Source organism: Marmota monax, unplaced genomic scaffold (genome assembly GCF_021218885.2).
Source record: "Marmota monax isolate L192 unplaced genomic scaffold, Marmota_monax_Labrador192_F-V1.1 WCK01_AAM20220418_F8-fsc00010, whole genome shotgun sequence".
NCBI lineage: Eukaryota > Metazoa > Chordata > Mammalia > Rodentia > Sciuridae > Marmota > Marmota monax.
The window spans coordinates 13,488,593-13,559,756 of NW_026692321.1; the positions used below are offsets into that span (position 1 = coordinate 13,488,593).

The window sequence follows — 71,164 nt, forward strand, 5'->3', positions numbered from 1 at the left end:
TAAAATTGTTCTCTTTTGGGTTCCCTTTTTTTTGACAATGTACCCTGGTCCGAGAATGATTGTCTAGACGTTAGTAACCATTTTTTAACTTGTACTCAAGCAGGGAGGTTTTGACCCACTTCCCCTTCTGCTTATTATTTTAGATCCCATGATGTTTGTTTATGGATTTTTAAATTTTTTTTTAGTTGTAGATGGATACAATACCTTTATTTTATTTATTTATTTTTATGTGGTGCTGAGGATCGAACCCACTGCCTTACACATGCCAAGTGAGCACTCTACCACTGAGCCACAACCCCAGGCCCCTGTTTATGGTTTTGAATCATAGCAATAGCCACTTACGATTAATGTGGTTTTGGACTATAAAGGTGTACTCTAGTCCTTAGATGGTGTCAAAGGGTATAGACTTGCAGCCTGCCCCTTGGCCCACCAGCTGGGTGAATAAAGATGGTTCTGTCTCCTGTTTTTAAGATTGACTTGGTGATTGGGGCTGGGGTTGTGGCTCAGTGGCATATTGCTCACCTAGCATGTGCGAGGCCCTGAGTTTGATCCTCAGCGCCACATAAAAACAAATAAATAAAGTTATTGTGTCCAACTACAACTAAAAAATATAATATTTAAAAAATCCTTTAAAAAAAGAGATTGACTTAGTGATTTATTGCAATCTCACCATAACGTTTTGGAGGCCTCAGCGAGATGATCACCAGAGTCAAGGCTGTGACTCTCAGGCACACAAGAGTCCCAGATCCTCTGATGCAGAGTGAGGTACCCTCCCTCTCTAATTGTGGGAGCTGTTTGCTTTGCAAGGGTCTTGACCTCCTGCGATGACCAATTTGAGCCCACCTGTGAGAGAACATCTGATATGGCTATGCCTGTAATTCCAATTTGGTGTGGCTCATGTCTGTAAAGCCACCACAGAGGCTTTGAAGAAGGAAAATGTTATGGTAAGATTGCAATAAATCACCAAGTCAATCTTAAAAAGCAGGAGATGGAACCATCTTTATTTACCAGCTGGTGGTCCAATTTCACCATCTCTGGGTTCAATTCCCAGGATATCTCTCTCTCTCTCTCTCTCTCTCTCTCACACACACACACACATACACACACTTTGTTGTTTTCAGGGAGTGGCAGACTTTTTGGAGTTTCCTATTGTAGCCAATCTTGTATAAAGGAGGGCCCCCAATAGGTAGGCACAGTGGCATGCCACTATAATCCCAGTGATTCAGAAATTCTTACTTCCCCAAGGATTCCTTGAGGTCAGAAGTTTGGGGGCACTCTGGGCTTCATAGGGAGGACCCATCTCCTTAAAGTAAAGATTTACATGCTTCAGGTTCTATTTTTAGGTGAGGTTTCAGGGGACTCAGTCAGCTTTGAGTACTAAGAAGATGTGACCCTGTTATGTGATTCCACTTTGATCATCTCTGGGAATATGGGTACGTGAAGTTCCATACTGAGATGACAAAGTATGTCACAAAGTTGGGGAGAGAAGACCTTCTTCTCTCCAAGCCTGGTATTTTGAACCTTCCTCTTTAATTATACTGCATGACAAAATGAGTGATTACAATAATTTTTAGGAGCTGGGGGTGTAGATCAGTGGTAGAGAATATGCTTAGCATGCATGAAGCCCTGGGTTCCATCCCCAAAACAACAATGAAAATCTTTGCTATGTTCTCATAATGTTCTTTAGGCCACAGGTTCTTCTATACCTGTACAGTAAAGAATTTAACCTGGGGCTGGGGTTGTGGCTCAGCAGGTAGAGTGTTCACCTTGCACATGCGAGAACCTGGGTTTGATCCTCAGCATCACATAAAAATAAATAAGTGAAATAAAGGTATTGTGTTCAACTACAACAAAAAATAAATAAATAAAAAAGAATTTAACCTGGCCCAAAGAGAGGTCTGGAACTTGCTTTCAGCTTCTGGAAGGTAATCTCTAAAGACTTTGAAATGTCATTCTTGACAGAAGTGTCTTTATTTGCCTGGGGATCTTGGGTCACCAAATAGCAATGATGTGATTTGCGGTGAGGATCTGGGTCATAAAGTCCCTTCTTGGGGACTGGAGACTGAGATTAGCCATGTGCGCAATCAACCATGCCTAATGATAGAAGCTCAACTTCAATAAAGACTCTGGACACCCAGGCTCCTATAAGCTGGAAAATCATGTACGTGTTGTCACACATTGCTTCTGAGCGGATCACACTGACTCTGTGGGAGAGGACAAGTGGAAGATCTGTTTGGAACCCTCCTGGAATCTGCTCTATGTACTTACTCCCTTGGGTAATTTTAACCCACATTCCCTAGGTGTAATAGGCCATAACCATGTGTATGAAAGCTTTCAGTGGGTTCTGTAGGTCCTTTAGTATGTTATGGAACCCAAGTATGGTCTTGGGTCACCTAAACTTGCAACTGGTGTCAGAGGTGTGGATAATCTTGTGGACTGTTCTCAAATTCTGCAATTGTCTAACTTCCACAACATCTGCCAACAACAGCCCTGGAAGAAGGAGAGTTTGAAAAGTTGATGTCTTAGTTATATAATAGTAGGTTAAATCTCACCAGTGGATACTGCTAGGAAGGCTCTTTCTTATGCCTTCAGGACTCTCCCTCTCTCTCTCTTTTAATCTTCTTTCTTTCCAGTTTTTCTACCTGCTTTTCTCGCATCTACTTATTTTTCCTCTTCTTCTTCCAGCTGAGCAGGAATACTGGGGGGCTCCCTCTCCAGGGATTTTCCAGACAAAATGGCTTCACATTTCCTGGAGGACCTATGTCCATAATCTTCACTGGAACAGGTGGGAGGTGAGGATGGGCATCCCAGGAACTGTGGCAGTGACGCCCCTTGCATCTGTGAAGAGCTTTAATAATTGTATATGTGCATGAGATCCAAGTAGTCCATGTGGCTGGCCTGAGCTAGACCAACCTGTCAGAAGACTGCAAGTATCTCTGTGCTTCTTTGGATGTCATATCTCTACTCTCACAGTGATGGTGAGTTCCAGTGGCCCTTCTATCACAATATTAGTAAATAGTCTATTTATTATTATTATTATTTTGGTACTGGGGATTGAATCAAGGGGTGCTTTACCACTGAGCTACATCCCTATCCCTTTTTAGATTTTATTTTGAAACAGGACCTTGCTAAATTGCTGAGGCTGGCCTCAAACATGTGATCCTTCTGCCTCAGGCTCCTAAGTCACTGGGATTATAGGCATGTGCCACCACACCTGGTTTATTATCTAATATTTTAAAAATAAAAAGTTGATCGATACAATAGTTACATACTCTAACCTGAAAAGAACGTTATTTTTAGATTAATAAATTTTAGTGTTAAATATATAATTTAATATTATATATATATAAATATATAAGTTCTCTAGTCTTCTAATCAACCCTCCCCCCACTAGATGCACTAATAAAACTCTTAGTAATGGCTAACTGAAGTACAGCTCACTAGGCATTTTATACAATTTTAGTTACTTCAAATGGGACATGTTATAATCCTTAGAGCAATTTCATGTGGTAGGAATTATTATTAATATAATTTGACAGGTGAGTAAGGTGGAGTTCAGAGATCTTGTCCAAGGTCACACAACTGTGCGGTCCTAGACCCAGAATTTGAATTCAACCATCTCATCCCAGGACCTGCACCTTAAACATTTCCTCCCTTCTTGCTAGGGACAAGCTCTGTCCTGGACTATCTTGATCCTCTCCTTTGGCCATCTTGGTTCTTTTTTAAGGAAAGGTTCATGCTGTTTTCATTATAGGGTGTCTGTATTGGAAACTATGTTTCCTGATAAATTGGTTGAGAAAACTGTCCTAAGAATGTCTTAGGCTCCCGATTGATGTGCAGCTGTTCAGCTGCTCTTGGGTACAGAGCAGTTCTCTGAGAGTGGTTCACCACGTATTGCTGTGGAACTGGAAACAGATTTCTTTTATGTCTTTTCCTTTTTGAAGTACGAGGGATGGAACCCAGGCTCTTCCCCATGCTAGCTAGGCAAGTGCTCTACCACTGAGCTACACCCTCAGCCAGCAACAGAGGTTTCCATTAAAACCTCTCCTTCCTTGACTTCTTCTGCTCTGCTGGACTGTTTGGCAAGCAGCTCCTGCAGACTGCCTGTCTGGGGGGGTCCCAGTCAGACAGGTGCTGCCTGGATCAGCTCCTTCTAAACCACACCCTGGCTCTTTGAACGCTGGCTCAGATGCTCTCCAGTGCTATAATCATTAACTCCTTCAGGAAGCCTATAAATAAGTACCAGAGCTGTGGCCTCTCACCAACGTGAGTGCCTCTCATCACTACGGTGGTAGTGTCTGTTGAAGTTCTGAGATGGAGAGACGTAAGGAAAGAAATGGCAGTGTTCAGGTGGCAGGGCAAGAATTGGGCAGTGGAGCATGGGGCCTTCTGCTGAGGAGGGAGATGGGTCTGTGGAGCGCTGTGTCCCTGGTTGCTGGCTGTATGATTGGCTCTGGCATCTTCATGTCTCCACAGGGGGTCTTGGTCTACACGGGCAGCCCTGGGGCCAGTCTTGTGATCTGGGCACTCTGTGGTCTCCTGGCAATGCTGGGTGCCCTGTGCTATGCTGAACTAAGTGCCCTGGTTCCTGAATCTGGGGGAGAGTATGTCTACATCTTGCGGACATTTGGCTCCTTGCCAGCCTTCCTGGACGTCTATATATTTGTGCTTGTGGGCAGACCAGCCTCCATGGCTGCCATCTCTCTCAGTTTTGCTGAGTATGCACTGGCTCCCTTTTACCCTGGCTGCGCCTCAGTTCCCCAGGCTGTAGTCAAGAGTGTGGCTGCCTCTTGCATTCTGCTGCTGATGCTGGTCAACTTCTGGAGCTCCCGGCTGGCCACCATGCTGACGAATGTATGCACAGCTGCCAAAGTGTTCTCATTGCTGGTCATTGTGGTGGGTGGGGTTGTGGTGCTAGTCCAGGGCCATGCCCGTACAGAATTCCTTCTGTTTGCCTTCCACAACACAACACAGCAGGCAGGGCGCATTGGCATGGCTTTCTACCAGGGACTGTGGTCCTTTGAAGGCTGGAATAGCATCAACTATATGTTGGAGGAACTTAAGAATCCACAGGTGAGTCCATGTTGCCACTCTGAGGGTAAATCTCTGAATTGACAGCTCCAACTACTTAAGTTCTGATTATTTAAATTTGGGGTGTCCAAATTCACAAATAACCCAGCCAGAAATAAGGGTTTCCATCCTGCACTTCTGAGACTTGAATGCTCAATTCACTGTCTAAATAACGACCTCTCAAGAAAGCAGAGAACTTTATGATACCCAGGGTCTCATCTTCCTACGTGTGAGGTAGGCATTATCACCCATTTTTCACATGGGAAAACTGAGATTTAGAGGGGACATTATTTTGACTTCAGATTGCTAGGAAGAGGTCATGCTTGATGGTCAATATTTCCTGAATTGTTCTTTCCAGCACATTGTAGCAGATAATTCATAGTATCTGAAACCTGGGAAACACTACTGGCTATAGCATATTTTGGGACAAGAGAACAAGCCAGTCCTGCCTGCTCACACCACTCATGAACCTGGAACTGATTAGTCCTTCAGGGCACCTCAGGACTCGGAGCATTTGGATGTTTGGGTACTGTGGATGTTAAGTTTTTGTTCTACATCTATTTTCTGAGGATGCTATTTGTTTGGTTTCTTTTTCCCTTGAAGGGGTTTTAAATTCTCACAGAATGAGAACTTCAAAGCTTTCGCCCTGGGTCCACTGGGCTGGCTCAGAGGCCACTGCAACTTTCTGAGTCTTGGCAAGGCTCTCTTGAGGGAAGTTTGGGAGAAGAAGATCTTGGAGACCCAAGTCCAAGGGGAGAGAGAGTGTGTGTGTGTGTTGGGGAAACAGAGAAAAACCTTGGACTTAAGTTTTATTTTTGCATATAATTTCTTGTACTTCAGTTCTTTGCCTGTAAAATGAAGCCATTTTAGCTGTTTTGCCTCCTCAGATGGCTCTCAGGTATCAGTGTTGCCATGACCCATGGAGAAAGCTTGGGCTCTGAGTGCCTTAAACAGCTGTACAGTTGTAGCTCTTAGGGGAACGGATAGCATGTGGTCAGGCTGGCTCTGAGATGGGCAGAGGGCTTCAGAACAGAGGCATTCATGGGTTGACTCCTTCATATCATAACGATAGTAGCCTTTCTCTGAATCCAGGTCTTGGGCTCAGAGCTGAGCTGGGGAAATGGTACAGGGCCTAAGGATGGGTAAGACAAGCTCCCACGCTTACAGTAGGGATTAGAATCAGAAATTTGAGATCTTAGACTCTGTGGGTCGTACAGTTTCTGTCACAACTACTGAATCCTGTTGTGGTAGTATGGAAACAGCCACAGGAAAACAAAGGAATTTGGCTGTATTCAAACAAAACTTTATTAACAAAACCATATGGCAGGCTGGATTTGGTCCATAGTCATAGTCTGCTGATCCCTGCTATATCAGAGCATTTCTTTCTTCTTCTTCTTCTTCTTCTTCTTTTTTTTTTTTTTTACTGGGGGCACTCGACCACTGAGCCACATCCCGAGCCCTATTTTGTATTTTATTTAGAGACAGGGTGTCACTGGGTTGCTTAGTGCCTTGATGTTGTTGAAGCTGGCTTTAAACTCACAATTCTGTCTCAGTCTCCAGAGCTGTTGGGATTACAGGCGTGTGCCTCTGTGCCTGGCTCAGAACATTTTTGATGAATGTTTTTAAAAACAAAAATCTAAGCAGGTCTTCTGAATGCTAGCATTTGAGATTCTGCTCTAACTCTAACTTGGCCCTCTAAAGCACATATTAGGAGAATCTTTGTTAGTTTCATACTTTTTCTCCCCAATAAGATAGCATTAGGTTCAGATTACCAGGGATTTGTATGAAGAATTAAGGTACCTGAGCATGAAATCTGGAGATCTGACTGCTCTTGTGATATCTTGGCCAGAATCCTATCCAGGCTACACCTCAGGGCTCTGACATTATCACAGTTCATTCCTTGTTGGAAGACTGCCCAGGGAGAGGTCAAGTGTAAAAGCATACCAGGCTCCTTGCCTCTTACTATGTGTGAGGGTAAGTCATACATGCTGGGTGCTCACCTTGTTGAGGGCCTCCCACAAGGGGAGGGACAATCCTGGATCACCTTTGCTACAGGTGGCCTTGTCTAGACTTAGGCACAATCAGGTTGCAGCACTGGGGTGATAAGAATTGACTAGAATGCTCATGCTGTAGTTGGGGCAATTTATTTTTATGCCCAGATTCCCAGGTTTTAGAGCTGTAAGGGACCTGAGAAAGGACCTGCACCATATGAAGATCCATTGCCTCAAAGGTGCAATGTGTTTTATGCCTACATAGTTCCATAAAAGCAATATGAAAATGAATCTGGAGGCCAGAAAGGGGAGGGCATGTTGTGTCCTAAGGAAAAACAAGGAGGAGTGAGGAGAGTTTCATTACTGAGGCCAGCCTTGGGGACCTGAAATTGGTCCTAAGATGATAGCTCCATCCTCAATGTCCTCAGGCTCACTCTTCCATCCCTACCTTCAAGGTTTTCTGCTGGCTGACCTCAACCTTGGCAGAGAGGTCTAGAAATTGCCTTTTTTGTTAAAAAAAAAAAAAAAAAAAGCTGAAGAGGAGAAGATATGCTAATCAGTGGCAGATGCTTAATTAGGGGAGGATTCTATCTAGTGCAAAACAGACTCATGAGATCTTTTTTTTTTTTTTTTTTTTAAACCCAGGATCAAACCCAGGGGTGCTTAACTGCTGAGCCACATCCCCAGCCCTTTTTGAGACAGGGTCTCACTAAGTTGCTTAGGGCTTCGCTAAGTTTCTGAGGCCGGCGTTGAACTTGTGATCCTTCTGCCTCAGTCTCCTGAGTCTGTAGGATTATGGGCGTGTATCACCATGCCTGACTAGGATCTTTAACTTTCCTGTCTTCTTCTCTGTAGTTGGCTACCATGGTTGCCCTGCCTAGATTCTCTCTCCTTTCCACCTGCTTGAATCTCTTCTATGCAAGTAGAACCCAGCATAAGGTCCTCCTTATTTTGGACGCTTTGGTGATGCTTTTGTCTCTCCCCGACCCCAGCAACCCCTCTGTACCACCATGCCTGACTAGGATCTTTGCCCAGTGCCTCATGAGGCCCCCAGCCTATCTTCCTAAATGTGTGCCTGTCCCATGGGGATTGTGGGCTCATGGAGGAGCTGCATCTGACTCTCATCCCTCAGGACCTGGCACAATGCCCTACAGTCGGACAAGCTCAGCACTGGTGTCCAGAAAGACCTCACTGGCTAACAATATGCCCTCCCCTTCCTGACTCTGCAGCAGAACCTGGTGTGTGCATTGATGATCGCCATCCCTCTGGTCACTAGTCTGTATGTCCTGGTCAACATCAGTTACCTGCTAGTGCTGTCATCCAGTGAGATCCTCTCCTCTGACGCTGTGGCTGTGAGCTGGGGGTAAGTGAGTCACTTGCTGTGTCCCTTGGACACCCCACAGAGGTTCCAGGATGGAGGAAGTTTGGCACTTGTTGTGTATTTGAACTTGCCTTTGAACATACTGTTTGCTTCATTTCTGCATGGGGCTTTGTGACCTTCTTCCAGGTTGCTGACAGAGTTCCCCTCTGTTGTCCTAGGAACCAAGTTCTGGGGTCCTGGGCCTGGATGGTGCCTTTGGCTGTTGCACTCTCAACATTTGGTTCTGTCAATGGGATATTCTTCAGTGGCAGCCGTGTGTGCTATGTGGCTGCAAGAGAAGGCCACATGGTGAGAGATGGGTCTGGGACCAGGCAAGGTGATGGGTGCTGCAGGAGGGCTGCTGGAAGGTCTGCCAACTCTCTCCTGCCTGGAGCTTAACATTTGGCCCAAACCAGGACTCCCCAGTAAACTTGGCCTTCTTTTCTTTTGAGAGCAGGACTCAGAATTGCATACCAGTCAGCTTTGATTCAATCCCTTTACTTCCAGGTGCAGGGCTATCACGGTCCTGGTAGTGCAGGGTGAAGGGTGTCAGTGATAAGGATGTTTGTGTATGACAAAGGTACAGAGGCCACAGGATGAGGCACAGAGGGCATATAATGACCTTTCCCCCAGAGTTTTTTTGTCTCTGTGTTAGCTTCCATTCTAATAATAGTATTGAATAGCAGATGACCTTAAATCCCAGGGGCTGGCTAAGACATTTGGTTGTTGCTCATGTGTCACTCTTCTTGCACTGGACCAAGTCTGCTTTTATCTCAGGGATGCAGGCCAAAGCAGTAGTGGCTTCTGGAGCATTTTTTTTTTTTTTTTTGGCCTAGAGCAAGTGTCCGGGATTCAAGAGACTGAGACAAACTGTGCAAATATACTTAGACCTGGTCACATTTTATTGGCCAAAAGCCAGTGATATGGCCTGGCTCACATCAATGGATGGGGAACTGTATTCCTCCTGCAGAGATGGAGAAAGAAAGACTGTATATTTGATAGGCAGTATTCCAGTCTTTCAAAATAATCTAAGATTCCTCCCATGATCCATCCATACCTGCTCTACATTTTCCTCCTTGTACCTGGTCACTCCAAGTAAATCACAGAGACCAAACCTGGGAAGCCATAATGATCAGTGGCTGTTAGGTTAGGCACACCAGTGTCCAGAGCATGCTTGTCTGGGAAAGGGACACCCACTGTGGCTCTCCTGGGGCCTGCCTGACACCTGACTCTGCTTCCCAGCCTGGATTTCTATCCATGGTTCATGTGCGTCGCCTCACACCAGCTCCAGCCCTGATGTTCACCATGGCCGTGGCTTTGGTCTTGGTCATCCCAGGAAACTTCAGCATCATTGTGAACTTAATGAGGCAAGTGAAACTGTTCTCCCAGGTTGGGTATCTGTATTCCCCTATGTGTGTATACTAACATGTGTGCACAGATATAGAAACGTGTATGTGCTTTCCTGGAGCCCCTATCTGCATCTACTTACACACATGCACATGTATGTAACAACTGCATGCAGACTTCTTGAGTTCCATGTGTACACACTCACACACATGCATGGGTATAAACAAGCACACGTACACAAGGCTCAGGGACCCTTCTGTGCTCATATATTTCAGCCCCTTTTATCCAGTTTCCAAAATTAAATATGGCTCTCTCTTCTCTTGTTCATTCTCCCAAAATTCAATAAGTTGAATGTTTCATCCAGAGACAGACAAAGGCTCGTGCTTTGTCATTTTTTCTTTTTTACTTGTTCCTTTACTCTGATATTAAGATAATATTAAGGCATATTTGGGCATCATTAACATTACTTGTAGCCCTTGGACTTGGCATGATTTTCCTCCTATAATCTGGTCTGCATTCTGGACCAACATAACTTCTATCGAACTCAGGGCAGACCTACACTGACCTTACTATTTTCCCCGGGACAGAAGCCATAAACTGTTGTGATATCCACCTGTAATTTCATGAACTCATTTGAAGCATAGTCAGTAGGCAGACACGTAACCAGCAGGCAACGATAATGTCTGGGTACACAGAGAGTTTTCAGTAATTTTTCAGGCATTACATGTTCTCATTCTTTGCTTTTTAATTAATCTGGAACAGAACACACAGAACTTGATGTGACTCTCTTAAGAACACTAAGTAACAGACAGGCTTTTTTTGCTTTTATCTTTTCCCCATGAGAAAGAATAAAGCCGTTATATGGTGAGAATAAAATCAAACACATAGTGAGTATTGGGGGCACTGTTCAGGTGGAAATTGGGGAATGTGACAGAGAATGTCACTAACTCTAGGGGAAAGGTTGGTTGGGAGGGGGACTCTCCTATGAATGTGCTGGACCCTGCAGAGAGCATGGGTTTTTTTGAGATTCCCACCAGGCTGTACTTTCTAAAAATACAAACACTCCTTCTCTTTGAACATTTCTTCCTGATCCAGTCAGAGCCCATCAGGGAAATCCTGATCTAGACTTTTCCTTGCAGCATCCTATCCTGGATCACCTATGGAACCACTTTCAGTTGTCTCCTATACATGCGGATTAAGATGAAGAACCTTCCCCGAACTTACAAGGTAGTCATTGGAAATAGACATAGGGCTTTTCTGACCCTTGGCTCCCACATAAGGTAGACCTTTGGGCCACAATTTCATTAAGGCCCAGAGGAAGAATATAAGAGGTTGTCACTATCATTATTTGGTAGAGAATTTTGGAGGGGGAACAGAGGGAGGACCAACTAGATACCAAGGCATTGATTCTGCTAGGGACCCATTTCTCCTCTGGAGGACCCTGAGGGAGAACACTGGGACACAAATGCAGAGGATATATGTACACATTTGGTTTCACATAGCACAGAAAGGTTCATTCTGCACCTCAAGCCTTTGCTACGTAAAATGTTCCTTGCAGCCTCACAGTTACCCTGCTAGCCCAGTTGTGGTGTTGTGGCAGGGACTGGGGAAGAAGAGCTAGTGGCCTGTGGGAGCAACAGGAAGGCAGGCAGGAGGGACAGAGACAGAGAACACACATCACCTTCCAGGCCCCCCTTCATCACTCAGTTCTCAGGGGCCAAATGCCCACTTTCTGCCCATTGCAGGTTCCCACTTTCATCCCTGTCATCATGCTCCTGGCTTCTCTCGGCCTGGTCCTGGTGCCCATCATCGACAATCCCCAGATGGAGTTCCTATATGTCTTCCTGTTCCTGCTCAGTGGCTTCCTGGTGTATTTCCTGTTTATCTACTTCCAGTGCCAGCCCAGGTGTTTGCAGATGGCCACCTTACATTTGCAGCTGCTTCTGGAAGTTGCTCCAACTACTAAAAATCATTGACTGAGGAATTGGACAGGTTCTGCATGCCCTGTTTGCTGCAGACCTCATACAGGTGGCCATTTTAGGTTCTCTGTAAGTTGACCATGCAGAATTCTGGTAAGCTCTTAAGTGCTATAACACAGTTGCTGTTGAGTTTTGGGTTATTCATCAGGCAGCGCCCTCCTTCTCTAAGATCTGCTCCTTCAACACAGCCACATAGGCCATCAGTCATTTGATCATTATTTTTTTCTTTGGGATTTTGACATGAGAATTCTGTGGTTCTGTTCATCCTCTGGTGGTGACTTGAGCTGAAGAATTGTATATCCTAGGACCTTCTTCCATTGTATGGTCAGAGAAGTAGAGAAAGCCACTGTGACAAGAAGAATGAGGAGATACACATTGAGATATGTTGAGAAATGGGCCCCTGAAGACTTGGGTTGGGAGTGGAGGTGGAAATTCAAAAGTGTAGCAGCCTTGTCCCTTACGGTTTTCCAGTTCTGATTCCTGTTTTGTGGTCCGACTGCCATCCAATGGTCCTTTCTGAGATTTTTTCTTTCTTTTCCTTTCCTTTCTCCCTTTCTCTCTCTCCTTTCCAGTGCTGTGGTGGGGATCAACTTAGGGCTTTGCACATGCTAGACAAGCACCCTTCCATTGAGCTTTATCCCCAAGCCTTGCCTGACTTATTATTTTCTAAGACAATCTGATACCTTAAGATAGTATCTTCCTGGGAAGGAAGTGTTGAGAGCCACAGCCAAGGGGCCCCAGCAAACTTTCAGCTGATTGGCTCACAGCGGCCCCAGCAAACTTCCAGCTGATTGGCTCCTCTGCAGTGATGCTCATTGGGCTGTTTCCCTGCCCTTTCAGACCACGGAGCTGCTCATTGGGGGACTCTTTTGGCTCCGCCCACGCAACCCAGCCAGGAGGAGTGGGGGGTTGAGAGGCTCCTGGGAAGCCGGGTGGTGGCAGTTGGGCTCTGAGGGAATTCCTGAAGAACTCCTGTGGTGCCGCTGTGTGTTCTAAAAATAAAGTTCGTTTCTGCTTGATAAGTGGCTCGTGAATTGTGCCCAGCCAGACTGTGGCAAGGAAGGGTTATCAACTTTGGGTTAAATTTTTAGAAGGAAAAAATGAGGGACTAGATTAGCCCCCAGAAGACTAATATGGCTACAGGACTAAATAGAGGCAAGGGATCAGAGATATCTGTCGATATGGGGGAGAAGTTGGGGAAGAAGGAATGATATGGTGACTAGAATCAGGCTGAGAGTGCAGCCCTTAGTTCATCTGGGGGAGTGGATTCAAAGGATGGGGGCAGAGAATTCCATTCAGCTTCTCCATTCCTGAAAACTGGACCTGAACAGCCTGCAAATGGCAAGAAAAAGCCACAACAAATTCAGGCCACACCCTGTGAGTCTGCTTCATCACATCAACTAATTCTCCATTTCTTTGACACAGTCTGGAAGTCTAACAATTCAATTCAATTCAGTGTTGACACTATGTCTAGCATGTGCAAAGTCCTATTAGCACAGACTACAGGTTTAGGTTTCAGTCCCACAAGACTGCCCTCACTTCAGACACTAGTAATAAGTATTGGGTCCCCAGGCTACCCACACTTCTGACATGATAGGGTCCCATAACCCCCGGGGCCAGTTGGATTAATTTGCTAGTATTGTTACTGAGGAAAAACCTAAGTAAACCCTCTAGCAACACTTGCTCTTACTTGACTTAAAAATTACTAATTTTGGAGGTAACAGGTGGGAAATACATTATTAGTCCCCCACTAGTTTTCCTGTAGATAACACCTCTGATGTGTGGGTTCTGATGATAACAGTTGCCTAGGTTACTCTTCAGGGACCTGAGAACCACTTTAACTGAGAACTTCGCTTGGGCCTACAGATGTCCCATAGGTGGTTGGAACAGGCAAGACTTTGCTTCTTTGTCTTAATATTGTGTACGTCTCCTTTGATTCCTTAACTTTCATGTCAGATTCTTCTCAGCTCTGATTGTAGACCTATTAAACATTGAGATGCATTTTGTTCAAAACTATAATAAAGGGTTAATTTTAACCTAGATTTGCCTAGTTCTCTCTTTCCATTCTCTTTAAGGTTAAAGATACTTACCAGCCTCTATGACCAGAAACACCAGATCATGGAAGATCTCCTCCTATGCTCAGAATAGGAATTAGACACAAATATTCTACCCCTTTATTAGCTTCTCTCTCTCATTCATTATTCCTATCCTTTGTAACCTCTCAACGCCCTAAAATTGAGAAACTGATTTATGAGCAAAACTCCTTCTTCTCCATCCCTTGGTCACTCATTAAAGCCTTTCTTTCTCCCCAGTACTCATCTCTCATACATTTGATTTTTCCATGGAATGAGGCTCCAAATCTGGGTTTGGTAGCAGAATGACTCACAGGACTTGAGAAACCACTTTATTATATTGCCAGTTTATTATAAAACATTTGATTTAGGGACAGCAAAATGGAAGTTATGCATAAGGTATGGGTGATGGGGTGGAGCTTCCATGTTCTTTTCTGTTGTACCTTCCCCACAGCACCTGGATGTGTTCACCAATCTGGAAACTCTCCAAATCCTGTCACGTAGGGATTTCTATGGAGGTTTCATTAGGTAGGTGTGGCTGATTAAATCTTCTCTATTGGAGCTTGAACTCAATCTCCAGCCACTCTTCCCACCCCAGAAATTGTGATAGAGCTGAAAAGTTCCAACCCTATAATCATACCTTGGACTTGCTGACAATGTCTGTCATCTTATTAGCATACAAAAGACACTCTTATCACTGCAGAGATTCCAAGGGTTTTAACCATGTGCCAGCAACTGAGGACAAAACCCAAATATTTATTTTCTGTTCTATCACACTTCTGAATTGTGAATTCTTGATTAGTGCCATTCCCAAGGACATTACTGCCAGTGAAATTCTAAGAAAATTCTCATGTCCCTTCTTCTCTCAGCAAGACAATCTGCTGTAGAGAAAAGAAAATCGCAAGGGAGGCTGTACTACCTAGCTCCTGTCATACGAGGCCAAGAATTAGGCTGTAAGTCCACCAAGAAAGCTTGGCAGGGAATTGGTCCTTTCCTCCTTTGGGCTGCTACCAAACTTTCTGTTTTTTATGAGTCTTGCTGAGCCTGACTTGTTTGGTAGTGAGTCATATTCCCCACTCATTTTTGTGTTTGGTGAGGTGGGGGTTCATTCTTAGATGTGTCTGTATATCTCTCGGTTTCCATCATGGTCTTGGACTCCCTGCTAATCAATAAAGTTTGGTGGGTCAAAACAATGAAACATCTGTTGAATGAATCACATTTATGTTTTTAAGCTGGATGCCCATACCCATCTTCCCCATAGCCCCAGCTCCAAGATCCTGTCCTGAGAATTTTCTCTAAGGAGGGACATCTTTCAAGTCTTAAGCAGGGTCCCTCCAGCTGTCAGTGTATGCTTGCCCACAAGTGGAAAACAGAACCAGGCACAGACTGGGCCCTGGGTCCTACCCTTAGTTGGACAGAATTTCACTTTGTGACTCAATCTTTTCATCTTTTCCCAAACAAACTGCTTTTTGGCTCTCAGTCTTGCTGTGATGGTGGAGAAAAGAACACTGCACAGGTTCTGGGCGGGCAGCTTCATCTCCCTTGACCTTTCCCAGCACACCCATTCTGCCTTAGGTGCCTCTGTAGCCCCCAAGAGAGTAGTGGGGAGTGGTCCCAAATGGGAAACTGAGATTTCTCAGCAAATTAGTAGGTAGCATTTTCTTGTTCCTCCAAGGTCATGGTCATCATAGTTCTTTCTTTTCCATAAGGTCACAGATGACCTTAGGAAGTATCACTGTCCTTGTTTTTAGACTGGAAACAATGTTCTGAGTCTTGAGGACAAGGTACAGGAGTCCTACCTATACCCCAAGTGACAAAGTACTAGAAACTATCTGGGGCAGGTGCTGGCTCACCTCTTAGAGTAAAACAGTGATCCATCAGCATCTGGATGTTTATGTTTGGGGGGAAAGTCTGGATTTTATGATTCAGAAGCACTCAATTCTTTTTTTTTTTTTCTGAATCTTAAGCACTCAATTCTTTTTTTTTCTCATATTTTTTATTGGTGCATTACAATTTTATGTAATGGTGGAACTTATTGTGACATATTTTTAGATGCACACAATATAGCAATATAATTTGGCCAGTATCAATCCCCATTATTTCCCCTGATCCCATCCCTTTCCTCTACTGATATCCCTTCAATTTTCATGAATGCCCCCACAACCTTTCCTTTCCTTTTTCCTCTCTAGCTTCCACATTTGACAGAAAATATGCAACCTTTGACTTTCTTTTTTTTTAAAGAGAGAGAGAGAGAGAATTTTAATATTTATTTTTTAGTTTTCGGCGGACACAACATCTTTGTTTGTATGTGGTGCTGAGGATTGAACCCGGGCCGCACGCATGCCAGGCGAGCACGCTACCGCTTGAGCCACATCCCCAGCCCCCAGACATTTGACTTTCTGAGTTTGGCTTATTTTGCTTAGTATAATGTTCTCAAGTTCCACCTATTTTCTTGCAAATAACACAATTTCATTCTTCTTTATTTATGGCTGAGTAAAACTCCATTGTATATATATATATATATACCACATTTTCTTCAGCCATTCATCCACTGATGGACACCTAGGCTGGTTCTATAGTTTCATTATGGCAAATTGAAGCACTCAATTCTTTAGTAGTTGAGGTGGGGTGGTGGTGCTGGGTTTCATAGATGGATTCACACAAATTTATTTCATGGGTTAAAATTTCAAGCATTATTATATTTTTTTCTCTACATTTTCCATTTGCTGAGCAACCAGATTCCTTGCTTCCCCCTAAAAAGTTCCTAAGCACATACAAACAACAATGGAGGGTCCATTGCTGCTCTGCTTACAGGGAAAATCATGACCTGTTCAGTTCCACCTGTTAAGGGGAATTTCATGGCTCCATCTGCAAATCCCAGGTCTGAGTTCTCAGTAGTGCTGGTTACCATATATTTCTAGGTCTCCTTCTGAGAACATGGTAGTACTGCATTTCCCTCCCATGGAATTAAATATGACTCGTTAGGATCAATAACATGTGAGTTGAGATGATGTTGCACTTCTAGGCTGAAGCTTCAAGAGCCAGTAAACAATATTCTACACACTCCATTTCCCCATGCTTTGGTGCTTGGCAATGTTCTGGTGACCGCTCTGTTAACCTGGGCCCTGGTGTGAGAATGATATAGATGAAGTCCTTGCATAAGGATGACATGTCCAGCCAACCCTGCATGGGCATATACATGTACAATGAGCAAAATTAACCTTTTGTGATACTGTAATCTAAGAAGAAATGTACTTTTGGTTTTTGTCCCCAGTTCTGGGTACATGTCTTCTAAAACCTCTGATGCTTCATGAGTCAGAGGGATGAGAAAGTGCCTTTAAAAAAAAATTCTAGGGGCCTGGGGTTGTGGCTCAGTGGTAGAGTGCTTGCCTAGCATGCATGAGGCACTGGGTTCGATCCTCAGCACCACATTAATGTAAAATAAAGATATGGTGTCCACCTAAAACTTAAGAATAAATATTTTTTAAAAATTCTGAAAAGCCCCTTCAATCATACTTGAGTTTATGCTAATGAGGTGACTTTTCGAGGCTGGGGCTGTTGCCAGAGGAACCAACCATGTGATTAGAGGATTGGAACTTTCAGCCCCACTCCCTGACCTCTGGAGAGGAGGAAGGGGCTACAGAATGAGTTCAAGCACCAATGGCCAATTATTTATCAGCCATGCCCACATAATGGAAATTTCACAAAAACCTAAGTGAAAAGGGATTTGGAGAGCTTCATGAGGTGCTGGGGCTCTGGCGGAGTGCCTGGAGAGGGCACAGAAGCTCCATCTTCCTCCACCTTCCCTGTATCCTGCAGAATATACATTAAGTGTAAGTCATTATAGCAAATTATCAAGCATGAGGAGGGGGTCATTGGAACCCCTGATTTGTAATCTAGTTGGCTAAAAGGACCAGAGACCTGGGACTTGAAAGTGGCATCAAACATGGGGCAGTCTCTCCTGTGACTGAGCCTTTAACCTATGGGTTTAATAAGGAGTTAGGCTGTTCACTCGGGCCTGGAAATGTTCATGTGTAGCTAAAAGCAGGATTAAAATCTTGGCATGTCTGCCTCCATTTTGCATCTGTCTCCTCTGCTCTAAGTCACCTTGGATTCTAGGAAGGATGGGTCTGATTGACAAACATCTTGCAATGAGTACAAAGTTCCTTCAGACAGCGGCAACTTTCTTATCTTATACCAGGCCCCGCCTGACTAATCCTGAGATAATGATCAACCAGACCACAGTTTGCCCAAGACTGCTTCACTGTGCATATCTAGTTCTTTTTGGAACTATAATCTGGAAGCTCATGTCAATACTCTGGAAAAAAGGACTGGAAATATTGGTCCCCTTTGTCTTGCCAGTATAGCTATATGGATTAAAGTTCTTTTCCTGATTTTCACCATTATTTTTCCATTTGGCTTTTGGGGCTAGTGACTAAATCTGATTTGTTGGGATCCTTAGTGTCAGGCCTCTGCCAAGAACATGGGGTTTGTGCCTCCTCTGGGTAGATGGTATCAGAACTGAACTGAATTATAGGAGACCTAGTTAATAAGTGTCAAGAAACTTGGGGAATTGCTTGGTGTGGAAAACCCACACATTTGATGCTGCAATACTGTGAGTTCAGGTATTTCCTTGTTGTTTTGAACCATTGAGATGGGGATATGTTGTTACTGCAGCATAATCTGGTTCATCCCAACTGCTCATTCCTCCTGTTGGAGTCTCACACTTGCCTAGGGCTGTTGAGCAGCAGGTAGATGTTGGCTGTGGAGCTGAGCTGGCGATGAAGCCATACTTGACATGAGCTCATCCTCTCTGTGGCTCCTCCCTCCCATGTCCTTGGTCCCTCGTCCATTTTCTCAGTCTTCCTCCTGGTACCATTCTGCCTGCTTCCTTCCTTTCCACAGGCACAGTCTTATTTTACCTCTGGTAGATGAAAAGCTGGTTCTGTAAACATGCTTATAAAAGAAATTTTGTTTAGTGAGGGCTTTTGAATCTTTGCCCCTGCTTTGGTGTGGGCCGAAGAAAGAATAACTGCCCAGCCCAGTCCTTGAGGCACCAGTGCTCAAGAAAGAGGGAAACCAATGTACACAAGAAATAATCAGATGATGACTGAGGGCTATAATCCTAACCCCACAGATAGACGCCTGTATACAACACCCATTTTAAAGTAGGTAGTACACTTTTGTAAAAAAAAAATCCTAAATGATTTATCTGGGAGGGCTTTTTGTGTAATACCTTTTATGTCAGCATGGAATTCTTCAGGGTTCTCTAGAGAGTCAGAACCAATTACACATGTGTACAGAGAGATGAGGAGGAATCTATTAAGGAATTGGTTCACACAATTATAGCAGCTGAGAAGACCCAGGATAGGCTGTCTGCAAGCTGGAGGTGCTGGGATGCTGGTAGCATAGCTCAATCTAAGTCAGAAAGCCTCAGAACCAGGAAAGCTGATGGTGTTGCTCTGGGTTTGAGACTGAAAGCCTGGCCTCAGGGAGGAGCTGCTGGTCTAAGTACTGGAGTCCAAGGGCCAGACAGCCTGGACTTCCAATGTCCAAGACAGGAGATGAGCAGGTGCAGCTCTAGGAAGAGAGCAAGTGGCCTTGTTGTGTTTGCTCGCCGTTTGGATGGTGTCCATCCACACAGAGGGTGGGTTTTCTCCATCTAGTCCATTCAGAATCACATGCTAAACTTCTCTGGAAACATCATATGGATGCTTTTCCATATTTCCAGGTATTCCTTAATCTAGACAAGTTAAAGCCTAAAATTAACCATTGTCAGCACATACCTCTTTTTTAATGACTGCACAGTATTATTGGCTTTTTTTCATGAATAATTGTCATCTGCTGCATTTTATTATAAGCAAAGCTGGGGGACCATCGTGGTATAAAGGAAAGTGGTGGTCCAATCACAGTCCTCCTCCTCCTTCAATCCTCAAGAGTGTTGTTTGCCATGATTTTTTCCCCTATAAATTAATACATGTTTTAATTATAGTAAAATGCATATAAACCATGCAGGTGTTGCGATATTTTTTTTTCACTTACAAAAACTCTAGATTAAAACTTTCTGTGAGGGGCTGGGTTTATGGCTCAGTGGTAGTGCGCTTGCCTAGCATGTGTGTTGTATAAAGGTCCATCAACAACTAAAAAATATTTTTAAAAAATTTCTGTGAAATCAAGAATCTCAGAACTTAAAAAAAATATATCTTTTTACTGGCCCAGAATCTAGTATGTACTCAGGAATCTTGGGAGTGAATGGAACGTGGAGTAGATGGAAATTGGAAGCTATTAATACACCTAAATAAATAAAATACAAAAAAGGGCTGGGGATGTGGCTCAGTGTTTGAATACCCCTGAGTTCAAGCCCCAGTACCAAAACAAACAAACAAACAAAAACCAACCAACCAAACAATATATATATATCATAAAAGCAAAATAGAAAAAAGATGTAAATTTCAGAACCCAAGACTAAATAACATCTTTAGAACTAGTTTCCCATTGGAGGTGATTGGATCAGTATGGCTCAGCAATTATTGGTAGAAAGATAGCCACTTGGCAGCAAAGAACTACTGGCTCATCCTCACTTGCACCAGGCTTCAGCACATGCAGGGACCTTACATGGTCCAGGGGACCATGTGAAAGGTAGTAGAGGCTGGACAAAGTCCCTGAGGGCCCTAGGTTATTGCCTTGGTCCTGGTGCCCGTGCTGTGGGCAACTCCACCTCTATGTGCAGTGCATTTATCTTGGGGCCACCCTGGTGGGTTCATTTTCCACCCACAGAGCAGTCTCTGCAGTGTGAGCCTCAGACTAAGGCACAGATGGGGGTAGAAGCATCCAGCTCTGCAGTCCTGAAGTTCTGAAGTCAGCGCCCAGGTCTGGGGCTTGAGCTCCAGCACTGGTGGCTATCCTGGGCTCCTTGCCAGGAGTCTGGTGGAGCCTGGCTGGGCAGCATAGGAGCACGTGAGGCATACAGTGAGGAGCTGCAAGGGCAGCTGGGCTAAGATAGTGCAGGGCCCAGTGAGGCATTTGGGCTCAATTCTAAGGCAAGAGAGTTTCATGGCAGCTGTGGAGAGGAAGGTGGTGCTTTGGAAGAAGAATCTGGCTCTTGGTACTGAAAGAAAAGGAGGGATGAGGGCAGCTATGCAGGTGACCTGGACAGTAGCAGCAGGCCTGAGAGATCTGAGACTCAAGTGAGGGGGAAGTTCAGTCTTCTTGGTTGTGGGTGAGGGAAAGGAGGTGTCAGTGAGAGTCGAAGGGTTTGAGCCTGGGTGACCCGGTGATGTGTTATGATCCATGGAGCAGGGAGATGGGAGGAGGAGCAGGTTTGGAGGACAGAGACATTTTATTTGATTCTTTTGACAGAGGGTCTTCCCTGTGGAGCTAGTTCGGTGAGTTTGTATGCCTGGAACTTAAAGACTAAGTCAAGAGAGACGCATTTTTAGAAGTAAAGGCAGAAATTGAAGTTGTGCAATACACACAAATAAAGACAGAAGTTTCTGATGCCACAAATAAACTGCTTAAGGAAATGACCCATCTCACAGAAGTCTCCAAGGACAGTTTTAAAACTGTCTCTCACCTCCCAGAGCAGAGGCAGGCATATACACACCTCTGGCATTTGCTTGGTTTATGTCACATCCACCTCACCACTGTCTTACCAAGTAAAGAGAGAAGTAAACATTTGTTACTTTGAGCCTTTTGTTTTTGTTTTTGTTTTTTTTGGATGATACAAATATTAATTTTCTAGTGTTGCCAGGTTTGCATGTGATGCTTGCCCAGGTTGCTGAGTGGCAGCCCATCCCAGGCTTGTTGGTCATGGCACTGGCTGCCACTGTGTCACATGCCTGGAAAGACATCTGCATAAGGGACTGGTGGTCTGCACTGTGATGGTGACAGGGGTGCACTATGGAAGGGACCTTCACAATGCTAGGAGATAGGGCTTCTCTGTATTGGATTTCATTTTTTTCACATTTTTATTGGTACATTATAGTTATTTGTATTTATGTCGTAATTTTTAATCCCTTTAATGAAAAATAGCTGCTACCTTCTTATTAAAGTGACAGGGGCAGAGAGTTCTTATCTTCAGAGTGGAAGGAAGCTCATCCTCACGAGCCGGAGGCAATGCAAAAGTCCAGGGGGCAGCTGGGCGGGAACCCACCCGTGAGGAGACCATATCTTGGAATGGCTGACTGCTCTGTGGGTCTCAAGAAGGTAAGCCACCTGCCAGGCTTGGAGGCCATCAGATCTATGGGCTCTTCAGCTGCCTATTGCTGTCCTTGCACTGGACGTCAATGGGGCTCCTCTTACCCTGTCTCCCTGTCCCCTCCCTTCCTGCTTCCCTTACTTACCTCTTCTCTCTCTGTTCTCCATTTCTCCCTATTCATCCTCTTGCTTCCAGCTGGGCTCACTGAAGGGTGACAGCTTACAGTCTTGGTTCTCAGTGTCCCCACTCTGCGTCGTTGTGCCTGGCTTTCCGTCGGGGAGCAGCTATGCAGCTCCAGGAGGGAGACCCCTCAGATCTATAGGCACACACCTTCCAGACTGAGGGCCAGCATCAGCAGGGATCCATGGTGGTCTGGGTTGAATAATCCTCATGGCTCAGGCTGCCCTGCTGAGACCCAGAGCTGGGGGGCTCTAGCTGCATTCCCGATGCACACATGGGGATCAGGAAAGGCAAGACACCTGCTCAGGCTCTCAGTCACCGCACTTCCTCAGCTCTCTGATTGGTTGTGGGGTATTGCACTCAGGTTCAGAAAGGTAGGGTTCAGCCCAGAGGCCTCCTACATCTAGGTCACCATACTCAAGTTCCACACCCAAGGATCAAGTATGTACAACACAGGAATTTTTCCTAGAATTTCCCTCTTAATATGGGGATAATGTGGGTAGCTTGGTCCATGCTCCCATTATCCAGAAGATAGGACCAGCCCCTTGTTTGAAGGTGCAGACATCACCTCCTGTCCTGAGAGTTGCCCTCCCTCAGCCCACCACACTCTGAGTCATGGGCCTGGGTCTGGCTACCAGGGTTTGGAGGCCACAGTGATGTCTGAAAATGCCATTAGTCCTTGGAAGTCAGAGAAGGTTTCAAGGCACTTTGGTTCTCTGCCTTGGCTTCAGAGCTTCTTGGTCCAGGCCCTCCATGATGGGCTCCATTCTCCCATGGCCTGGGGTCTTGGTTCTGGACAGCATCGGGCTGGCTCTTACCCCCAGTTGCTCCTTGCTGGTACCCAATACTGGACATGAGATCTGTCCACATGCCTGACCTCACATTTTGTCCACTGGGAAGCTTTCTGTTGCTACCTGCCCACTGATTTAAAGTATGGCCTTCCTGTGGTGGGCATCTCTGCTTCTCAGTTCCAGCTCTGCCAGATGCTCCCTGTGGCTTCCAGCTGCTGAGGCTGATGAAACCTGGAGGCATCATCTGGGGCTTCTGGGGCGAAGGGCCCTGACTGGGGAGAGCAGGCAGGATAGCAAGCAATGAGGAGCAGTTCCCTTCATTCCTTTTGCTGTTGAGTTTCTTGGTGCTTCCTTGACAGCAGCCTAACAGAACCTACTAGACAGAGGGGACATGCAAGTGGCATAGTTCCAGGCCCATCAGCACCAAGCAGAGAAGTGTGGGTCTGTGGGTGAGACTCAATAGCTAATCACAGCACAGACCCTGCTAACCTTTCCTTGGCAAACTCATGTCCAAACTCCAGACCTTAGTGCAGAGGTGGTTTCCTCCAGGCAGCTTTTCTAGACCATGTTCTCTGCTGTGGGTTCCCATAGAAACCTGCATACACTGCTATCCAGGGCCGACCAAGGACAGTAGAATGACCTCTTCACACATCTGCTTCCTTACCCGGCAACAAACTTCTAGGAAGAGATGTGTCTATCAACTTCCATAACTCTCAGTGCTTAATGAAGAGCTCAGTGAGTCTTTGTCGAACTTCCAGAGTTGTAACATGTCTGGAGGGAAGTTGGGGGTTAAGTGGGGACAAGTGGATTTGCTCTAGGCTATTTCTTACACTGGGATTCCCAGGTATTGTCACTTTTTTCTTTGACAATAACAATAAACAACATTTAGTGAACACCTGGCAGGCACCGGGCATGATTCTTCACACTCTGCAGTTACCAACTCTTTTAATCTTCATCGACTTATGAACTGAGGTGCTGGGAGGTGAGGCCACTTACTCAATGTCTCACAGAAAGTGGTAAAAGTGAAATCTCCAGAGAAGGACAATTTTGCTGAAGGACAATTGAAATTAGAAAAATATGGCAAATGTCTGACGCTGGTATTGTTGATGATGATACGAATGCTATTGATAAAACATTACCTCCACAGTGCTGCCCTCCCAGCACACCCCCTACCCCTATAGGGCATAATAACTTGTTTACTTTGGAACAACTGAGCTTCCCAGCTCTCCAATATGTCCTCCTAGAAGACTGCCCCCTATCGTTGGGTGGGCATGTGACCCAAACTGGACCCATCAGAGCTCTCCCTGGTACCAGGAGAAAAGAGCAGTTTATCTTCAGAGGTGAAGCTGACTACAGGCTCATGAAGAAAACAGACTGAAAAAGCAAGACCCTGAGATGCCTGATGAGAGGTGAGGTGAGAGGGCATCCCTCCCCCTGTCTTCAGCTATGAACCCCCTTTTGGCCTCACCTATTTAATGTCCGGCTTCTCACACTGTGACTAAGAGTCCTAACTTGTATTAACAGACAGTTCACAAAACCCTTTCACAGGTCACTGCTTCCTAGACTAGCCCAAGGAGGCAGACAGGGAAGTGTCACATCTCCACTATTCAGCAATGGAAACTGAGGCTTGGAGCAGTTAAATGACCTGCCAGGCACCAAGTCTGTGACAGAGCTGGCAAGAAGCCACGGGTTTACCTGTTGGGCCAGGGTTCTCTCTTTCCTTTAGCCTTGTGCCCTCATGGGGCTCTATGGAGAGGAGGGTCTGGTCCCACCACCTCCCGCAGCAGAAATGACCTGAGGCTAGGAGCTGGCCTGTGCTTCCACTCAATCCTCTAGTTTTGACTTTGGACCTATACAGAGGGAGGAGGTAAGGAGGAGGCGCAAGGGTGGGGGACAGTCTCTCCTGCTCTGCCCTTCCTATCACCATGGAGCTCACAGGACTCTATAGAACACAGAGGTGCCTGGGAGTAGCCAGGGAATAGCTGCAAGGGTGTCTGCCTGTGGTATAAGCAGCTGGAAGACCACCAGGTTGGAGCTGCGCCCACCCAGTGCCTCCCCTCCTCCTGGGTACTCCTAGGGTCTGCCAAGCCAGATTTGGGGTTCTCTCTCTGGTTTAGGCCCCAGCCTTGGGAGGAGGAGTGGGTATAGGAGCCTCCTCTGGTCAGGGGGCTGGAAAACCTGAGGCTCCTCTGGGTCAGGAGTTAGTGCTCCACCTTGGAGTTGCCCAATGCTGTTCCACCTGCTCCTCTGAATCCTAGTTTACAATCTTCTTAACACCTGCAAGAAGAGCAGGAAGCCTGAGGCTGGAGGGAATTTCCTGTTTACTGCTGGTGTCAGTATTAGCCTGAGAGGGCCACTCTCCTGTGGTTAATGTGAGATGTGACATCTCCCATGCCAGCTCATGTCCCCTATCTGGTCTATGGTTAGAAGGCTGGACTTCCTCAGGAACAGGGCTGGAGGGGGGTCTGGGTGGGTGAGGGACAGTGTATCTCTAGGTTTGCTTTCCTTACATGGCCTGGGCTGAAAGTAGTCTTTCTGATAACATCAGCAGTGGCCTGTCCTATTAGTATATCCTTGGAGATCCTATGACTTTGACTTCACCGACATCCCATTTAACAAAGAAATCTGAAACAGGGTATGGTGGCGCATTCCTGTAATACCAGTGGCTCAGGAGGCTGAGGCAGGAGGATAGCAAATTCAAGGCCAACCTCAGTCAACTTAGCCCTAAGCAACTTAGTAAGATCCTATCTCAAAATAAAAAGGGCCAGTCAATCCCCAGAATGAAAAAAGAAAAAGATAAAAAGATAGAAAGCAAGCAAGCAAGCAGTCAGTGTTCCAAGTATAGCAAATAAAATAAAGACAGGATGCTTGGTTCAATTTGAATTTTAGATAAATGGCCAATACCTTTTTAGCACTAGTATGTCCTTGCATTTTATCTGTGAATCCCAAAGGGGCTCAAGCCTAGGGAGGTGAAATGGTCCATGTGATTCTCTGACAGGTTGTGAAGGTTTCCAGCCACTTGTCGAAGGACAAGCTGCACCTCATGGCCTGTCATCTGCCAAATGTGGTCACTGCTCACCCCCTTTACGTTGTGGGGATGGTGGTAGAAGGGGGATAAGGATTGAATTCTTCACAAAAGGAAGTAGAGCTACTGAAGCAGTGATTTCCAAGCTGGTCACACCCCAGCAACAGCATCTGTAATGGTTAGTTTTGTGTCAACTTGGCTGCGCCACAGGGTGCCCAGATATTTGGTTGAGATGTGTCCATGAGAGTGTTTGGATGAGACTAATGTTTGAATCTGTAGACTGACAGCTGGGGGTATGGCTCAGTGACAGCACACTTGCCTAACATGTACAAAGCCTTGGGTTCAATCCCTAGCACTGAAACAAACAAATAATCAAAAACAACTTGCTGAATCTGTAAACTGAGTGAAGCAGATGCCCCTTTTCAACATGGTCAGGCCCCATACAATCAATTTAAATTATGAATAAAACAAAGAGCTGATCCTACTCCTGACTGCCATTAAGCTGGATTTTTTCTTTTTTCTGCCCTCAGACGTAAACTGAAACATTGACTCTTCTTAAATCTCAAGCCTGCAGACTGACTTTTAGACTGGAATGGCACCAGTGTCTCTCCTGGGTCTCCAGTTTTCTGGCTGCAGATCTTGGGCCTTGTCAGCCTCCGTAATCATATGAGTCAATTTCTTATGATAGTAAATATTCCGTGTTCATGTACTCTATTGGTTTTGTTTCTTTGGAGAACCCTGGCTAGAATAGCACCTTGGACCTTGTGACAAATGCATATTTTTTTTTTTAAACTTTCATGAAATTAGATATTTTTTTTTTAAAGAGAGAGAGAGAGAGAATTTTTTAATATTTATTTTTTTTTAGTTTTCGGCGGACACAACATCTTTGTTTGTATGTGGTGCTGAGGATCCAACCCGGGCCGCACGCATGCTAGGTGAGCGCGCTACCACTTGAACCACATCCCCAGACCAAAATGCATATTTTCTTGAGCCCTAATCAGACAACTGGATCAGAAACTCTGGAGGAGGGTACCAGCAATCTGAGTTTTAACAAACCCTGCGGGCAATCCTGCATACGTTTTTTAAGGAGCATAAATCTCACTATCACATGCTGTATTCATCTCCAATGGCTGCTGTAAAATAAAAATTTATTTTCCCTCACTCTGGAGGCTGGAGGTTCAAGATCAATGTGACATCAGCACTGGTTTCTGGTAAACCCTCTCTTCCTAGTTATAGATGGTCAACTTCTTTTTGTGTCCTCACATGACCTTTCCTCTGTGCACGTGCTTTCCTGGTATTTCTTCCTCTTTTTCTAAGAACACAAGTCCTACTGGGCTAGGGCTCTGCCCTGTGCCCTTTGCCTCTGTAAGTGCTCATCTCCAAATACAATCATATTGAAGATTAAGACTCCAACCTATGGACGTTGAGGGGCATAGTTCAGTCCATTATTCAGGCTTACACATTTCTATTGCTCTCAGGACAGAATAAAATCCTTTATACTGTCGACACACCCTGCATGATCTAGCCTTTGCCTGTTCTCTAGTCTCATTTGACTAGCTTCCCCTTTTCCTGTTACTTCTCAGTTCCTCATACATGTAGGCTTCTTGCTCCTCCAGGACCTCAGTCCATGCTGCTGCTTCTGCCCTAGATGTTTGTTCCCTTTAACACTTTCCTCCACCCCATAAGCCTGCACAATGCCTATTTGTTCCTCAGGATTTAGGAAGTTTCCCTTGATCCTGACCCAGGACAAAGTTTTCACTTAGATTTTTTTCTGGGCATGCTTTCTTTCTCCTGCAATAAATACCACAGTAATGAAATATCTAACTCTATAATTACTTGCTTAAAGCTTCTTTCCTTCCCATGGAAAAAGAATCAGGAGAATAGAAACCATGCATGTTATTATGTTCACTTCTATATCCCTGGAACCTAGCACAATGCTCTGGACACAGCAGGTGCTTAAAATATACTCATTGAAAGAATTCACAAAGGTTTAAGGTAGATTCTTTACAACACTTTTAGATGAAGAGAAGAACCAGTAGCCACCAATAATTTAAAAATCTACCCCTCTGTGAATACTTTCTAGCCAGGAAATCTAGGGACATGGAAATTATGTCATCCTTATCTATTTTGGAAATTGCAAAAAGACTCTACTAGCACAATGGTGACTGGTAAAGTTACACCTCTGCCCAAATTGCTCAGTCATGGGAAATTGTTGTCAAAGATGTCTGAAACAAGCCCTCCCACATTTCTTTGCAATGAGTCTTTGCTTCTCCTTCCAACAAGAGAGGCATCCAATTATCTTCTCAAATATCAACTGGCTTTGTGACCTGCCTTGGCCAACAGATTCAGTGGAAGTGATGCTATTTGAGATCTGTGCCCAGCCCTGGGGAGTCCTTATGGCATCTCTTCCATTGTGGTGGAGTCCGGCCCTGGAGACCTCTGTGTGAGGAAGCTGGTTAGCCTGTTGGAGGGTGAAAAGCCACTCAAAGAGGGATCAAGGTGACTCAGCCAACAGCCTATACCAACTTCCAGATGTGGGGGTGAGACACTCCTGGGCCTTTCTGCCCAGTCAACCCAGCTGAAATTAATATACAACAGAGGCCAACAGAGAAGCTCACAGAACTGGAAAATTTCTGCTTCGTGGTTTGTAACCCAGAAAAGGCTGATGTAATATTAGTCCTGATTTCTAAATGATAAACCCATTTCCCCCGCTCTCTAAACAATGGTGCCCTCCCTCCTGATTCCTCACTGCTACACTCAGTGTGATTCATCAGAATCCTCCAAATTATCTGTTTCCAACTGTAGATACAAAGGAGAAGTCGGACAAGAATAATGATTCATAGCAAGGCCTCTATGTGTGACTCTGACCAGACCTGGATGAAAGGACATCAACAGGGTGCACTTTTTTTTTGGGGGGGGGGGTACTGGGGATTGTGTAACAGGGCTTCACTTGATGCTTTGACTATATCCCTTGTGGCTTCGAAACTTACATTTCTTTTTTCATTCCCCTAAACTTCTCCTACATGATCTTCTTTTTTCTGTTCTTCTCTTTCCTGATCTCTCCTCCTTAATCTCATTTTCTATGAATCACCTCTATAAAAGCCCCCTGCTCTTGCAGATAAGCAGAATCACAACCTTTGGGACAGGAGTTCCCTGTGTTTCTCCTTTGCTAGAAAAGCCAAAACCTTCTTTTTCCTTTTTCTCAAGATTGTCTTCGTTATTGGATTGGCATCAAGGATGAGGACGGAGCTTTAGGTTACATTTGAACCCAGGAGCATTTTAACACCGAGCCACATCTCCAGCCTTTTAAAATATTTTTAAATTTTTTTTAAATTTTGAGACAGGATCTCACTAAGTTGCTTAGGGACTCACTAAAGTACTGAGGCTGGCTTTGAATCCTCCCATCTCAGCCTCCCTAGCTGCTGGGATCAATTGCATGCACCACTGTGTGGAGCTTTCAGGGACATACACTTGCTGAAAGGTGTCCATACTTGCTCACCTAGGACACAGGCTCCCAATGTAGAAGCTGGAGGCAGTGTCACCACCTGTTTCACACCCCCCCACCCCCCACCGGCTAGCTGCAATTCTTAAACTTGAAGAGCAACTCTGGATTTTTGTCTCATAAAAAGCTTCTTTCTATGACACAGGTATATATTCCAGAATCTCCTTCACACGTATACGCGTTGGCCTATCCAACTGCAGCAATGGTCTCTGCAGCACAGTTTGTATCCAAAAAGAAAAGTATGGGGGAAGGGGGAGACAGAAAGAGAGAGAGCGAGAGAAAGTGCAAGAGCAAGAGCGAGATAGAGAGAGAAACAACTTGGAAAAATCCCAAATGCCCAACAGGAGAATGAATAAGTATTTACAAAATAGAATATAGTACAGGTAAAAATGGATGAACAAGAGCTACCTGTTAATACATAGCTAAATCTCAAAATAACATCATTGAGTAAAAACATGAAGTTGTAGTTATATAACATACATTACTATTCACGTAAAAGTTAAAAATATGCAAAACACCACCAGATAGTCTTTAGGATACAGTGACAGGTAGTAAATGTATAATATATGCAGAGAAATGTTAAATAACACAGTCAAAAGAGGAGGCTGGGGAACAGGATTGGAGAGGGTAAACAGGAATTTCATATGTACCTCAATGATTTGAAATTAGTACAAGAGCTGACCACAGTGGTGCACACCTGATTGCCAGTGTGAGCTCAATACATGATCCCTGAGGGAGTGCATGGGTTTGGCAGGACTTCTTGCACCAATTGTGCCCTTGTGCCCATTGGTCTTTCATCAGCCTTTGCTGCTGCTGTGTTTAAGTTCAAGGTGGAATCTCAGTGAAGAGCACGGGAACTGTCTGCTCATACAGGCAGGTTAGAAAAGCCCATTCAGAGACTGCTTCAAGAAGGGGATGGGTGGTTCATGGAGAAGGGAAAGGAGGACTAGGGGGAGATCTGGGAAGTATACTTCAAGGAGGCAGTAAACAAAATGATACTTGCAGCACAAGAGCTCTAGAACCATTTTTGTGTAAACAGGCAAGTATAAGCCCCTGAAATGGAGAAGTAGCAATGGGAATTGCACTAGCAAAAAACAGTTCTCTAACACTCATCGGAATCAACGCCGTGGTCCGCAGTGTCTGTCCACCAGCAGATTGCTCATGGAAGCTGGTTTCAATATTTACTGACTGTGTGACCTTCGGCAAGTTATTTAAACTCTCTAATCTCTGCTTCCTTATCTCTAAATTGTGGGGATAATAATAGTATAATACAAATACAGCTGGGTTGCCTTGATTGAAGTTCAGTTCAGGGTAGCTTCCACACAGATATGCAGTTCAAAAAAAAAAAAAAAAATCTTGATGCTAGGCATAGTAGTGCATGCCTGTAATCCCAGCAACCAGGGTCACTGGGGCAAATGATTGCAAGTTCGAGGCCAGCCTCAGCTACTTAGCAAGGCCCTGAGCAATTTAGCAAGACCCTGTCTCAAAATGAAAAATGGAAGGACTGGGGATGTGGCTCAGAGGTTAAGCACCCCTGGGTTAAATCCCCAGAACCAAAAAACAAAAACAAATGAACAAAAATCTTGAAAAGAAATGTAAATGTATATAGATCTTTACCAAAGAGGTAGCAGAGGGGGCTATTGAGTCAAACAGTCAAAATCCCCTAAATCTCCTCTTTACCCTAGATCCCTGTCCTCAGAGCTGTTCCTCTCCCAAATCTCTCCTCTCTCTTTTCCACATCTCTGTCCTGGGCTGGCTCCTCCTCTCTCACTTCCACTTCCCTTTGGATCCCTTTTCTGCCCTCTGGATCAGTTGCCTTCTTCTGGGAGAAGTTCCATGGCTCTTTGAGACATATATCAGGCTGCACATAGTGGCACATGCCTGTAATCACAGTGACCCAAGATGCTGAGGCAGAAGGACTACAAGTTCAAGGCCAGTCTCAGAAACTTAGTGAGGCCCTAAGCAACTCAGTGAAACCCTGTCAAATAATAAACAAATGGACTGGGGATGCAGCTCAGTGGTAAAATGTCCCTGGGTTCAATCCCCAGTACCAAAATAAAATAAATAAAACGTGTACCAATTTAGCCTTTAGGCCCCTTTCATTCCTCAACTTCACTAATGATCACAGAAAAGGGCCTGCAGTCCAGCAGGCACACCTAAAATCCACTTTGGAAATTGGGTAAGGAAATTTGGAAATTGGCTACTGAAGCAAGGTGACTCTCCATGCCAATAACCCTTGTCCCTGTCACAATTATTGTGAGGTTAGATGACCTAGTGCATGAACACATAATTAATCCCCAACTGTTAGTGATTATTCTTTTTTCTTTTGTGTAGGAGGGTGAGGGTTAAGGTTAGTGTGCTGGGTATTGAACCCAGGGGAATTTTATCATTGAGCCACATCCCTAGCCCTTATTTTTTTTTAATGTTTTACTTTGAGTCATAAATAAGTTGCTTAGGGTCTTGTTAAATTGAAAGTTTGAGGCTGGCCTCAAATTTTCAATCCTTTTATCTCAGCTTCCCAAACTGCTGAGATTGTAGGCGTGTGCCACTGTACCTGGCATGCTAGTGATTATTATTATTAGAATCATCCATCAACCTTAGTAGCTATAGTATTCCGGTATTATTTATTTATTTGTTAGTATTATGTATTAGTAGTATAATACTAATGATAGTCTTTAGGATACAGTCACAGGTAACAAGAGAGCGAGAGAAAGAGCAAGAGCACTTTATTATCCCTTGGGATTTGATTTACTTTATTTGCATTCCAGAAACATTGACCAAAAGTTTAACAGGAAATTCTAAGTCCTACTATGGTCCAAAGGTTGTGGAGCATTGCCCATTTGGGATGAGCCACCATCTGCCCTCTCCCATCTATGACAAGGCACATTGCTATAGTCAGCTCATGAAGATGTGAGGGAACTGCTGGGCTTACCTTTACTCAGATTTGCCCTTGTGTGCTCACCAGAACTCCAGGGGGTTCCATTTTTTTGCGGCTCCATATGGACCTTCTTGGGGAGCTCAGCATCTATTCTATCTGGGTTACCCTGGAGGTAGCCCTTGGGAGAGAAACCTTGTCCTATGGCCACCTGACTGGCCTGTCCTCAAAACTCAGCAGATATGAAGGGACAATCATGAGACATCCCTAAATGACTGTGCCCTGATCTCAGCTATGTACTTTAAGGACATAGACAAATGGCCATGTGCTCCCAGGATGGCTAAGGGGTCAGTAGCCAGGGCCTGCAGAGATCAGCTCTGAGGACCACAAATGATTAACCTGGATAAAAGAGGTCTTGGAAGGAGAGGGACTTCCCAGAATGGAAGGGCTGTCCTGTAACAAGATAACCCACTCTATGGCACCTCAGGAGACCTGGAGACTAAGGGCAGAGCCACAAGGGGGGCACTCTAACATCAGAGCAGTATGTTGGGGGACACTCTTTTGCCAGGTCAGTAGGGGAAGATGTGTACACATTAATGGGTGGGGCCAGCACCGCCAGGGCCACTGACACATATTTAGCAACAAATCTAACAGTTACTGGTATTTGCAATGTATCAGGCCCTGTTCCAAGCCCTTTACATGCAATGACTCATTTAAGTCACAGTGACCCATTGGAGGAGGCACTATTTCCAGTTCACAGAATAGAGACTGACGCACAGGAAGATGATGCCAAGACTCTACAGCTAGTACCAGCAGGACCCAGGCAGAGCTGCGTGTGGCTTCGCAGATGCCACTCTCAATTTAACCACCACAGCCACTCTCCTGCAGGCAGAGTACAGGAAGGCCCGAACAGGGCAGGGCTTCTCAAACCTTAATGTTCAGATGAATCTCTTGGAGATCTTGTTACAATCCAGGTTCTGACTCCATGGGTCCTGGGCTGGTCTGGGTTGGGGCCTGAGATTTTGCATTTCTGCCAGTGTTGCTGGTCCATGGACCATACTTAGAGAAGCAGAACTCTAGAGGCCCACAGAATCCTTTTACCTAGGTATGTCCTTGAGTCCCAGTGGTATCCAGGAGAGTGTCAGGAGGAAAGAGATGGCAGGAGGATGGCAGGAGGAAAGAGAGCAGGAGAAGAGCCTGGCCCTGCAGGGCCTTCAGGTCCCCAATAGTTGACTGGACCTCCAGATCCAGCCTGCCAACTTCCTCTCTCATAGCCTGGACAGGTACCCTCCTCATCTCTTACTCAATAACCTAGGAGGAGAGGTGTGACACGTGTGATGGCCCCCAAACACACACACACACACACACACACACACATCACACGCACACGCACACACGCACACATACACACACACACACACCTCGATGAGCCTGGCAGATGAGATCTTTCCAGGGGCTGGGCACAGTACAGCTGGTGACCTTGGCTACACAAGGCCTTTCTCTGAGTGGGAGAGAAGGTGGCATCCTAGGAAGTGGGAACATATTTACCATGGGTCCTGCTGTGGTTGCAAATCCATTCCCTACTCTCCATCCTTGCTCTGCATGGATGACTAGAGGGTCTCTGGATCTGAAGCCTGCTTCGATCCTTGGAGGACTCCCACACGGCTACCCCAGATCCTTATGAAACAAAACATCATTATCACCCTCTCCTTAAACTCTCAGTACAATAACATATTTCCATTTTTAAAAAATCCATCAACTCCCTGTTACCTCAATTTAAACTACTCACCTTCCCTACAAAAAGAGTTATCAGAGTAGGCCCCACTGCTTGTTCACATAAAGGTCTGTTTACAAGCTTGGCCTTTGCTGGTATCTGGGAACTTGGATTTCAGGAGAGTTCTCACCATTCACTGTTAAGAGTGACTCGCTGTGCCTCAAGTGTTTGTACAAATATTATGGTTGATGCTTAACACCTGCTTTCCTTCAGGAAGACTGGAATTTAGGCATATGCCAGACAAAGGGACCTATCTGAGCATTCCTGAATTAGTCATTGTTCTTCAGAGAAACAGAACCAACCAGAGATATATATGAAGAGAGAGGAAAAGAAAGAGAGAGAGAGGTAGAGAGATAGACAAAGAGACACAGAGGTGGCTAGCAAGGTCAAAATCAGTAGGGCAGATTGGCAGGCTGCAAATTCAGAGTTGCAGTTTTGAGCCCAACTTCTGCAGGACAGCAGGTTGGAAACTCCAGCAGGGGTTCCCCTCTCATTCATACAGAAACCTCAGACTTTGTTCAGTTGATTGGATGAGACCCATGTACATTATGGAGAGTCATCTGCTTTACTAGAAGCCTATTGATTTAAATGTTTGTCTCATCTAAAAACAAAAAGGAAAACTTTACAGCAACATCTAGGCTGGTATTTGACCAAACATCCAGGCACCATGGCTTAGCCAAGTGGACATATAAAATAAATCACCACAGTCCCTCATTAGGGTCCTGGGCACCTCGTCTTCAGTGAGCCTCCTTGGTTGGCAGCAGTTCTCATGCGTTGCTGCATCTCATGGCTGGGGAAATTGGTCCCTGCTCCTCTGGGAGAGAACACTGAGGATTATCAAAAGGAACAATGGCCTTGCACCTGCTCCCCCAGATTTCACCCCATGTATCTTTTTCCCTTTGTTGATTCTGCTTTGCGTCTTTCTGCTGTAATAAATCATAGCTGTTAAGTCCTATCAGTCCTCTTAGTGGATCATCAAAACTAGAGGTGTTCTTGGGGACTCCTGACTCACCTTTGGATGCCCTGATCTGGACCTGGCCAGCCTCTCCAACCCCAGAATTTGTCACCTACCCCTCATACCCCAAACCCAGCCACCTACCCAGTACCTGAATACACTGCACCATCTCAGGCTTCCATATGGGGAATGCCTTTCTTCTCTTGGCCTGGCAAGTTCCATGCAAACATCAACACAGCCTGTTGTGGTCACCCAGTGCCATGGAACAATTCATCCCCAAACTAAGTAGCTTAAGACATCAACAATTCATTATTGAATGGACCTGTGGATTGTTGAGTCAGGGAGTTCCTCTTCCCATGGGGTTGGCTAGGGCTTTAGGGTAGAAGGTTCTAATGATCCCACCCCACAGAGGGAGCAGTTGGTGCTGGCCACCAGCTCTTAGGTTAACTGAAGCTAATGGCCAAGGGCAATTTTTTTCCATATGGGCTTTTCCACATGGCTGACTGATTTCCTCAGGGCACCATAGGAAGGTTCTGAGAAAAACTATTCTGAAAGGGCGAGCCTGGGTGTGTAACCTTGCGTCATTCTCACTGATGTCTCATTGGTGCAAGCTGGAGTGTAGCCAGGCACAGAGCCATCAGGGGAGGAGACGGCTGGAGATGAATACTGGAGGGTGTAGCTCACTGGAGGCACCAAAGCACAACCATCTCCTCAGCCCCTCCCATCAGGGTGCTTACCACACTAGGCTGAAGTAGACTGGTTAATTGCTATTAGTACTGTGTTGTATTGTCACTTCTATTTATGGGCCAGGGCTCTCAGGGGTTGACTCTACATACCTCATTACTCCCTGTGTCCCATTCCTGGCCGAGTCTGTTGGAGGGATGAATGATGGAATGAAAGCCACAACAGTCACCACCTCCTTCATATCCACCCCATCCCTACGTCCTGTGGAGTTAGGAAGTTCAATTGCTGTGAGATGCCAAGTACACTAAGTACCCTAAAGCATGTGAGGTCCTATGCATAGTCCCTGGCAGACAGGAAGCACCTAGCAAACATTAGTGGAATGAATAGATGAGTGAACTTTCTAGGTGATCACTGAAATTTCCAAGTTATAAATGCTTCAGTTTCTTTCTTACACATTGTGATCAAGGTGAGCAGAGATCACACAACCCTACAGACCCCAGAGAGAGCAGTTTTATCAAGGTTGTCAACCGGAGAGATTTTCAGTGTTCTCCTCTCTGACTGTGGTCCCCAGGAAGGACAGCTTCCCATGCTGAGCTGTGCTTATGTGGCTGGAGGCTCCCCACGAATCCATCCTCTGCTCCTCTGTTGCCCTGGTTCTGAGCAGTGGCTCCTAATGTAGGCTCTGTCTCATTCTATAAATAGCCACAGACACATCTTCAGTGGTAACACTTGGGAGTGGGGAAATCCATTGTCAATTTAGCTTCGCCCTATTGCAAAATTTTGACATCACAAGAGAACACAGAAGTGAATCATCCCTGTATAAATACTTTGATTAGATCATTTGCTTTCAAGACTTAAAAAAAAAAAAAAAAGCAGAGAAAAAAACGTGGTGTTCTGTTCCACTGTAGACAGGCACAGTAAGGTTGATTACCCACCCTTCCATATGTGAGCCCCTTCTCAGCTGTGAGAATAACTTACTCATTTTTTTTTTTTGATACGAAGATTGAACCCAAGGGAGTTTAACCACTAAGCCACATCCCCAACCCTTTTTATTTTTTTATTTTGAGACAGGGTCTCACTAAGTTGCTTAGAGCCTTGCTAAGTTGTTGAGGCTGGCCTCAAACTTGTGATCCTTCTGCCTCAGCCTCTTTAGTCACTGGGATTACAGATGTGTACCACTGTGATGGGTGAGAATAATTTATTCTTAAAACCACATTCCTCTAGGTTCCATCCTTTGTAATGTTTTACCCTTTGGATCTTAGTTAAAAACAATACAAATAAAAGAAGGTCTTGAGTAATAAAATAAATAAAGGATTTTTGTTTTTGTTTTTTTTTTTGAAAGGTTTTGCTCTGTTTCATTTGATGGAAGGATTGACAGTATAACTTTTGACAGGTAAGCTCCCTAGATACATTTAATACTCCCTGGGTACATTTAAATTAAATCCATCCTGCTCACAAACTGGTTCCATTAGCTAAAGCTAGCCTTCCCTGCCTGTGCAGGGGACAACACAATGTGAACAATACAATGGTTTCAATTTAAATTCTGAGCTTCTATAGCTTAGTTACGGCTTGTTCTCTAGTTCCCCACAGTTGCTACCACAGCCTAATGTCTTACACACAGTTATGTACCTGCGGGACCCCTGTGGTCATCTGAGTTTCCAACCTCTAAGTTCTACTTATTTTACAAACAGGGGAACTGAGAAAATATGCTCAAGGATGTAGATCCTGGAGGTTGAAGGGCTCAGAAGCAGCTCCTTCAGCCTTCTGGCACCTGGATCCTTCCTCTCTGCTCACTGAATCTACACGCCACTTTCCCAGGCTTTGGCTACAATGATAAATGTGTGTGTAATTTCAGCAGACACCATAGAGCAGGCCGGAGTTTGCCTGGGTGGATTTTGTAATGACAGCACTTACGTAATGGCAAGTTCTGTGACCTTCCTCTTTCTTTTCTGCCCTCCCATTCCTCAGGGCTCCACAAACCTCACACTCCTCTGTCATCAGGCAAACCTCAGCAGGGAAGGAGGGACATTTTCATTCTTCTGCCTATTGCTGCTTCTCCCTTCCTATCAAATGGCTCTGTGTGGAACCTTTTCCATTCAAAATCCACACAGGAAATGTTTCAGATGGTGCAAAGGGGTTTCTTTTTTCTTTTTTTCCTGAAAAAAATCCTACTTGTTATTCAGGATCTCTGAGTGTTACCTCCAGCATGAAGCTGTATCTGTCCCTTATTTTGATATTTGTAATATGTACCCCAGCATGTGTTCGTCTTTGCCCTATGCCTTATTGTCCATGTCTTTATCTCCCCTTCTTGACTCTCTCCTCTAGATCTGTGTTTAGTGAATTGAATCTAGAGGACTGAAGTTCATCCAAACTTCCTGAGAATGGCTACATCCACAACTTTCTACAAAATTGCAATATGTATAGATTTGGATTCTCTCTTAAGGAAAACAGATCAGCGTGTATAGAGGCAAAGGAAAAGCTTCCTCTTCGTCCTCTGAAGGTTTGCTGAAATGAATGGGTAACAGATTGGTAGGAGAAAAAGGCATATTTCTTTCCTGAACGTGCTTGGAGAGCATGGGGAGTACAGTTACTTAACAGCCCAGCCAGGTTTAGATGCTTCAAAGCCTTTATAGGGCAGAAGGAGATGGGGGAATATAGGGTAATTGGGGGCAGATGACAAGGACACGATTTTGATCTCTTCTTTTGGAAAGGAAAAGGGATCAGGATGCAAAAAGATCCAAATGGTCTCTACTGTCCAGGACAACACTGCCTAGTTTGGCGAGGGTCCAGTTCAGGGGCAGTGATGCAGAGGAGGGGGAGGCTGGGGTCTGGAGAGTAGTGACTCACATGGGAAGCAGGGCCTGGGTTGCCCCAGAACTCAGTGATCCTCTTGGTATCGGAGTCCAGCAGTGCATTTAGGACAAATACAAGGAAACCTGGGGGCACAGGCAAGAAGATTCCACAGGGCTCACACAAGCAGCAACTCTCCCCAGGAAGAGAGTGTTACAGGAAGAGCTGGGAGCATCTGAGCTTCCAGGCATTGGACATTGTACCTGCGGGACCCCTGTGGTCATCTGAGTTTCTAACCTCTAAGTGTGAGCCACATTTACAATGTGAGCCACACGTCCACTTTTATATTTGTGTGAATCACACTTACAATGTGAGCCACACACATACTTTTACTGGGAACCAGCACTGCATTAGATATTTCTAATGCTTGTTGAATTTAAATTTTTTTTTCTAGCCTAAGTAGTAACTAAAGTCTTTGAGAAAAATTTCAACTTCCCAGTATGTAAGTGTGAGCCACACGCACACTTTTATATTTTCTAATTGTCACATTAAAAATGTACAAAGGTGAAAATAAATTACATAATATGTCCAAATACTTCTAACATTAGATGTCATGTATTTAGGAATATACCCTTTATTTCCAAAGTATTACCATCTTGCTATGTAATTTATGTCAAAATTGTTAATGAACTATTTCACATGTTTTTCCATCTAAGTCTTCCAGTCTAATGTTTATTTTATAATTACACCACATTTCCATTTGGTTGCTAAATTTTCACTGAAAATAATCTGTTTCGATTTCATAAAATTTTCCAGTTGAAAAGGTAGATTCACCTGCCCAAATTGTTTCGTATGTACCTAGGTTTCCCAATAACTGAACTGAATATCAGTTTTTAAAATTTAATTAGAATGAAATAATGTTAGGAAGTCAGTTCCTCAGTGGCCCTAGTGACATTCCAAATACACCAAACTCACCTTTGTTAGTGGCTACTGTAATAACAGTGTAATTTTAGAGAGAGCAGGAGCTGATGCTTTGCCCATTGTCTATTCTCCTTGGCCTGGACCTGCACTGGACAGAGAGGTCAGGTCAGTGTTCAGTGTCCACATTTCTAAGTTTAACAGTCTAATTATAGTGGTGCTCTTGTGAGCCCAATCTTCTCCTCACCCCAGGGTTCATATTAGATGTCAATCTCCTGGCCAAAAAAGGACATTTTATCTGCCATTGCTAATAGATGGAGAACCCAGAAAGCCCATGGGCTCCAAGTGGACCAGCCAGGACTGTCTCATTTCTTCTACAAGAAACAGTGTAGATAGTTCTAGAAGAATCTTTCCAATTTTAAAGTTCATTGCAGAGAGATGTGAAGTTGAAATTTTTCTCAAAGACTTTAGTTACAACTTAAGTTAGAAAAAATTAAAATCCAACAAGCATTAGAAATATCTAATGCAGTTCTGGTTCCCAGTAAGTGCTTAGGGGTAAATGAATTAGTGTCATTTCTAAGTATATCAGAGAATCCAACAATGGCTTTCTTAACTGGGGGAAAAAATCCTATGATTTTTTTGGGGGGAGGGGGGTTAAAGTTGCTTTACATTTCTTTAATCATAATTAGGGGGAAATGAAACCCATTGGTTTGTAAATTAGTGAAGTTGTTGTCTGTGTAAATACACACAGTTAATTTATATCCTGTGAAATATTTTAAAATAAAAATATTCACAAAATATTTTTAAAATCTTTTACAGATTTTAAAAATTGTTTTCTAAAAAGAAAAAAAAAAACTCATGATTGCCACAAGGTGGCACTAAAATCTAGTGAAAATTCCAAACTCTGGTCTGGTCTGAAGGGCAGGGAGTGATTTACAGGAGACACTGGGCAAAAAATAAACAAAGACCAAACATATTAGGTTGAAGATTGGGAATACATTAATATCTTTCTTTTCCCTGAAATGGAATTCACCTGTCTCACTGGTGGGGGTATGTCATACAATGAACATACACGTTAATAAAATAAATCACTAAAATAACTTGTCCCACAGAATTAAAGTTTATTCCTACCTTTCATCAGGAGGGCATGGTGAAGGGGGAGGGGGAGGGAAGAGACTGTGGGGCATAAGGCTAGTTTGGAAAAGTTCATCCACTAAATGGTTCAGTCTGAGGCAGGGTTGGTCAAAGTATCCTGGGCAAAAAAAAAAAAAAAAAAAAAGGAACAGCAGGAAAAGAAGTTGCTGTAGAACATAGATATTTCTATTTGTTTACTTTGACATCGATACTGCATATTTTGAGAAGTTATTTTGATACTGAGCTTTGAGCTCAGAACAACTCAGATAGTGTCTGAAAATCAGGAAACAAATGAACTTAATCCCTCTTCCTGATCCTTTGTATTTAAGGTTTGTTTTTTTTTTTTTAAAAAAACACATGGTACAAAGCTTTAATTGTTTTATATTTTGGTAATATTTGAAACTTAAGGACATAGCCAAGATTCTCAAGCTATATTAAGACCAAGGAAAGCAGTGCGAACAATACAGCCATAAAAAGTTTTGACTAAAAGAAGAAAAACATGTGTAGATAAGATTTTTCTAATAGGCTAGCTTAAAAAAAAAAGTCCAGAATAAAGCCCTAAATTACCAACAACCAACAAAACTATTTAGTTACTGACAAATTAGTTCCGTACATCTAAAAACAAAACAACAACAACAAAAAATGGGGCCTTGTAGTGGAGCTAATCCAGAGCCAAGGAAGCACAGCATTCCTGGTCTTTGAATAAGATATCACTTCAGGTGGGCCAAGGTTACCTGCACTAATGTCTTAGTTGACTTGATTATATCTGTAGAGTCACATAAAGATCTAGTTCTTAACATATGAATTATAAGTGAAAATGCTGGGACATAGCTGGCTGCAAGGATTTAGTCAGATAATTGTTAAAGCAGAATCTGGAGTTGAGATAAATCCTAGGACATGTCAGAGGAGTTCTGGAACCTAACCTTCCACCATCATTTACTGTTTTTTTTTTTTTTTTTTTTTTAATTTGAGATGGGGTCTCACTATGTTGCCCAGTGTGGCTCCAGCTCCTGAGCCTCAGTCTCCTGAGTGCTTGGAGCTAAAGGTGTGTGCCACTGTAACCATATCTATTGATTTTTGCATAAGGCCAGGCATTGTGTTGGGTCTTCAAGATGCTGAGATGAGATAAAATCCTGTCCCCTGCCCCAATAATTTGAGAGAGGGAGATGAAACTATGAGACAATAACCTCACCATGATGTGGAGGGTCTCTCTGCAGAAAAAGAGAAGCATCCCAGTTCATCCAGCCTGGATGCAACTCCCTGCTTAGTTGGTACTTTAGCCTCCATGATGGACTCTGATCTGAGATTCAACTGTTTCTCCTTCAAATGCAGTCACACAAAGCCACTACCTGTTCCTACAGTGTGTCCTACAATTTCCCACCTTTCCACTTGGTTCAAGCTATTCCTTCGTCTTGGGAGGCCCTCCCTGACTCCCCCTGCCTGCTTCCTTCCTCTTGGGTCCCTGTCAGTGGGTTGACTTAGGTATTTCTAGCCCAGAGGTTGGTGTCATCTCTTCTAGGGATGGATGAATGAAGTCTTGGTGCATATTAGGAGACTAGAGGTCCAGTATCCACCAGACACTAACTTGCTGTGTCCCCACCTGCAATCCTCCTCCACCTCACTCTACTTTTTTTTTGGGGGGGGGGGGTTCAAGCCATTTCATCTCATCAATGGGTTTGGGGGTGGTTGAATTCTCTTTAACTCTTTACCTCTGACAGTTCACTGGAATGGAATTAGTTATGCAGAGCTGGGTGGAAGCTGCCCTTCCCTGGGGACTGTAAAATCCTAAAATGGGCTGGCATCAATCTTCCCTTTTCATTGTGCTAAGGGTTAGGCCTTAGGACAGTGCTCCTTCCCCTCATCTTCATCTAGAGACCCAAGTGGGGGCCATGAAAGGGGTGGGCAGTAAGGCTTGGAGGAAGAGGCTGAGCCAGATCCACTATATAGTCAACTTGTATGGCTGCCCTAAGGCGAGTACGGGGGGAGCCGGTGAGCCGGCCCACACCACAGGAGGGGCCGCCTCCAAAGAAAGGAAAAATAACTTTTGCTTGAATGCAAAAGTTTACACGTGTGGCTGTTTACTTAAAAACAAAACCACTTTAAAAATCCTCCCCTCCCCCACAAGTTCGACCCCCGCCCTCTTCTTACCCTCCCGCCGGGAGTTTTCAAGGAAGCGGGGCAGGGAGTCGCCAACGCCCCACAAAGTGCACCGAGTCTCGGACCCGCTCTCCCAGACCCTGTGGGCTCCAGCCTGCCAGTGGGGCCTTGCGCACTTAAGCTGGGGCGAAGGCAACTACCGGGGTGGCGACACAGGCCCTCAGGGCTAGCCGCCGCGCAGACTCCCCAGTCGCCGCCTCTCCCAGCCCGGCAGCCTGGGCCGTCAATCAAGCTTGTCCGGCCCCGCCTTTGGGCTGCAGCAGGCGACCAATCAGAGTCAAGATCCGCAGCGATGAGCTCAGCCGGCTCGTTTCCCATTGGGCGGCTATATTAAGAAAGTGGCCGGACTCTTTAAATAGCGGGCGCTAGGGCCGCAGCCCGCATCTGCCACCGCAGTCAGGCTTTAGTCATCGGTACCCGAGTACGCGAGGCCTAGACAGATCCGGGAGGGAGCTAGGCCGAGTTCGCGGCTCCAGCCACTTTTGCGCACAAAGCCGCCCACCCTAGGGCTGGGACGAGAAGAGCGGCCACAGCCCCGGAGCAGCGCTTCGAGACGCACGGTGCACCCTATGCCCCGGCGCCCCCACCGCCCCCGCCGCGGCAGCCCGAGCGCACCGAGAGAACGCGCCACCGCGGGGCCTGGGTGCAGCTAGCGACCCTTGCCCCCAGCGCGCAGCCCGAGGTGAGCGGTGAGCGGCGAGCGGGACGGCAGCGAGGCGTTCGCGGGCCCCCTCCTGCTGCCCGGGCCCGGCCCGCTCATGGCGGCCATCCGCAAGAAGCTGGTGGTGGTGGGCGACGGCGCGTGTGGCAAAACGTGCCTGCTGATCGTGTTCAGTAAGGACGAGTTCCCTGAGGTGTACGTGCCCACCGTCTTCGAGAACTATGTGGCGGACATCGAGGTGGACGGCAAGCAGGTGGAGCTGGCGCTGTGGGATACGGCGGGTCAGGAGGACTATGACCGTCTGCGGCCGCTCTCCTACCCGGACACCGACGTCATCCTCATGTGCTTTTCGGTGGACAGCCCGGACTCGCTGGAGAACATCCCCGAGAAGTGGGTGCCCGAGGTGAAGCACTTCTGTCCCAACGTGCCCATCATTCTGGTGGCCAACAAGAAAGACCTGCGCAGCGACGAGCACGTCCGCACAGAGCTGGCCCGCATGAAGCAGGAACCAGTGCGCACGGATGACGGCCGCGCCATGGCGGTGCGCATCCAAGCCTACGACTACCTCGAGTGCTCCGCCAAGACCAAGGAGGGCGTGCGCGAGGTCTTCGAGACCGCCACGCGCGCCGCGCTGCAGAAGCGCTACGGCTCCCAGAACGGCTGCATCAACTGCTGCAAGGTGCTATGAGGACCGCGCCCGCCCCGCCTTCCCCTGCCAGCTTGGCTCCCCCTCCCTGGCCCGTCCCCCACGAGCTGGGAGAAGGGGAGACCCACGTCCCCCAAGGACCCCGCCGGACCACCTGGCTTCTCCTGGCTGCTCTGGTTGTCGCGCCGAGAGTTGGCGTGGGCATCGGGTGCCCCCTTCCCAGTGTCTGTGTGCGTCCAGCAGTGTTGCACAGGTCCGGACGCCCTGCCGAGTGCCAAGGGGTTCCTGAGCATCCTTTCCTGAAGAGCCAGGCCTCAGAGTGTGTGGTTGTGTGTCTGTTCAACCCCCCGCCCCGTTTTCACCCCGCCCCCGTCTCTGGTCCCCAGGGACACGCAGGGCGCAGGAGTGTGGCCGCGCCCCGTCAGTTGTTCACCCACAACCAGCGAGCGCGTGCGGTCTCTTGTCTGTAACATAGACCCCGGGAACTGCGGGAGGGGAGGGCTGGGGAGGTTGGGTGGGGTGTTATATAAATATAGATATAATTTTATTTTCGGAGGCGAGATGGTGTTATTTAATGGTGGAGGCGAGTGAAATGACCAGGGCCCCAAAACAGTTCCAGCCCAGGCTGGATCCGGCGCCCATCCAAGCATGAACTGGATTTGGCCATCTTTCCGACCCCTGAAGAAAACATTTGCAATTGACTTGGGGCTGAGAAGAACGCAGCTTCCAGACACAGTGTCTCCTGCGGATCAGCCCCCAGCAAACCCCTCACCAACCACCAGTGTCAGGAGGGGGTTGCGCTGCAGGGCTGTTTTTGCCATAAGCGAACTTTGTGCCTGTCCTACAAGTGAAAATTGTTCAGCCCAAGAAACTGTTGTTTTATTTAAAGGCTAAAAACTTTTTGTTGAAAGAATTCTTTGCACAATTGTTTCATTGTTTGACACTTAATGCACTTGTCATTTGCATAAGACAGTAGCATTCTGACCATACTTGTATGCTGTAACCTCATCTACTTCTGATGTTTTTTAAAAGATGATGATGACTTTTAAACTAGGAGAGGGAAAAAACCCCACTAATTTTTGCTTTGTTTTCTTGAAAAAGTGGCAACACTGTTTGTGATTTTATTTGTGCAGGTTATGCACACTATTTTGATAAAGGAAGGTAAAAAGTATTGGGGTCTATTTAAAACTTTCATTTTTCACAAGGCAGTCTCTATAGCTATGTGAAATTTTCTCTGCATCTCTGTACAGAGAATAAACCTGCCCCCATTTCCTTTTTTCGCCTCTCCTCCCAGCCCAGTGGTACTTCTACTAAATTGTTGTCTTGTTTTTATTTTTTAAATAAACTGACAAATGACAAAGTGGTGAGCTTATGATGTTTACATAAAAGTTCTATAAGCTGTGTATACAGTTTTTTATGTAAAATATTAAAAGACTATGATGATGACATTTATAAATGGCTCCTGTGGTTTAATAGTGTATAAAAATATCTATGAATTTGGGACAAGGGAAGAACTCTTTGGTAAGACCCTTTCTTGATAACAACACCATTTCTCCTATAATAAATGATGATGAGATCCCTTTGGGGGATGTGGGGTTGGGTGATTGAGGGAGACCAGGTTGTTCCTATCACATTCCTAGAGGAAGATGAGAGGGTTACTTGGACTCCAAAGTAAAGATCTTGGACCTAATGTGTATTGAGTCCAATTAGGTGAGTCCATCAGCATGTCTTAAAGATAGTCTGAAGTCTCTCTGGGGGCTTAGCTTCTTTGAAAAGTTGTTATGTGTGCATCTTAAGCTTAGAGAACTTTTTTAAAAAAAATTCTCAGTGTTATTCAGGCTGTTAACTGGGTCTCCTTCAGATCTAGGGGTTAGACAATACCCTGGATGAGACTGTAGATTGTTAGCACTGGGGCAGGAATTCCTCAATGAAAGTGGGAGAGAGAATTCAAATAAGGAGCTGATTCTTTACTGAACTTTCATCTGAATATGTTTCTGGAAGGATCCTAGAAGGCTTTATTCTAGGGACTGAGAAGGGCTATATCATCCATGGGAGACTGGGTGTTTGCTACTTAAAGTTGGAGTAGCCCCATTTTTATGAGCTGATTTCAGGTCCTTATCTTTTCTGCTGAGGCTCTGGAATGTAGACAGGTTAATTTGGAGTTGGAGACCACATTGAAATCCTGCTGCAGGTATGAGGGCTCAAATCTGCCAGCTCCCAGGAGCTTCCAGGGAAGGGAGTGGCACCCCTCCAATCTACCTAAGAAGTTTTAGAGTTTTGTTTTTCAGCACTTTCTGGATTTCAGGGCTGTTTACCCCCATCTCCATTCACCTCCTCCCCCCAGGGTCCTTGCAAGGGAGGTCTCCTTTGAAGTTTGTTTGCTTCAAAGCTGAGGCTTCAGTTTCCTTGGTTTCCTTGTCTTCTTTCAGACTCCAGAGTTTTTGTGAGTGAAAAAAACCTGGTCAGTAATGACCTTTCACCAGCTCAAACATGCAGTAACAGGGCCTCCGGCTCAGTTGGGCAGGGGCATGGTAGCCAACAGAGGGGGGGATTGTTTGGGCTCCACCAGGAGCTGAGAAAGGCACCACTCCTTGCCTCTTTGGCTCCACTCAACTCTACCTCATACCCTACTTTTTCATTTTAAAGGCAAAACTTCCCATTGAAAAAAGCAGGGTGTTTACTTGCAGGTTTCACATAGCAAATCCTTCACAGCCAACAAATCCTTCAGTACCAGGGAGTCCAGAACTCTGTGGGAAGAGCCCAGGCTTGGGCCCAATGCCCAGACTCAGCTCTGTAGCCAGCCAAGAGCCTGGAGATCCCACCTTCTGAAAGGGCCTCTCTGGCTTTCCTGCCTGGTACCTATAGCTGTCTGTTTTTTATATTTTGGGGAGACAACCATCTAGATGATACATGGCAGTCTGAGTTATGCTGCTTTTAAAATGCATGGCATTTAATAATTCTGCCGGAACATACTCTTCTTGACACATTAGGATCCAACTGGAAAATATAAAGACGAATTGCTGTAGGCTGAAAAATCAATTAGGAAAAAGAGGTAAAACATCTGGTGTTACTCTTAGGATATGAAAATTCATTTTGCACATTTAAAATAAATGTGTTGAGTTCATTTAATTGCCTGTTGAACAGTTTTGTGGAAAATAGTGGGGAGTTTCATTGATCCTGGGCATTTTACAGCAAGGGGCATAATCTTGGGTTCTCTTTTAATCTTACTATTAAATCAATATGGATTGTGTTTCTAAGGCCTTTTCCACATGTGCTTTGGTAGACTTAGACTGGGGTTTCTGAAACTTAAGTGTGATCAGAATCATATGGAGGGAGGGCTGGTTAAAACACAGATTGCTGGTCCTAGTTCCAGAGTTTTTGATCCAGAATATCTGGGCTAGGGTTTAAGAATTTGAATTTCTAACTAGGTCCCAAGTGATACTGATGTTGCTGATTTGGAGATCACATTTTGAGAACTACTGGCTTAGGATAAGAGAATATCCCTGTCAATGTCCAGAGAATGGGGGTGGTTTCCATATTAAAGCAGACTGAATTCTGTGATGTTGTGTCCTGCACAACTTCCTTACACCATGGAATAAAGAGCTCTCAGCAAGCTTTCCTTCTAGAGTAAATCCCTATCTTCTCTCCCCCACATTCTTGGGTAAAAGTGGGGTTGAATTCCCCTTTAGAGATTGAATCCTGCCATTTCTGAATCCAGAATGAAACAGCACTCTGTAATTCATTCAGAGTGCTTTGTCAACTCTGATGAGATGGGGATACAGAAGCAATGAGACCGGGCTCTTGCCCTCCAGAAGCTGGTTTGTAGACCCCGTGGGTTGGGCAGTTCTAGGAATGCACTTACTAAGCCTGAAACCTAGCATGCTCTGATGGAGGCATCAGAAGAGGGTGGGACAGGAGCCTAGGGTGCTTACATTTGCCTGGCATGTTTGGAAAGGTGTGATGGAGGAGGAGGCATTTAAGCTGAGTCTTCAAGCAGGTGTGGGTGATATGTAGATGGAGGAGATTTGGGGAGGGTGGGCCATCAATGCAATAATGACGCATGCAGCTTCTTTTTACTTCTGTGGGGCCTGGGCTTTGGGGAATAAAGCTCTTTGGGGTGAGAACTATTTTTCTACTTTCAGCCCCTCTGGCATATATTTCTTCGATCAAGAAAAATAGTGTTACACAGCCAAATAAAACACAGCTCCTCCTTTCCTCCTATGCACAACTCAAGGAGCATCTATCTGGCAGACCAGGAGAGAAGGTAGGTGAGGATGGTTTCCATATTAAAGTCACCGTTTTCTCTGTGCCTTCCAAGAATGTGGCATACACACAAGGGCAAGCTTTGTGGTAACTGCTCCTGGGAGACATGCACCCACTTTACTTGGTCCATCTTCTGTTTAGAGGGAGAACCTGGGTCTTCAGACACCCAGCAGGTCTGCTCCTCCAACTCTCAGCAGCCTCTTTTCTGGCCTGGGAGGTAAGAATCTAGAGGATCCCAGTTTATTCCTTCTTTTTTATTCTTTTAGTCAGCAAATATTTATTGTTGACCAAAAGATTCTGGTCTTAGCACTGTGCTAGGTGATTGGGCTGCAGTAGATAACTAGACATCATTTTTCCCCTCAGAGGGTTTTCAGTCCAATCAAATATTGGTGATAATGATGACGATGGCCACAGTTGATTGACCATGCACAACGCCTAAACCCTTTTTATGTGTTATTTTACTTAATCCTTCTATCAGTTATCTATTGCTGCATAACACACTATCCCAACACAGTGGCTTAGAACAACATTGATTACCTCCCAGTTTCTGCAAGTTGGGGATGCAGGCACAGATTAACTGGGTCTTCTGGCTCTGGGTTTCTCATGAGTCTGGGGCTGGATTTATCTGAAGGATTTTCAGGGGAATGATCTCCTCCAAAGCCCAGTGATGTAGCTGCTGGCAGGACTCAGTTCTTCATTGGCTGAGGCTGCCCTCGGTTCTTTGTCCTGTGGGCCTCTCCAGAGGGCAGCTCACAGCATGACCGCTGGCTTCTTTATAGCAAGCAAGAGAGATGGGCCAGAGAAAGAGTGTGGACAACCCAGAAGTCACTGTCTTTCAAATCCAATTATGAAAGAGATGTCTCCTCCCTCTGGCTATATTCTATTTATTAGAAGCAAGTAACTGGGTACAGTCCACGTTCAATGGGAGGGGATTACATGTGGGTGTGCAGACCAGAGGGATGGTTCACTGGGAGCCATTTTAGGAATAGCCACCTATGATCTCTGCAGTAACTCAGAGGAAAGGTACATTCTCCTCATTTTACAGATGAGATGACGGAGCCACAGAGAGGTAAACACCTGGCCCAGGATTACAGTAGTCTAATGAATTTGAACCCAGGAAATCTGGCCCAAAACAATAATTCTGCATCTCTGGTGGGATTATAAATTGAGAAAGAGCACCCTGACTACATCAAGGAAGACTCTGCCTTGGTCAGGTAGAGATGAGAGTGCCTGAACCAAGGCATAGACAAGGGGAAGATGGAGCATTTTGCGAAGACACTTAGGAAGTTGAAGGTATGGGAATCTGAATGAGAGGTACCATGGTGACCCCTGTGATTCTGGGCTGGATGACTTTGGGGATGCTGATGCCATTGTTTAAAATAAGAGTAAGAAAAGATGAGCGGATTTGGGGGAAGCTACCAGAAGGAACTGTTGAGTTTGATTTTATTCATACTGAGTGCTAGGTGCCTTTGGAAGTGACCACTGTCCTTCTCAACCTCTTAACATAGTCCATATATTTTTTTGTACAGAATTAGGCTACTGTTCAAGGTCATGCAGAAAGGCCACAATCTATACAGATGAGAGAAATCACCCTAAAGGGAGGGAAATTTATCAGATCAACTTTTCTAGGAAGAAGCCAATCCTGGGTTAGGAGCTGTGGTCTTAGGAAATGGACCTTATATAGCAGGGAAAGAGGGCTACTTCCCTTCTCTGTGAGAACATTGTAGATGTGTGGAAGGTTTGCTGGGTGGTGATGGGGTATGAAGAAGGGAGGTGACTTCTGCTCTAAGTGGGTGGCTCAGCTAGGCAGAGGAAGGTCTAGGCCAGTGGACTTTAGGAGAAACTGTATGGATAGCCAACTGCAGGTTACACCTGGTGGATAGTTAATTCTCTTGGCACCTTCAATAAAATTTTGCTAAGTGTGCTAGCCTGACTTTAACACTGCTGTGGGGGTGGATTTAAGGGAAGAATATTATCCATGCTATGCAGATGGGAAAGGGAAACAAGTTTCCACCATGGTGGTTTCATCTGGATTGGGGCAAGTGGTCCAGCATAAAGGCATTCTGGGATAAGAGTTGTGATTCTGCTTTTCAACCATCCTCTATTCATGGGGACTGTTTTCCTCATTGTCAACTACAAGTCAGGATGCCTATGTGACATTCATCTCTTTGGATAGATTTCCAGGTCATCTGACGAAAGAAGGAGCCATCGGGGTACAGGTGGTAACTGAAGCCTTGGAGAAGGGATGTGATGATCTGGGAAGAGTGAGGAGCAAGAGGAGACTGACTATAAACTTGATCGTCAGCATCATGACAAGAATAAGCCATGTCTGCTCATTCAATGCAGTGTGCCCAGCACAGAGCTGGATGTATGCTAGGACCTCAATGCAGAGTGGTTGAATGAATGTAAATGGAAGACAGGACAGACACTCGGGAAGCATCAACTTCTAAAAGGAAGTGACAAGGGTTTGGAACAGCTTCTGTGGGCAATGAAAAAGGGAAGTTAAAGAATGACTGGGCTGCATGGAGAATTCCTCAGCCCAAGAAAGTTAGGAAAGTTCTCCATTAAGGCCTGGCTTTGTGCATTGTATCCCACCCCTAGGAAAAATGCATGATGTGCTCAACCCAAAAATGTCCCTGGGGAAACAGTCCTGGTGAACCTGGAGTAAGCAGACTGAGGGGTGCATTTCTGGGCTGAAGGCCACCCTCTGCAGGACCACCCGGGTGGTTGGAGGTGCTCAGCTGCTGTCACCGTGAACTGAGCTTCAGAGTGGCAAAGGAAGCTGGGCATAGTTTTGGATTCTTGGTTGGAAACTTGGCATGACTGGCCCACCTTTTCATTTTAGAAATCATGATTGAAAAGTATGTTCTAAGGGCGAGGAAAGCAGGCTTTCATGATTGTGTTATCTCTGCCTTCTGGCTGCATTTGGAATTATTTGTCTTCTCTCTTCAGTCCTGAAAAGGGAAGAAACTAAAATTAAAAGAAACAAGTTTCTCATCACTTTGTTAATGATTGATTCCATTTAATTCCAGAACTTGTTTGACTTTTAAATAAACAATAGAAACCCTCTAGAAGCACCTAAAAGGAATGTAAGAATGCATTTGCCATTTAATGATAGAAAAGTTTTAAATGGGACTCTGACAGTATAAAAAGTATTATTTATATAAGTGCTAAAAAAATCACTTGTAAAATACACACTCTTCAGTAATGACCAAATATGGAAAACTCGGATATGTGGTCACATAACTAGGCAGACTCTGTAAATGAGAAGATCCATCCACCTCCCTTCCTTCAGGATGCACAATCTTGTGGCTATGAATTTCCTCCACAGATGTCTGAAACTGTAGGCCAGATGGAGATCCAGACTAAAGCACAAGATAAGACCAATGTAAGTTAGCCGGCCTTGGTTCCTGAGATGGGTTTAGCTCTGCCAGGGGAAAAACTGTTCAAAATTTTAACATTATGGGTCATGACAGAAAATACAGATCAAACAGCTGGCTACCTGCCAAATCTGAAAGAACAAATAAAAATGAAATGCAATGCTCGTGTAAACAACTCAAAGAGGAATAGTGCTGAGCTCAGAAAGCCGAGAGTTTTCTCACAGGCTGTTATGATCTGACCCCTTTCCATGACCGTAGTGAACACACAGTCTCTCTCCAGTGAACCAGGAGAATTCAGAATGCTCAGCATGGCCACAGTGGTGTGCAGAGGAGGCTCAGGGCAGCAGCTGGGGCCACAGATCCTCCTGGGCATGTATGACGCTGTCATTCTTGGTTGGCGATGGAAGAGATTGGAGTTCATGGAATTTGCTGGGGGACCTCAAGAAAGAGATGGGTGAGTGGAGTAGGAGGGGCAGTCTCCCTTCTCCTCTCATCAGGCTTCCCCATGGCTTTGTTTCATCTCCTTTTACTGCAGTGTATGCAGGTAATATGGTTAGCAGAAAAATCAAGGATTGCAGGCAGAAGCCCTGCCCTGTCTATCACAATCTGTACATTCTTGGGCCAATTATTTTTACCCTCTACTGCCTCAGATTCTTCATTCGTAAAATAATTTCGAAGATTAAACAAGATCAAACCAAGTACTTGGCACAGTGCCTAGCTCATTCTAAGTCCTCAATATATCTTGATTACTTTCCCTCAAGTGGATTCATCTTAGTACCTTGAGCACAAAATAGAAGTGGGAAAATTTCTGTTGAATACATGAGTGTATAATAATAACAACTCTTTTTGTTTATAGAGGACTTTTCCAAACACAAATTCATCAAGGTTTCATATACTTGTTTTTTGCAGCCTCAGCATCTAGTTGGGGGGTTATGGAATCATACTTTAAATTCAGAGGGTCCTTGATAAACTGAAAATTCTGAGCGTTGCACAAGACGAATCTGGCAGGTTTATTTATCTGGGGAAGAAGTGCCCATTACTTAGGTCCCTGAGGAAGTGGTCGCAGAAATACAGTGCCTGCAGAGAAAGGGGTCTGGGGACCAGCAGGCTTTCTCCCCAGGAGTATGGTGCTCATGAATTCTCATCAGAAGCTGAACTGACACTGTACCAGTGTGTTGACCCAATGACTCATAATGAAGAGCAGACTGGCCAGGGCAGAATGCTGCAGAGGACTTGTTCAGTCTCACTGGCCAATGTAGCCAGGGATGGAAGGAGAGTTGGGAACTTGCCCAGGTGAAGTGAATGCTGGGGAAAATGCTGACTGTCCCTAAGTTATCAAGAAATGTGTGCCCCCAAAATCAAGCCATTAGTCTTCTGTGGGAAAGATCCACACTTAATTAGGTTCAAAATTTAACAGCTACATTTGTAACCCAAGTAAGCAAGTCTCTGTCTCTTAGGCAGCTCAGCAAAATTGTCAGACTCTGGAATAAAATAGAAAAACAAAGTGAGATGGCTTGGTCATCTGATCACAGTGATTCTGAGATTCAGAACTTGGAGCTCCATTTCTGTAGCAGTTCACCAGACCCACTGCAAGGGAGCTGGTAATCAATCGCCTTAAGTCTGGACAAACTGGTTCTCCTGGCACAGAGGTAGAAGCCACACTTAGTTAGACCGCAAGATTCAACCAGAAGAGAGACTTTGTTCAGGGTTGTCTCCAATTATTATTATTATTATTAACTTTCTTGTTAAGAAATTATATATATATATCTCGTCAGGGTCTAAAGCACAGCACAGGGGTGAAGAGTAGAAATTTGTACTCAGCTTAAATCCTTCCATGTTCATCATATGCACAATTTCAGCTTTTTCAGAAAGCTGACCTTGAACTTGAGTTTCTAGTAATGCTTGACCTTGACAGGATCTGGGCAGTGTCTTGGAGAAAGAGAGGTGCTAAATTGGAGACTTGGCTATTCCTGAACTGTTCCTGATTCTCTTCAGCAGGTTCCTCCCACCCCACGAGTAACTTGGAAATGGATGCTGGAATCAATTTAACTGTGCCAAATTCCAAATTCCAACTTCTGAGGAATCTGAGCCAAATGTTGGGGTCTGTGGACTGATGATGGGGGGCAGGGGTTGTGAGATGGTGGTCAGCATAAGGGGAAGTCAGTCTCTCATCTTGTTTGGAAGCAGTAAGCTTGCTTTCAGAGCTAGGCTGGAACCAGGAGTCTGGGATAGATCTCTGAGCTGGCTCCTGAGTCATTGTCTTCAAATCATACTAAGTTTCATGAGCTCCCTCCTTCTACGCTAGATCAAGAGTTAAAATGCCATTTGAGTTCAAGGAGTCAGGGCTTGAGCTGGACGGATCTGAACTTGCTTCCTGGAGGGCAGTGGATGAGCCTGTCAGATCCCAGTGGTTCAGGAATTAGAAAGCCAGAGGCCAGGTTACAGCTATCAGGAATAGATTCAGACCCTGATGAAAAAGTCTTTGTGGTTCCCTCCTAAGGGAAGATAGGCCAGCAATCTGCCCATAGGATTAGATCTAGCTCTTATCTGGCCCCCTGGGCTTGGCCATTAGGATGCGTCCTACCATGCCATCTACCATGCCATCAGCCCTGGGACCTGCCTGAGCATGTGGATGGTGAAGGGTGCTAGGACTTCATGAGCACAGTGAACAGGCAGGGTCAGTGAGAGCAGCAGGTGGGTGAGGAGAACCCTGCCTCTCTTTGTGCATGGTCTTTGAGAATTCAGGAGAGAAAGCCCGTTTTAGGATAGCCTTTTGAACCCCTTTTCTCCCTGTGTCTTCCCGGCTGGGTTCCCCAGCCCTTCATAGTGAAGCATGCTGGGGAACCATGCTTGGGAAGTCACCCCAGGCTGCCTGTCAATGCCATACACTTGTTCTACTGTCCTAGACCTGTGAGCAGGGACAACAGGGCTCCTGGCTGAACTGATGTGCTTGGGAGCTCTCTGTGGTAGCACCTCCTTCCATTGCTGGGGATGTCAGTAAACAGAACAGGGGCAGGGCTACCATAATCAGAATCTTCTAGGATTTTTTTTTTTCCTTGGGAATAATAGTGTTAGAAGATACCAGTTTCTCCATCAGGCGTTTGGGGCCTAGGTGGGGTGTTGCTCCTTCAGGCCTTGGGACAAATATCACTTCCTATGAGCAATCTTCCCTTGACCTCTCAAGACTCAAGTGGAGCTAGGCATGGTGGTGCAGGTCTGTAATCCCAGTGGCTCAGGAGGCCGAGACAGGAGGATTGCAAGTTCAAGGGCAGCCTCAGCCACTTAACAAGGCCCTAAGCAACTTAGCAAGACCCTGTCTCAAAATCAAAAATAAAAGGGATTGGGGATGTAGTTCAGTGGCAAAGCGCCCTTGGGTTAAATCCCTATTACTCCCTCTCCTCCCCAAAATGACCGAAGTGGATAGTTGTCTTAGTCTATTTCCTGTTGCTAATAATATAAAAACTGGGTAAATTATAAAGAAAAGAGGTTTATTTTGGCTTCTGTTTCTGGAGGTCAAGGTCAAGAAACTGCATCTGTTGAAGAATCCCAAAGTGGTACAGGGTATCACACAGTAAGAGACAGAGAAGACAGACATATCTGTGTGTCTGTGTGTGTTTGTGTATGTGTGTGTGTGTGTGGTTTGTGTGTCTTCTGGTTTCTCTTCCCCTCTCATAAAGCCACCAATAATTCAATTGTGGGATCTCTATCCTGATGACCTTATCTAATATTCTAAAACAATAAAGTCTCAAGTATTGGTGGCTTGGTTGCCAGCCTGTGGTATTAATGGGAAATGGGGCCTCATAGAAGGAAGTGAGGGCACTGGGGGCATTCCCTTGTAGGGGATATTGAAACCATGTCCTCCCCCTTCCTCCCTTTTTCTCTCTGCTTCTCTGACACCATGAGGTGAGCATTTGCTCCACCACATGCTCCCTACCATGATATTCTGCCTCACTACCGTCCCAAAGTGATAAAGCCAAGAAATCATGAGCTGAAACTTCTGAACCCATAAGCTCAAATAAACCTTTCTTCCTTTTAAGTTTATTTTCTCAAGTATTTTGTCATAGTGACAGAAGGCTGACAAACACACCATAGATTCCCTCCTTAATACCTTAGAATGAGGATTGAATTTCAACCCAAGAAATGTTGGGGAACACTCAAATAATATCCAAACCACAGCAATATTTCCTATAGCACCTTGACTTATCCATCATATTCCAAAAGTCACCCACTGGATTGTGAGCCCCAGAAGGCAATGAGTATGGCCAGCATGGTAGCTGGGTCTTGCAAGGATGTACAGTGAACATTGGTGAGCATATGAGTTGACCAGTTAGTTCTGTGTGGGCCTCAAGGGAGGAACTGGCAGAAGTTTGAGAGCCCAATTTGGCTCAAAAGAAGGAAGAGCATTATAATCATCAGAACATGCCCAAAGGTCATAGGTCGGAGGTTGTGAGATCTGTCATTGTCATGCCACACCTGGATAACTTGAGTCTAAGATGTTGTGGGGGTGGGGGGATTCAAGTGTCAGTTGGGCAGAATTCTAAAGACAAGACTTGCCATAGGTGGTCCCCAGTGCTGGGGGAGAGCAGACCCCTGTGTTGGAGGAGGTGAGCAACCTGGAGCTAGCTGAGGGCTGCTCCCTGGAGAGACAATCCTCCATTTTGTTCCTACTGAGACTTTAAAGCAGAGTTCAAATGCTTTTTTTTTTTTTTTTCATTTTCTTACCTCCTCTATTTTTCTCATCTGCAGAAGAGGAAAAAACACATTGTTTATTTCTCCATAACCATCCTCACCCTTCTTTAGTGTAGTCATTAATTAATTCTGTGTCTCCAATCTGCAATGGGGGTCTCCTGGAGTATGGGGACTGTGTCTTAACAATGATTTGCATCACTGACATCTAGACCTGGGCCTGGCACAAAGTGCTAAGGAAATATTTGTTGAACATTGGACTAAATGAGCAGCTTACCCATAAGAAAAAGAGCTTAGGGCTCTGCTGTGGAAGCAAAGATAGCATGTGTGGAAAAAATTCCAAGAATGATTTAGTATTAATCTGTAATACTCCTGGGATAGAGGTGGATCGCGGAAGAGCTAACTTAGAGTCTGCTGGCCTGTGAGCTATCTCTGAAATGTTTGGGGGAAGGGCTGAAGGGAGATGCTCTAGTCCAGTGGCTAGGACGTAAGTGTCCCAAGGGCACGGCCTTTGTTTACTGCTGTAGCCCACGAAGTATGGAAGTTCTTTAGTTCTTGAAGTTTTCTTCTCCTCCTCCCCCCTTCTTTTTCTTCTTCTTCTCACATTAAAAAGTTTTATGATTATCTTGTCCTTAAGACAGAAAGGCAAACTCCCGTGGGAAGGACTTAGACAGAACTCCCCACCAACAGGCTCCCTAGGTGCACGGTCAGAAACCTCTGTACTTGGTTTAACTCCATGCTGTTGCCATCTTGAAATTCTTAATAGTTGTTGACCAAGAAATCCTGATTTTTCATTTTGCTCTGGGTCAGGGAATTAGTATCCTGTTTTGTCCACAGAAGTGGACATTGTCAATCTATAGCATGAGCCTGGGAACACAGGGGACATTTGGCCCTGGAACTCACTTGGCAAATTGACTTGCTATGCGGGGCTGCGGGTGGTTTGCAGGGACTCTGCTAGGCCACCATTGGGGATTGATGATCTCTCTCTCCTTTTTTGCCTGGCCCTAATCTGCAGCTGCTTCTGTTTCTTGGCTCCACCTGACCTGAAGTGACCTCAGGGAGTGGTAAGCAGCCAGCCAGTGACCTCATGCCTCCTCCCTGCTCTGCTGCTGTGGCTGGCATTGGACACTTTCACGGTGCTCTTCTTAAGTAGTGGCCTCAAAAGTGTGGTTCTACAGGAATCTTATCCCACCCTCTCAAGGAACTGGGGCATTTCCCTGGCTTGGTTGGAGAGCATTAAGTGTCGCCTCCAGAGTACCTTTTGATGATGCCAGTCATTTTCCATCTCTTTAGGTCTAATTCTGAGGATTCTACTACATCAGAGTAAGTTTACTGCCCCACAAAAGCATTTTGTCAGTCTGTGGATAATTTTTCCCTCTCTCAGGTTCAAGAACCTTGACCTTGGTGGCCAGGACCTACCTGAAGTGCTCAAAGCCCTCTTAGGGGCTCATTTCTCTTAAAGAGACCAGCCTTTTCAAGCCTGTGGGACCCTTGTTGCCAGAGCCTGGAAGGGGAGCATCTTTCCACCCCAGGGGTCCACACCTGTCATGTCTGGTAGGGTGGGCTGGCCATTGGTAGTTATACTCAGTGATGAGGAAAGCCACCTGACTGTCTCTGGGACACATAGATGGGGGGGGGTGGTTTTGGGGAAGGGACCCTAAAAACCACACAGATGCTGCCCAACTCTTGTGGGTCACTGCTACCTGCTGGTACGGATGGAGCTCAGAACAGAGTCAATCATGAGCCCTTTGAAAGGCTGATCTGTGAGATTTCTGATTTGCCCCAGGGTGCACAGTGAACAGTCCTGCATGGTGTCTCTGTACTGCTCTTTCTTGAACTCTTCTACCAGAGATCATATCTCCCTAAGAGACAAGTGTCAGATTTTTAAAAGGTGGCCCAGAGCGGTTCTTAGCCTTTGCAACTGCTTCTTGGAAAATTAAAAAAAAAAAAAAGTATTCAAGTTTATAGATAGAAATCAAAGAGTAGGGAGGTAGACATTCACAACTTCAAAGTCACTGTCATTATCAGAACTATTTTTTTTCTGTGAGATATTATTGGTTTTAATTTTATTATACTGCCAGAAGTAGCAGGGACATCCAGGTCATTCAGTCCAAACCCCCCATTTTAAAGAAGGAAAACTAAAGCCCAGAGAGGCTTGGTGGCTGCCCAAGATCACACAGCTCATTAGGAGCAGAGAAGCCAGGTCACATTCCTTTCCCTCTCCAACATAAAGTTCTTAAGATCTGGGCTCAGTGATGCATGCCTGTAATCCCAGCTACTTGGGAGGCTGTTGCAGGAGGACCATAAGCTGGAGTTCAGGCTGGGAAACTTAGCAAGACTCTGTCTCAGTAATATAAATAAAATAAATTAAAAAGGGCTGGGGATGTGATTCAGTGTTAGAGCACCCCTGGGTTCAATCCCTAGTACTGAAAAAAAAAAGTTCTTAAGATTTTTTAGTTATTAACTAAACATTCACTTGGATTAAAGATCTGAGGAATAACTGGAACATGAGCTGGCACATTTTCAGGACATTGGCAGTACAACCTTGGTAGGTTTTATGAATTTTTGTTGAGAAGCTACCTTATGCCAAGCACTGCACTTAGACTCAGGAATACTAAATAGAATCAGATATGATTTTTGTCCTCAAAGGCAAGTTATGTTAGGAATGTGTGTGTCCAAAACAAGAAGTCCCCTTTCTAGTGTCCTTTGCAAGAGATCAACCAGCTTGAGCCTCAATACCTCCACTTAGAAATGCTGCTTTGAGAGAGGTCTTGTCCAGTGACTCTGGAAGTCCAGGGGATCTAGAAGCCCCAGTATCTTTTATTTTAAGCCAGAGCTGGTGATTGATGGGGCCTGAATATGCTGACTTACTGGCCGAAGGAGGAATCTAAACAAAGATCAGTTATCAATAATATGTAAAACCATACTTTCTTACACACATGCACACACACTCACACACTCACACACACACACACACACACACACACACTTACTGTGCAGAGCCAGTCCCAGGAGCACACATGCCAATCTAAATTATATGACTCTTATTTGTCAGATGAGAAAATTAGACCCAAAGCAAATTAACCACCTGCTTAGCTATCGAATCCAGATGACTAGTGGATTCTTTAAACCATTTCAAGTTTTAGTTAATTTAAGAACTAAAAAATAGGAAGAGGTTTCCCTTACAAACAACATCCAAAATGTCACTCGTCCTAAGATAAGACATCTTGGAAAGGTACCAAGATGGTTGTGGTGTCTCATTTTTCCATAGAATTCTTCAAAGTCACGGCTATTATGGATGATTCCAAATGACTGGAAGTCAAATGAAATCATCCCAAATGCCATTTTCTCCCTCTGACAAGGGGCTGAGACCCCATGGCTGGATTGAGCCAGGTGGTAGGCAGGCCTCCACTGCCCACACCTCACTCACTCGAGGAGCCCCTGGAGCCTGCAAGATGGTGGGAAGGATGGACCCGCATTCAAAGCCCAAGGCTCCACAAGATGTTTTGGTTTAAGCATGGGATTATTGTTCTCCCTTCAAAGCCTAAGGATAAAAGCTGCTCAGGAATGCCCTGCAGGGGCATGAGGCTTTGATGCTGCCGAGGGACCACTCCTCCTCATTCTGTAAGTAACTCAGCCTATCCAGACTCACAGGCAAGGCCTTCTTAAATGACAAAGACCTCAAAGTTGACTGGGCCCCACTTTCCCCTGAGGAGTACTTTCCAGTGTACTTTTTCCAAGAGGCTGTCAAACCCTGCTTACACCCCTCCAGGAGGACAAGATCACCATTTCCAGCTTTGGAAAGTACTGCTCTCTTGTACAGAGAGTCCACCCTCTGGTACCATCTGTCTAGGGATCCCAGCTTTGCAATCTGGGGCCCACCCAGCTCTATGTTGACGGCTGCCATGTAGAAGTGTGAGTTTAATGTGTGCTGGGCTCCAGGCCAGCCATCCTGAGGTCAGTACTCGGCCACGCTCCCAGACATGGTTGTGAAGCTGTCACTATCCCTGCACCGGAGGGGGTTCCTGCAATAGCAAGTTCCAGAACAGGAAAACCAAAACTCCAATTGCAGCCTAAATAGGACTGTCCTCTCGTTTCCCTTACCTCAGGGCTTCTCAACAACACAAAACTGGAAACCACAAAATGTTTGGGGTTTTCTACCCGTTCCCTGGAAACTCCACCATACGCCTATCTTCTCACCCCAGGAGTTTGGTGAGCCACGCTAGGACTGGGCTCTGCTCTATTTTTCTTTGAATCCTTCTGTCTCAACATAAATTCTAGCCAGGAGCAAGGATTTTCTAGGTGTTTTGAAAATGGCCACAGAGTACAAATCACCAGGCTGCCTCCTACTTTGACTTTGGGGGCTCAAGCTTGGAGACTCAGAGCTGTGCTTACTCGGCACTGGACACACACCCACATGGGCCATTGGTTGCAGAAGCCTGTGGTCAGGTGAGCAGTGGCTGTAAGCGGAGATCTGTGAGCTGGGGCAGGAATCCGGATCCAGTGCCAGGTCAGGCTCAACCATTAACCACTAGTTCTTGGGCTTGTGTCTGGGAAAGAGGTCGAGATCCCCAGCAGAGCAGCTGGGGGAGCTCTCAGGGCAGAATGTGACCCCAAAGCCCCAGAGGTGACCTCTGGAGGTCTGAGCAACGTTTGCCTGAACTGTCCCTTAATGAGCTCCCCTAGGCACACGGCCCTCCCTTCCATCCACTCAGCAACATTTATATTCAGCCGAGTAATCCAGGGAAAATGATTCTTTCATGGCCGGCCTCACCGGACCAGCGAAGCCCCTTGGGGTTATTTAGACAAGAGTAGGAAAGATCTCAAGAATGTGACCTGACCTAAAATGTTCAGGGAAAATAATGGAAGCCTCTGCTGGGTCTTGGAGGATGAAGTGGTGGGCAGGAGGGTGGGCAGGTGGCTCTGTAATGGGCCCTCTTTCTTATGCACCAACGGGGACGCCAGTCTTAACACAGGAGGCAGAACAAAGGGAATTAACCCACTCTGCAGTGCGCTGGGCTGAGCACACTTAGAGAAATGTTTGCTTTCCCTCGACACAGTCTTGACCCTGAATGAATGTTCTTCGGCAGTGTATGTGTGTGCGTGAGGGAGAGAGTGTGTGTGAATATGTCTGTGTTTATGTGTGTGTGTGTGTGTGCTTGTCTCCCTGTGTGTGTTTGAGCTGATCATTATCCATTTGATGACCTGAAAGAGCAAGGGGGCTGTAGCCCAGTGCACTGGTGAGGAGACCTAGAAAAGAACCAGATTTAGTGTCGCCTAATTGAGAAGCAAGTGGAAGAGATGGATCACCCTAAGGTGAGACCTTTCATCAGCTGAGGAAATGTCTTGGTTTGTCCCTAAAGTGGAGAAAGAGGTGGAAACAGCTGCTCTGAAGGAAAGCTGTATGTCTGAGGATGAGCTCTGTTTACCTTGGATCTGTGTGAAGAGAAGGTGAGGGCCCTCTCAATGTGGGACCCTTCTTAGTAGCAATTGTCCTGTCTTGGGCTCAACCGCTTTTAGCTGGAGGTTACTCAGAAGGACCAGCAGCAAAGATGTTGTCCCTGACATGGGTGAAGTGCTCTGGGTCCTGCTGGAGACCCAGGTATTTGCCAGCCTCAAGTGGACCACAGCTGGTCAGGGCTAGAGCAGAGCAATGTCAGTGGTTCTGCGGCCTGAGAGTCGGTTTCCAGGACTTCTTAGTGAATATATTTATTTATTTTCAGTGGAGAAATTTGGAGACACAAAGGTCCTTGGCAGTTTTTCTCCCAAGTCTGATCATTGGTGAGCTCCAGTCTAGTGCCCTTGTTAGTCTTGGTGCAGGGGAGGCAGGGTGGTGAGCAGGCTAACTCTAGTTGGGTTTGGGTTTAGGCTTTGGAACACTGTATTTGGTTCTTTTCTAGGTCTCCCCTCCCAGTGTAGAGAGCAAACAGCCTCCTTATTTTTTCAGTTCATCAAATGGATAATCCCCAGCACACATGCCAGGCAAATGCTGTACCACTGAACCACATTCCTGGCCCCAATGAATTCATTTTCTAACAATTATGCCAAACTCCTAGAATTAGGGCTGGCTCAGAGAAGGTGCTCCCTTAATCTTTGCTGAATAGATCGATCAAGTAATATGTAACGAGTCAACTTCTTTGCCTTAGTAAATAGAACACAGACACCTTCTCCCCAGTCTTTTTTTGGGGGGGAGGGGAGGTATTGGGAGTGGCTTTTAAAATTGCTGGGAAAAAGGGGTTGGGAATTTAGCTCGGTAGCAGAGCACTTGCCTACATGCAAGGCCCTGGGTTCAATCCTCTGCCTCAGGGTGGGGGTGAGGGGCGGGGTGAGTGGGTGGGTAGAATATGAGGAAAAATAAATAAATAAAACAAAACAAGGAAAATTGCAGGGAAAAAACTACTTGTTATTAGTAAGCATTATGGAAGGCATTAGTTGGATCATTTAATGTGACCTATTCATTTTTGCCTCAAATCTGTTCTATTTTTTGATAAGCAAAAATTACTATATAGGAAACACTTTAAAACAGTATGTTATAATTCTTTTTAGAGCTCCTACATCTTCACATGTGAATATAGCATTTAATATTGCTGCTATCTTTGGGCTTATGAAGACTGATGCATTTTGGTTATTCCCATTTTACAGTTGAACATGGCAAGGCCAAAGGTACTCCCAAATAGCTGAGAAGAAACTGACCTGAGATTCCATGTCTGCTGCCTTTCAGTGCCTGAAGCCAGGGAAGCCAAATCATCAAAGTGTGTAATTTTCCTTTTGTTCTACCAAATGAGAGGTGGCACTCAATCTGGTCTTCATGGAAATGCTGTTATAAGCCAGATGCAAGCCCTGAACAACTCTGCAATTACCAGGGCAAGGGTATAATTTGGAAAATCAGCCTGGGTGGGCTTTACTCTGGAAATCTCACTTGTGATGAACTCTGCTATTATCAGACAAGGTTATGTGTGGGAACCATATGAAGGTGGTTGTGGTCCCAGCCCTGTCAGACAGGCCAGCTGCACCCATGCTCCTTCAAGGTGTTTCTTGTGTTCAGTGTCCAGGAGCCCAAAGCTGCCCAGTAGAACACAGATAAAATGGTCCTGGTGGAGACCTCCCAGCCCCATCCCCCAGGTCCTGGGCAATGCTCCAGCCCCACTGTGAAGCCCAGGCTGAAGCTGCCACTCTGCCTGGATTGTCAGCAGCTATTTGCTGCTGGAGGATATCCATTTCAAGTGCCAGCCCCCCTGGGCTGAGCTGTGACTCAAAACAGGAAGCTCAGGTGCAGCCTTGAAGAGATGCCCATTTCTTCCTGACTTCCACTGAAGTGTGCTGGGCCTCTCTGTTCAGTATCAGCAGCCCAGTGATAGACTCCTGGCCGGGGCTGGACACTGCTGTATTTTGAGCCCCTGCTCTGTGCTCTACATTATCTAATTTATTCTTCAAAACCACACTATGAGGTAGATATTCTCACTCGCACTTTACAGATGGAGAGATTTAGATGCAAAGGGATTTAGTAACCTGTGAAAAGAATTAAGTGTGGCCCTGACATTTGGAAGCTGCCTTCCATTCTCAGCTAGCCCACATTTTCCTCCTGGAAGTGACCAAGCTCAGACAAACAACTCTGCACCACCAAAAGACGGGATGAAGCAAGGCAGCTCCCTTGTTTTATTTAAGCACAGACAAAAACAAGGTCACTGTGCCACACACAAAATGTCAAACAACTCTCTTGACCCAGGAGAGCGATTGCTGCTACTTTCCAATCACAGCTTTGTCCTTGTTGGTATCTCCCCACCTTAGAGATAAGATTTACTGGGATACCCCATCACGGAATTGTCCCACTTCTTACAGCATCTAAACTCCTGCTACCTTACCCAACCAAATCCAAATTCTAGAATTAGATCCAGAATCACCCAGCCAAATCCAAATTCTGCCATGGGCTTTGCCAATACCCTCTTGCTAAGACTTCCTCCCTTGCTGCAATGAGTAGGAAACCCAACTTATTCCATGAAGTGCATTCTTGGTGATCTCTGCTGAAGGGCAGTGACCTTTGTCCAAGGTCCCACAGTTGATAACAGATTCAAATTCAGAGCTTTTGTGATCCTGAGCTTTTATTTTGCCACATGGAACCTCCCATTTAGGTGGAAAGGAATCTTACTCAGTGCTGTAAAGTCCCCAAGCCCCTCAGAGGAAACTTCTAATAGGAGGGGAGATCAGAGCTCTGATGTCCACTCAGGTGACCTTGATGGTGGCATTACACCCTGAACTTCCCATACACTCAGAAATCATGCCAGGCAGGGCCTTTTTCAATTGCTGACAATTTGAAAGAGAAGATAGTGAAATCAAACACTCCTCATCAGTCATGTGGTCTCACCCTGGGACAAGCCAGCAGGCTTGGTGATGCCCACAGCCTGCAAAATGACTATCTCACCCAGCCCCAGGGCCCTTCCCTTTTGGTGCCTGGCACATTGAGACTGCCATGTGCTCTGCTGGCAGCTGAAATCCCTTTCCAAGTATTGTCCTTTGTTCCTTATGATGTTTCCAAGCAGTGTCCTTGATCCAACCGGGACAGTGGCCTGAGATTTCAGGAGAAGACTAGCCACTCTCACAGACTCCCCGGGACCCAGCAGTCCATATACCTCATGACTTTTAACCTACACTTTGGCATAGTTTCTACCTGTAAGCATCTGGCACCAGTACCAGGGAGTCAGCTGCCTCTGCAGTTGCTGAGATAGTGACAATTACTATGGCTATCCATTATCAGCACTGTTTGTAAAAGATTCCACCGTGCCAAGGACTTTTTTTATGCTTCCCTGATCTTCATGTAAAAACACTACAATAATATTGCTGCTGTTTTACAAATGAAGACACAGACTCAGAAACTTTGATATTAATCTAAGCTGGTACAAATTATAAGTGTCAGAGCCAAGATTGTCACCCTATCTAGTCCCTTTCTCCAGGCTCTGAGGCTCTGAGTGCCCTACCCACACCTGAGTACCTGTGACGATTGTAGGGATTGCTGTGCTGCACCAACTCCCCCACTTGGGGTGAAAGGACTTTTTGCCAGTTGCTGGGACTGCTGCTGGCTCACAGCTTCTCTGAGGGCAGCTGCCTTGCCCAAGTTATGGCCCATCTCGGGAGCAGGACATAGCCAGTTATTGTGGAAGGGGGAAAGTATAAAACCCTGGCCTTGTTCCAGCTGGGGACAATCCTGAAGGACCATTCTAGGTTCAGAGGTTCCTTCAGGTCCAGTAATATCATCTTGGCCCAACCTCTTCCTCTGCCCAGTCCTACTCCCCGCTGTTTGCCCCAAGGCCTCTTCGGGAATCTTCCTGCACACTCTACTTTCTGAGTCACTCCAAGTGCAACAAGGATGTTGTGCCAGATTAGCTAGGGATCAGCTGATTTGCCCCTGGCTTCTGTATACAGTTGCCATGCCTGGAGGGCAGGGTGTCCCCAGCAGGAGGGATAGGCATACTTGTGTCCTTGGCCCTAGTCAGCCAGGGTTGAAAGCAGGGCCACATCCCCAGCCCCTAAAGCAGGGGGCTATTCAAAGCCTCCAGGCCGTTACCTGCTTGAAAGAATTTCTCTGCCACAAAGATCAAGCTGAACTTTTTTTTTAAAGTCCAGAATTAACACTTTCCTTAGGGAAAAAAAATCCCAGATTTGAGGGCCTACCAGTTTGTTTTTAAGGTAAATGAAGGACATCAACTTTTATAGTTTAACCTCCAAAGCAAAATAAATCACCTATAATGCCTTGACTCTGGCAAACTGTGGGAATGAAGATACCATTCCCCGATTCTACCAATTCATGGCCTATTTAGTTCTACTCTATGCCAGTCCCTGAGTTAGGGACTAGGGAGATGGAGGTGAATGAAATAGATTCTGCATTTTGAGGAGCCCATCTTGAAGAGGAGTTGACGTAGAACTCATAAGAATAAAACACCTAATGACGGAAGTATCCAGAGTCCACAGAGTTTGGTGGAAACGATCGAATTTTTAAAAAAAGCAAAAATTATATTTTTGTAGTTAATTCAGTGAAACTGACGAAGAGGCCATCAGAAACGTTGTCATCTGAAGCTGCTCCGGTGGGGAGGAGGGTGATCTGGGAGTTGGCTACTACTTCTCACCAGCATCAGGCAGCTTCTAGCTGTGACCTTATGGTGTGGAGGCCACCCAGAACCACATGGGAAGCTGCTTGAGCATGACTTGTGTATGACTGTGGTTGAAGGGTTTGTCCCCTTTGGGTCACCCTGTCACATTCTTAAGAAATGTTGCTCTTAAAATAGTTTATAGTTCTTTCCTACTAAAAATGCCTCCTCTACCCCCGCTGCCTTCTGTGTGAAGTTCAGCTGAGCTCTTCCATCACGTCCCAGAAGCTTCCTTCTGCGACTCAGCTTGCTTGTTCCTGAACCCCGAATTCAGGAGAACTTTCAAACAGTCCAGGCTTGCTCGCCTTGGTCCTTGCTGGTCCATCTTTGGGGAATGCCTTCCTCACTAATCTAAATAGATGTTTCTTTCAGCTACAATTTTGTTTTCTCTATAAACTCTTCCCTGAACACTTCATTATGAAGGTGTCTTCTATTTCTTACCCTTTGTGGGACAAAGAAACCCCAAGGCCCTGTGGTGGCCCTTCATTTTGTCACTTAGTCTTTTTTTTTTTTTTGACACCATGAATTGAACCCAGGGCATTCAACCACTGAGCCACGTCCTCGGTTCTTTTTATTTTTTATTTTAAGGTAGGATCTTGCTAAGTTCCTTAGGGCCTCACTGTGTTGCTGGGGCTGGCTTTGAACTTGTGATCCTCCTGCCTCAGCCTCCTGAGCTGCTGGGATTACAGGTGTGCACCACCATGCCCAGCTCTGTCACTCAATGTTATAGGAGTCTACGTGTCTTGCCAGCAGAACCTTTTTCTGGAGTGGGAGAGGGCATCAGGGGTATTTGACCACTGAGCCACATCCCCAGCCCTATTTTGTATTTTATTTAAAGACAGGGTCTCATGGAGTTGTTTAGCCCCTCGCTTTTGCTGAAGCTGACTTTGAACTGGTGATCTTTCTTCCTCAGTCTCCCAAACTGCAAGGATTACAGGCATGAGCCACTGCACCCGGCCAGTGGGACCTTAAAGGAAAATGGAGGAGTGTCCTGAGGGTGTCCCCAAAGGCCCTGCTTGCCCCAATAGTGTGATTTATGGAGTCACAGCAGGGAACAAGGAGCTGCCCATTTTGTTTTCTTATCAAGATTGCTCCAACTACTGGACAGATCCTATCCAGCTACTTTGGGGGACAGAAGTAGCATTTTTCTCTGTTGAGAATAAATTAATTCAGCTTCCTTTTCTTTTTATAGAAAGCAATAAATCAAAAGGGAAAAAAGAGCCTCTTTGTGACCCGGCTTGGTTCTCTGGGAACAGTGTAACCTGGCCTTCATCCCAAAAAGGGGAAGGAAAATGTTTTTCAAACTGAGTTCAGTTCAGTGTTTGAGAAAAACAAATCATGATTCCTGTGCGCATCTGTATGTTTCATGTGTGCCCGTGAATGTGTGTGTGAAGGTGCCTGTCAGTGTGTGGTGTGTGTCCCCAGGTGTGTGTCCACCAGTCTGGCCACATGTTCTTGCACTTTTAAGTCTAAAGTAGATCTGGAATGGCCGAACCAGAATCCCGGGGGAGTGAGCAGGCCCTTCCTTCCCTGCGTGGGGGAGGAGGCTGACCCGTAGGAGACTCACTAAGTGACACAGGAGTAGCAGCATCTCAACTCATTCTTGTAAAAAAGGAGACACAGCAACCACTGGACACCCAGCTGTGCCCATTCCCACACTGCTGAGGGCATTCCCTGGCGAGGGCGTTCCCCGGCAAGGGCGTTCCTGACGTATTTGGCCAGGTGCAGCCACCAGGAGGGCTCTGAACTAAATTGCTCTTCAGCCCATGCTGCTTCAGCACAAGCAGAAACCACAGCACTCACCCACCCCCCAGGGCCCAAGCCCTGGCTGCAACTCCTTTGGAGAGGTGTCCTGCCTGCCTGTCTCAGTTCCAAGCCCAGACCCTGAAGGAGGCTCATTCTTTTCTGGGCCTGCTGTTTCCCTCTCTTGTTAGTTTCTTGCCTTCCCAAGACAGCCAACGGGAAACCCAAATTCCCATCACTGTGCAGTGTGTTTTGGCATTTCCTCTTGAGAACACCCACTAGAGTTGAGGGGGGAGGACTTCACATCAGCATTTTGCTGATGAGGTGTCAGAGCTCAAGAGCTCAGAGAGGGAAAGTGACGAGCTGGGCCTTGCTGTTGTCTGCACCCCAAACCCAGCCAGCCGTGGCGACTTGGACTTCGTGCAGCAGAGAAGAAGCTCAATGAGCTTGCTGAGGGCTCGGCTCAGGCCAGGGAACACACTTCTCCCCCTTTCTGGTCCCAGAGCCTATGAAGATGAGCGTCAGAGGGGAAGACAGTCAGAGAGGAAGTCAGAGTTATTCTGAGATTTCTCCAGAACCCCCTGGGGTTCCACAGATAGTAGTGGAACAAGCCTTCCGGGGGGGCCTGGCCCTGTGCTCTGTGCCGGCGCATGCTCAATCTCATTGACTGACATGAAAGCCGAGCCAGGCAGTCTCCTCTGTAGCAGAGGGAACCAGGCTGGTGAGATGGATACCTGAGGGACTGTGCCCCTGCTCACTGGTGGCCATGTCCAAGTGGCATTGACATGGACTATGATCTCCACAGTGACAGCAAGATGGAGGTTGTGGGTGTAACATACAATGACAGGCTGTTGGGACCTGGTTAGAGGTTGGGACTGGCGGGAAGTAGGGTAAGGCCTGCAGCAGAATTGTCAGTGTAGTGGGGTCAGAAGAGGTGTTTTCTGTACATGAGGGCAATCTCTGAGATAACCCTGGCTCTGGGCTTGCTCCTCATTACAGTCCTACTGTCACTCCTGATTCCCTCCAGCACTCAGGAGAGGGCTCCAGGACAGAGACGTGAATTTGGAGAAGAGAGCCACAGGCTGATAGGGCCTGTTATGGCCAGAAGGCCGGTTGGAGTCCTCTCAAAATTCACAGGTCGAAGCCCTAACTCTCAATGTGATAGTATTGGGAGGTGGGGCCTTTGAGAAGTAATTAGGTTCAGAGCAGGTCATGAAGGTGGGAACCCCCGGATGGGATCAGTGTCCTTACAGGAAGAGGAAGAGGCCAGAGGTTCCTGGCTTTCTACCACTTGGGACACAGTGAGCAGACAGCCATCTACAAACCATGAAGAGGTCCTCTCAGAACCTGACCATGCAGGTATTCAGAACTGGGACTTCTAGCTTCCAGAACTGTGAAAAATGACTTTTTGTCATTTAAACCACCAAGTCTCTGATCTCAACTTCTGACAACCTTCGCTGACTAAGATGGGTTCCTATAATCCAAGTTTCAGGGGATCCGTGACTACCGAGGGGCACAACAGGCCAGCCGTGGGGAGACAGGGGTATGGGAGGAGGGCGGGTGTGAAGCAGATGGGTGATGCTAGTGGAGGGGGTCAGGATGCACCCAGACACCAGTCTGCTGTGCCAGCTTGCCACCCACCTTCCACCTGGGCTGGCGGGACAGGTAAGAATCTCAGACAACCTGCCTGGGAGGACTCCGTGGTTTCTGGACCAGACATGCAGTTTAGCACCGCGCTGTGTAATTAAAGTATGAACAGCAGGGCCAACTGGGCTGGGAGGGCCTGGCACTCAGCTCTGTCTGGGGTAAGGGCCACCGAGTGTGTGCCACGCTGCAGCCCCTCCCCTCCCAGGGAGATGGTGTTCTCACAGCTTCTTTCCCAGGGAGCTGAATTGTGGGAGAAATGCCTGAGTCTGCTGGGTGCATGGAGGGGTCAGCCCCTCCTCGGGGCCTTCGCCTGGGAGTCTGAGAGGCCCCGCTCTCTCCTTCCCTAGTCAGCTGAATCTCTGGCTGACAAGGTTTTGCAGCTGAAAAGCCCCACGCTCGGCCTCCTGACCCCAGCAGGTGGCTCCAAGAGGCCTCAGAGCATGGACTTGGTCTTACACGTGTGGTCCTGGGAAGAAGCTCTTCCTGACAAGCCCACGAGGAGCCCGGGTGGGCAGTTGAGCCTGCCGTCAGACTGGGGGCCTTGTGCGCGTCCGACCTGAGTGCCCAGAGCTTCCTTCCAGTTGGAACTCTGCAGTCTGTGAGCCTCCTTTCTCCAACCCCACACCTTCTGTTCTATCCGGGGGCCTCTAGAAGTCGTTTAAAGCTGCCTCTGTGCGACTGAATGGGGAACGGGGCAAGGGGCTGAGGAGAGTCAGAGGAAGGGACACAGGGAGGAGGACTATATGGCACTATGGTGGTGACATTTGAGAAGGATTTGGCCCAAACCCGGGACTCTGGACACCTGCGCGATCCCAGGTCTGCATTTTGGGGGTGGCAGTTTGGAGTCTCCATTTTCTTATGCCTTGTGGGAAATGAAAGGCAAGAGTTCAGGAACTTAATGAGGGGCTGTGGCCACCAAAGATGACCTCTCTCCTGCCCTGAGTGAAGAGCTCCAGTTAGTTCACCTTTCCCATAACAGCCACTTTCTCTGCTGCTGGCTGCAGCTGGGAGCACACATGGAAGAACATTCCAGCCCAGCAGAGGTGAATCCAAGGGTGAAAACAGGCTTAACCATTTCTGAGAGGCTGCTCCTCCAGCCTGCACAGGACATGTTGACAGATCTGGCTGCATTTTAAAACACTTGGTGCAGATGTTTATTAGGTAGGCAAGAATGTCCCATGAGACCTGTCCAGACTAT

General features: G+C 45.9%; 2 protein-coding genes and 1 long non-coding RNA gene across 3 annotated transcripts; 2 read left to right on the forward strand and 1 right to left on the reverse strand.

Annotated features, from left to right (window-relative positions):
* The first annotated feature begins 4,314 nt into the window (after positions 1-4,314).
* Positions 4,315-11,939, forward strand: LOC124090866 (b(0,+)-type amino acid transporter 1-like). Its single transcript, XM_046441715.1, has 6 exons — positions 4,315-5,073; positions 8,291-8,424; positions 8,601-8,730; positions 9,664-9,788; positions 10,908-10,995; positions 11,514-11,939. Exons 1-6 carry the CDS (start codon positions 4,315-4,317, stop codon positions 11,742-11,744), a joined length of 1,467 nt encoding a protein of 488 aa, XP_046297671.1. The 3' UTR covers positions 11,745-11,939.
* A 20,202-nt stretch (positions 11,940-32,141) lies between these two features.
* LOC131424074 (uncharacterized) lies at positions 32,142-40,361 on the reverse strand. The gene is made up of 3 exons (XR_009226552.1): positions 39,568-40,361; positions 33,938-34,066; positions 32,142-33,700 (listed from the first exon to the last, which is right to left on the reverse strand). It is a non-coding gene; the product is annotated as an uncharacterized LOC131424074 (long non-coding RNA).
* Positions 40,362-43,164: 2,803 nt separating this feature from the next.
* Positions 43,165-45,564, forward strand: Rhob (ras homolog family member B). Its single transcript, XM_046441328.2, has one exon. It carries the CDS (start codon positions 43,560-43,562, stop codon positions 44,148-44,150), a length of 591 nt encoding a protein of 196 aa, XP_046297284.1. The 5' UTR covers positions 43,165-43,559; the 3' UTR covers positions 44,151-45,564.
* Positions 45,565-71,164: the final 25,600 nt, after the last annotated feature.

What these genes read in the sequence shown, in the direction of transcription:
- LOC124090866 (XM_046441715.1), top strand. Translation starts at nt 4,315, where the DNA reads ATGGAGAGACGTAAGGAAAGAAATGGCAGTGTTCAGGTGGCAGGGCAA. An exon ending in AGGAACTTAAGAATCCACAG is followed by an intron (nt 5,074 to 8,290) that starts GTGAGTCCATGT and finishes CTGACTCTGCAG; the next exon opens with CAGAACCTGGTGTGTGCATT. An exon ending in ATCATTGTGAACTTAATGAG is followed by an intron (nt 9,789 to 10,907) that starts GCAAGTGAAACT and finishes TTTTCCTTGCAG; the next exon opens with CATCCTATCCTGGATCACCT.
- Rhob (XM_046441328.2), top strand. Translation starts at nt 43,560, where the DNA reads ATGGCGGCCATCCGCAAGAAGCTGGTGGTGGTGGGCGACGGCGCGTGT.